Below are 72,089 nucleotides of genomic sequence, written 5' to 3'. Positions count from 1 at the left end.
TGCATTTCAAGTGTTCGTTTCTCCTCTGATGGATCAGATCCATGCACTATGAATCACACTTTACAGAAACATTTGGTTTTTCATCCACACTTCTTTTCCATCCTCTTCTCCTCTGCAGTCCCTCTTTTGCGACCCTTTAACCCTATTTATTAGCTACTGTTCTGGAGGCGTGGCACTGCACACATGCAGACACCAGGGGGCGGCACCATAAAGGAGGACAGAACATGTCTTGCAGCAAACACACGGTTCCTCTGTAGTTTCTTCCCTGTTTGAGACTGTTGCAATGTTTTCAAATGAAATCTGATTGAATAAGAAACAGGTCCCACATCTAAAAAGCTCAGATCCCAATGAGAACAGTATTTTAGACCTGAAATAGCAACAGACTAATTAGTTCATTAGGCCGAACCAGCCCGAGAATCAGAAACACGAGTTGACAGTGCAGTGAAGAGTCTGGAGGCGTCTGGACCATGATGTGCACGTGTCACATATAAAGAGGAGGAGCTAGCGATACACGCCCCTCAAAGAAAAACAACTACAGATTAGATACAATTTTCATAAAATGCAAAGTTTAAGTTTCAGCTGTTTTATGAATGAGATATTTGTTGGTCCTGAACGAGCGACACAATCCTACGGCACAAAAATACACGTGACAAGAAAACAAAAGAAACACGCAGGATAAAAATCAACCAAACCACCAGGTAGATACAGTTCTGGTTCATATGCGACTTGGAGGAGATTCTGTGTGACACCAGTGTTTAACAGGAACAGTTGTGCCGTCGTCAGTTTGGCAAAGTCCTTTTACATGTTCAGGAAGTGATGTCACGACCAATCAGGCTGTCCGTCCGTCCTCTCACTGAGGCTGAATCTCAAAACTCTCATCTCAACTCCTCGTTATCGCTCCGCTCTCTTCGTAGGGAAACAAAATGAGAAGAATTCAGATTCAGCCGACCGGTGAGGGGGGGGTTAATTGCTGCTTTAAGACCGAGGGACCGGCAGAGGTAGAGCGTCTGTTTCCTTTCTCCGACGCCACACGGCTCAGCCCTTGTTGATGGTGTTGTACGAGGGCTGGGACCCCGGCTCCAGGGGTTTACTGGCGGCCTTGTCCATCAGGTAGGGCGGAGCCTCCACGATGGGCTCCCGGTCCTCGTCCTGGTCGTGCTCCTCGCAGCGCGGCAGCTGCAGGAAGGTGGTCAGGCCGTGCAGGTCGGCCATTTTGTGGAAGGTGCGCAGCAGGAGGTACATCATCATCAGACCCACAAACAGGTAGACTGCAGGGGGCAGCAGAGAGACACAGGAGGTTATTTACTCAACAGAATCATTTCCTGTTTGCTAAAAGATGAGTTTACCTGAAGCTGCCTCACTCTGTCTGATACAATGGAAACATCAGAAAGTTTGGATAAGAACTTTAGACTTTAAATAAAGATGGTCGACATGACAGCTTCCAAAAAATGAAGCCAAAGCATCTCGATTGCCCCCTGGTGGCTGACTGCAGTAAATCCCCGTTAATGGGTAAAAACTGTCCCATTTGATACTTTGTAAGAAATGTCTGGAGCTGGTAATATTAAAGAATCATTATAATAAAAGGGTCGCCATTGAGAGTTCTGTGTAGGAATGTGAATAAAAGAACATGTACACTTGACTCCAAGCACCTGTGTTCCCCACACACACCACAACAGTAATACTGGTTGGAGCTTTGCCCCCCCGTTTCTTCTTCTGTAGAAGTGCTTTGTTTTGAATCACAGCAGGCTTGAGGACAGAAATGAGGACAACAGCGCCCTCTAGTTGTAGTAGCAGGAGGGGGAAAACCAACTCTGTTCAACATTTGTTTTTCCTGCTCAGATTCCTGTGTTTGCCTTAAAGCCATGAGGTTCTCTTCTGTCACATGTTTGCACTGAACTGCCCCAAATAACCGCAGGTCCTGGACAATAGTGTCTCACTGCTCAAGTAGGCCAACTGGGGGTGGGGGTGGGTGGGAACCAGGGTCGGATTACAGAGGCCTGGACCCCGAACTGGACCGTTACTGTGGGAAGTTTACAGGAAGAGTGGTGCAGAGGAAATCCTGAGGGACACAGGACAACACGAGAGGCTGTTTTTCTATCTGCAGGTTTCACGAGGACAGATTCAGGCCTTAAAAACTATTCAATGCAACGAACCTGGACTTTGATTAATGAGCAACAGATAAAGAAAGTGAGGAGGAGGTTTATGTTTTCAGCCGGGTGGCAGATCCAGGAGTTCAAACCACTTTCTTTAAAATTATCGAGACTGAGAATGAGCTGTGAGGTTTGATCTCAACTGATATTCTAGATAAATACAGTACTTGAATCAAAGAGGTTTAAATATTATACTGTTTATTAGGGCTGGGCAAGTTAACTCGTTTCAATGGAGTTAACTCGAGTTAACTTAAGTGATGAGTTAACTCGATTAATTATTTTATCTCGCATTCACTCAGGTTTGATTATTTATTGTTTTATTGTGAAAGTCAGGCTTTTATTTTGTGAAAGTCTGTTGCTGACTGCTGCAGAACAGGAAAAAAGAAAATAATTGGCGGATAAACAATCGAGTTAACTCATCACTTGAGTTAACTCGATTAAAACGAGTTAACTTGCCCAGCCCTACTGTTTATATTTCTCCACGTTGTGACCTCTTCATGGTGAAAAACAGCCTGTGATGAGTTCAAGGACTTTGACAGTTCAAACTCCAAACTTCACAAAATATTTGCTATTCAACGAATCCCTAGAAATGGTAAATAAACCTTGAAAAGCAGTTTTGTGAGTCTTGCTCACTTGAACTTTGAGTTGTCAATACTTTACTGAGGGTTTCAACATGTTTGAAGCCTGTATATTTTATAACTTAAGGTTCAGAATATCTATTATATGAAGCCTTCACTTCCTCCTCGTACAAAAGCTCTTGACCTCCTGTAAGCTTCAGTTTGACAACAGAATAAGAAGAGATCAGGAGTACAAGCCCAGCAGCTGCAGATGTGTTGTTATTTACAACGTGATTTCTTCAGCTGGAAAAACAACATCGACTTCACGAGGTATCCCGTCATCAGGCTGCGAGAACAACAGGCCCGGAGCCCTAATCCTCCTCAGAACCTGCAGGGGCAGTTTGGGTTAATCTGACTCGACCTACATCATGATTATGTAACACAGCCGGTGTGACGAGGCAACAACCCGGCTGCTCCGTGTGAACCGCCGGGCCTCCTGCCGACCTGGAGTCAGGGGATTAGACCAGAGAGGACGGAGAGGGAAACCCAGCGACAGTGAAACTGGAAGAACACAAACATCTCAGGATGAAGAGGAGGAGCCATAGACGTCAACTTGGAAAGACGAGGAGATTCCAGAGTGATGAGGGGACGTTGCTGTGGACGAGCTGTAAACAACAACACTGATCTTTCCACAGCAGAATTTATACGTCAGGTTCTGCCTCCTGCTGCTCTACAGGCTCCGCCCCTCGCCTGAATGTTCCCCACATGTTCCTGTTGTCGTGAACGAGTCGGACCCGACAACCTGCTGCTGCTGCTTCATATGGGAAAAGAAATGTCCAGACCCATATCTCCAGACACTTTCAGTCCTGAATACAACAGACCAGCCTCCTCACTATGAGCCTTGTTTGTAGTCTGGAACAAAAACAACCAGCTCGTCTACTTTTAGACAAAAGCATCATCACAGGCCCGATTCCATAAGAGAGAAAACACTCTTACACACAGAGAGGCTGAAAAACAAGAGCAGGAGTATGAAAATAACCTCCATCATGTGAACCCCCCCTCCCCGGGTCCAGAGCAGATATTAATGAAGAACCACATTTGTGTTGAACATCTGATCATAAGGAGGAGAACGGTTTCTACCCAGATAAACAACATGCTCCTGTCCAACGACCCACTGCTGATACTGCAAGGAGGGTTCAGGTCACATGCTCTTCTGAATGGTATCACTGTGTGAATCTGCACTCAGGAGGTTATGTTTTCACCCCCGTGAAGCTGTTTGTTTGTTCGTTTTTCAACTAAGCTGTCTGAACAGTTGCGACATGGACCCAGAAAGATTGGCAGCTTTTTCAAATTCTACTGAATCTCTTTCTGTCTTTGTTTGCGTGTTCTGTGCATTTGAACATGTTACACGTCTCCTGCAGATCAGTGGAACAAAGTGAAACCATCGGCAGAGCTGCTCATCCACGTGTTTGCATGTGTTCTCGTCCATGTGCACAAGGCAAACAGAACGGGAACCTGCTCAAAGTCCTTCTACAGGTCGGAGAGACCCTCGGAGGTCGTCTTTCATCAACATGATGAGGAGGAGACGAGAAAAGACTCAAACTTTAAAGTCTTGAGCTTTTCCCCCCAAATCTGCTGACGCTGCAGGTTACACAACAAACCACAACAGTTGGTTTATGCAGCCGTTTCCTTCAGGAACAAATCTTTTAGTTGAGGCCCGGCAATTGAATATTTCAACACGTCTATGATACATTTTAAGTGAGAGAGAGACACTCGGTCTTCATGATGTTAGTTTTAAAATAGAGTTTTTTAAATGAGGCATTTTAAATACTTAAATGACCTCACGCCCACACAAGCTTCTCAGTAGCTTATTAGTAAAAATCTCTGTCCTTACTAACACATCTGAAAAATGCTCCGTGTTCATTCTTGTAGTTGGTTTAGGTTTTATTTAAGTATATTTATAAGTATGACTGTGTAATCAAGATGTTTTGTTCTTCTGATATGAGCAAAATATATATATATATATATATATATATTGCTTTTGTTTTCTCTTTGTTTTACCTTTTAAGCAATGGACATCTGCAGGCCATGCCATCTCAGAATATTGTCTTGATGTAATGCTATGTCAGATGTACTGTGTTTGTGGACCATGTTAATCAATAACTTAATTCTGATATACCTGGATCATGATGGCTTGGACCCGAGACACTCATGGACAGTTAACCCCATTAACCTAAGACTTGTACCCGAGGCACCTAATTTCATGTTAAAAAAGATGTACTGTATGACTGTATTGGATAAAAGGAAATAAAAAGAAGTTAAAAAAAAAAAAAAAAAAAAGATGTTTTGTTCTTTCACGACTACAAAGAAGCCGGGGACGTTTCAAACTAAAACTGGAACAGCAGCGAATCTAAACTTCTCCGTTTTAGTTGTTTGAAATCTGTGGAGTGAGTCACTCTGTTCTGATCCATCCACATTAACAAACACTGCGGCTGCATTAAAAGCTTATTCGTTGCCTCGGACTCTCAGCTCAGTAAACAGAGACTGATATCAACGTCACTGAGTTCAGCGTCATAATGAGACGACACCTTCTTGTCAAACACACACAGCCAAGGACCAAACATCAGAGACGCTGAGTGAGAGTGGCTGAGAGACAGGAGAGGCACTCTGACCTCAGCAGAGGGAAACAGGACAAGAAGACACGTATTATCTTTAAAAGTGGCTATAAAGACACATGGTCTCATCTCTGTCCTCGTCTCTTCTGTCTGATCTTCAGTCTGATTCTCTCAGACATAATCATCCAATTTGGCTCCTAATCCACGAGGGACATATCCAGGGATGTACTCACCCATGACAGAGACCTGGTACAGCTGCCTGTACTTCTGTCCAGGCTCCGTCCCCGGAACGAAATCCCCGAGTCCGATGGTGCACAGCGAGATGAAGCTGAAGTACACGCCGTCCAAGAAGGACCAGGACACCTCCAGCGTGCTGAACACCGCGGCCGGAGCCAAGAAGAAGCACAGCACCACGAGCACCAGCAGCAACAGGAAGTGGACGGCGGTGGCCGGCCGAGGCTCCATCCCCGAACGCTGCAGGAGGCCGACGGGAGCGAGCACCAGAGGGAACATGAGCCGCTGGACGCAGGCGGTGAGGACCAGCATGGTGAAGGGGACGCCGATCAGGGCGTAGAGGATGGAGAAGGCCTTCCCAGTGTCGGACAGAGGAGTGGTGTGACCATAACCTGGAGGTGGAGAGGGAGAGACAGAGGAGGAGAGAACACTGTGAGACAATGGACAATAGGGGCCTATTATTTAATATATTACAGGATGATATTTAAATATAAATATCATCCTGTACAAGAAAACACTGGGAACCTTAAATGCACTCTAAACATATTTATACAGTTTTCCCACCATTAATAATATTTTTGACACATACAGAAATATACAGACTTAACTTAAGTGACCCTGAATGCAATTACTCTGTGACTTATTCCCAGTGAGTCGATATGTAGAACCTGCAAAATCAATTCTCCTCCAGTATTCTCCATCTTATCCGGTCAAAAGCTGCTTTAGTTTCAATGACCTGAAATCATTCCATTCTGTTCCGTACGAATCTTTAAATCGTTGGAACAAATTCAGGAAAGTCGAGCATGAACAGACTGGAAACCCCCCGGGCGTCACTGCCCAGTGCTGGGATGCTGGTCAGTACATTCCTCACTCGTGTTCTGCTTCATACAGAAATTATTATTTCCTCCGTGCGAGCGACTGGTTGAGAGAAATCGTTCTCAATGGGAAACACCAGGACTTTGATGATCAGCTTCGTCCACGTGCAGCAACACTTACAGCCACGGCTGGTAATCCTGGTAAAGCACTTTGAGAATATGAAATCGATACCCACCACCCCTCCCTCCTCAAACCAAATCTTTTCATTCTGTCTGTAAGAAATGTTTGGTTGTGTGTATTACAGACCAGCGAGGGCCACAGACACCGGCTTTGATCTCAAACAACTTCAGAAGCAACTCAACAACTCTTCCCTTAAATATCTAGGGGACAAGTCATAGATAAATAAATAAATCCTGGACTCAAACGCAAGAAATCTGCTGGTTTTGCTGTGAATCAGAAGCTTAGTTACTTCCCGTCAGGTTTGATTTTCTAGACAAAGCGGAGTTTTGTTGTTGAATAATCTAAAAACTAAATTCACAGCTTTAAAACTCTCGTCTCTTCTATTTCCTGTGCAGATGTTCCAGTTCGTGTTTCCAACGTGCTGCACCTGCACCACTGTGTGTTTTACCTCAACGTCCTGTTTCAGCAGGAAATACAACAAATTAAGGGCGTCGGTTCACTGTGACACAGATATCAAAACTTCAGCTGAACAAACAGAGCAGCCGGGAAACTTTGAAAAGAGAATGTGAATCAGTAGCAAAGTTCCACTAAACTGCTTCTGCAATGGATGTGAATACAGATGTTCAACACCAACATCACCAAATCCTCAGATTCAGCAGAAAACAGTCGAACATCTGCGACGACGTGAATTCCACAAGTAAAACAGCGAAATGTCCCATATGTAAGAATTCAGCAGAAACAGACCAAACAAACTGCACATCTGTTAAAATACATTTAACAAGTCGTCATCTGATCCCTACTTTGTTTCAGCAGGTATCAGAATCAGTGTCTGAATGTGAAGCAGGTTAAAAACAGCAAACACACACTTAAACCAACTTTCTCCGGATGTTACAAAACACAACAAGTTATGTTTAGATTCATGTTTGTATAAATAAAGTTCTATTATTATATACGATTTGTCCTGATGGTAAATCAGCTGTGAACTTCTTTCACAACACAAACAGAAACACACATTTCTTTGTGGAACAAAAGAAAACTCTTCGTCTTATGACCATGTCTCTGACTCTCGGGTCTTTAATCCTGTAGCTGCAGACATAAGGTTTTATTTTCATGATCTAACAGATGAAGGGATTAACACTGAGCTGTGTGTGTGTTTTTGTGTGTGTGTTTTTGTGTGTTTGTGAACCATAACAGGATTTAATTAGTCAAACGTGCAGTCGCTCTGCGCTGCCTCAAGACAGAAATGTGCCGACAGCTCATTCTGAGACCAACACGCCCACGGTGCCCCGATGGGTGCAAGTACATGTTTTCCACTGAAACCATGTGGGTGTCGAAGGGAAAAATACAACTGTGTCGCTCAGAAACCAGCACTGACGTGTCATTTAGTGTCAGGTGTAAAACTAGAGGATCGTCTCTTCCTGTTCAAGCCGTCGAGACACACAGATCAGATCTAATATCAATTCTGTTAAAGTCTGATCTGTGAATAAAAAACTAGAATGACAAGAGTTCACATCTCCGCCGAGGCCCGAACTGTCTCCTTATGAAACTACATTTAAATTCACAAGATCCATTCTTTTATTTGGATCCGCACCAAATTACACACACTCATAAAGATCAGTCCCCTGAATGTGCCTGGTTCTTTTTTTAAATCAAGATCCATGAGTTATTCTTTGAGAAATCAAACGTCCCATCTGTACCATCCAGATACACACACTAACTTTAAAGGATTCTTCACGGACCTACACCACTTCCTTCATGGAGTTTCATGCTGATCCATCAATAGCTTCTGTGTGATTCCAGCAGACAATAAAGGAGGCAATGAAGAGGCTAAATGAGCAATTGAGGATTCATCCAGGAAGACACATGGTTTCCCTGCTCCTGTGACACTTTACAGATTAGTTGAGGTCGAGATATCCTGACTTTACAGGATCCTACATTTCCCATCACACCACTTGACACTCGACTCTACCTTCCTTCTTTCAATCTTCACAGTTTTATGGATTTTATTTCCTCACAATACATTTAAAAACCTCTTTTCCTCTGTGTGACCTGTGGTCGTGTGTTTGCAGATTGTAACAGCTGCTGTTCTCTTCTTCAGTCTTTACTTTCTTCATGATTCCTAGCTGCAGGTGAAATCCTCCTGCAGCCTCGAAACTCTAAAGGTTTGTTTGCAGCTCTCAACTGAAATGTAGTAGTTCGTTTGACCCGAGGTGTTTGTTGGTGAGAGGTTAGTGGTGTTGTGGTTGTGAATATTTAGTACAGTGTTTCCTTCCAGCTAGCTTCCTGTTTGGCCCTACGTCATGCTGAAGAACCACAAGCACCAGAAGCTGATGTGCTAACACTGAAGAACAAACAATATAGAGCATAAACTACATATAATTCGATTTAAACAACAACACTGATGCATTAAGTTAAACACACAACGAGTTCAACCGTGCAACTCACAAGTGTAAACAACGTTCCATCGATGCAGCATTTAACTGCCACTATAATCTTAATAGAAGTGGGAACAAAATACTTTTTTAAACTGTGCATTGTGTTTCCTTCATCAGGAGCCCACAGTGAACATGTGAAGCTCACAAACCAAACGACAAACAAACTTCTCATCCGTTTGTGTTGTGGTTTCAAATTTTGGGTCCAAACTGCTGGAATGTTCACATCTGAGGTGAAAGCTGAATCAGCTGAAGATAGATAATTCTTCTGAGATTTGATTCTTTGCCTCCACTCAACCAGGAAGAGGGTAATAGTGTGTGGATGGGCATGTAGCATCGGTGCAGATCATCTGTGACACATGACGAACTCTGCACTTCCTCTCACACCAGCTCAGGTCTCTTTCTAGCAGAGGAGGTTTCAGACCAAGCTGCATTCATGAGAACTGAATCAGACCCTGAAGTCTTCTGCACACATTCATAAAACCCTCCATGACAACAACTCGGTCTCACAACTCCACAATAAAAAGCCTCTGGCAGCTCGATCTGATGAAGAGAATCACTTTGCACGTTCTGCCTGAACCTCCACATCTGGCTGAGGCCACAGAAAGTTGATGTTACGCACAAATGGATGGAACTACCCCCCCTCTGGCTGTTTGGGTTTGTGGAGCTGCACAGCTGCAACTTGTCAGAAACATCCCTGACACGTGGCAAAGCATCCCCAGAGAACCATGGGACAGGGGTTTGCAGTTTCACATCCAGAGACAGACAGAAAGACAAGTCCAGATATTCACAGGCTGACATTTGAAGTTTGGGTGTTTCTGCGTCGTGCGTAAAAGTCCCTTTGTGTGAAAACAGCCGGAGTGCTTTGGTGTGAACTCACCCACAGTCGTGACCAGGGTGTTGGCGAAGAACATGGAGGAGGCCAGGTCCCAGTTGGAGGTGACGGAGGAGTTCCTGAGCACGGAGACACCGTACTTGTTGGCCGTGAGCACTTTCACCAGGAAGAGTTCCAGCGACGCGGCGTTGACGCAGCTCTGGTTGAGAAAGTCCTGCTTCAGCGCGTCCATGTCCCGGCGCAGCCTGTCCTCCACCGGCCGCTCGATGCTGGAGAACACCAGGGCTCCGAACATCAGGTAGATGATGTAGAAGAGGATGAAGCCTGTCAGCAGCAGCCACGACTTGCCCACAGAATGCATGTCTGCTCTTCACTGCCGGATCCTCATCAGTGGAGCTGCGCACAGAGATTCACTCCCTGAGTCCGAGGCCGCTGCGCCTGCTGCTCCGAGTGAGAGGAACCAGTCTGAGGGGCTGGACCTGAGGGAACTTGAACCCCTCCTTTGTGACATCAACCTCCTCCCACCGAAGAGGAGGAGGAGGAGGAGGAGGAGGAGGAGGAGGAGGAGGAGGAGGAGGAGGAGGAGGAGGAGGAGGAGGAGGAGGAGGAGGAGGAGGAGGAGGAGGAGGAGGAGGGTGTGTTCAGCTCCGGGTCCTGGAACTGCATCCTGGTCACAATCCGGATCCTGGAGAAACCTCAGTGAGTCATGAAGTTAACACTGAGTCACTCGAGGACACGTTTCTTTACTTCAATAAAAAAGTTGGATGATCTTTGACAAAAACTTTTTAAAGAGATTTAAATTCAACAAAAAAAGTCGACATCCCTTTGAAATGAAAACAATCTTCCCTCTGTTCAGTAAAGAAGATTTTAAATAAATATAAGAGGTTTTTGTTTGGTCAGACGAAGCGAGGAGAGACTCGTCTATTTGCTCCTCTCATCACTTAAACTCAGTGGTGGAGGAAGTTTAGTACTTAAGTAAAAGTACAAGTACCCAGGAACATATATACTTAAGTAAAAGTAAAAGAACTACATCAACAATCCTACTTAAATAAAAGTAAAAAGTACTTACTTTTAAATTTACTTTAAGTATTAAAAGTAAAAGTACTCAATGGGTTGTCTCTCAATGTCTAGGCTGTGCCATTTTGATAAAGAATGCAGATATAGCTACTGCTAATACTCATGCCTCTACAGATGTCACTACTAGTAATAATTATAAGCAACAACATTTGTTTATTGGAAAGGTAAGTGTACTTATTGTGCTTACCCTCTGTAATACTGTTCACACTCTATCTTACAATTCTGCGGATGACAAGTTATCTACCAAACTTATCTTTATTATTTTCATTTTATTCTCAATTTATCACGTCACCTCTTCCAAAAGCTTTCACCATGTTTGTTTTGGTTCAATCTGACAGACTTCAACATATTTATTCATTTACATTTGACAAAAGTTCCAAAGTTTTAGAAGTTTTTCCCAGTTTTTGTTGAATCTCAAGGATTTAAACTTCAGTGTCAATGGTGAACAGACTGAGACAAGAAAATAAAAGTTTAAAGTCAACAAAAACATCAAAATCATGTAAACATAAAGCTAAACAAGCCTTTTCCAGGGAGGGAGAGGCTGGTTAACATAAACATTTTCTGCAGCAATAGATATTGTATTGGAATAAACTGTCGCCTCCCCATCAGACTGGTCACAGCTTAATCCTACAAGAAGATCCTGACCTGAACCCATGAGCAGAAGAGAAGCAGACAGAGGTTTCACATGATGAAGGAGCAGAACAGTCTCCGATTTAAACAGAACAGAACAGATCTGTGAGGATTCATCCAGGTCACGGCTTCTTCAGGAGTTAAACGAGTTCACGTCGGTAATGTAAGTGCAACACGTTGAGCTCCTGCAGAGGAACAACGTGTCGTAGAGTGGAGAAAAAGTCACATTGAGCTGCTGAGTGAGCAAAAGAATCAGATTCAACTTGATGATTAGAGCTTTTATTTATCTCTATGCTTGGATCTCTGAGTCACTTCACTGGGACTTTACAACTTATCTGTTGTTGTATTTCTGTTGCTGACACAGTCTTTGGATCTGTGGATAAGAAGGTGACGTGCAGATGTTCATGTGAATGCAGACGTCTGCTGGTTTCCTGTGTTTCAGTGGCTCTCCTGCTCCTGGATGATCTCTGTGGGTCACATGAGGCTCGGAGGTGGCTGCACTCAGGACGAGTGACACGAGGACAAGAAATCCACGTCTGAATACGACAGGAACAGGAAGCCAGTCTGTGAAACCTGCTGATTCACTTCATGTTCTCCTTTCATCATTTGTTTGTGCTACTTTCTGTAAGTGAAATGTTCCGCTGACCTCAGAGAACCCTGGTGTGGGTCAGAGGGAAGGTCACAAGTTCCATGAAGCACTAAATGATTTTCCACCGGCTCTAATGCCACTAACAAGAATGAAATCACACGGCACGAACACAGAGGGGCTGTAGAGAATCGTGGTAAGAAATATTCGTGCAGCGAAACATGTAAATTAAGTAGACACAGCTCGTCAGACCTTCGACTCCATGAAGAAAACTGATTTTCACAAGCTGTTAATATTACACATTATTCTATTGTTTTCCATCTGCATGTGTCTCACGGATGTTTTTGGTCCAATGAAGTGATCACGTCTGTGGTAAAAGTTTGATAATAACCCTGAGAAAGCAGCAGTGTGGAAACCTTTGGGTTCTTCTGTCCCACCTGCTGCAAAACAGTAAGGAGTGGACCAAGCAGTGGGTTTGAAGAATCATTACACTTTCATTCAATCTGTGTAAAAACCAAAAATAACCACAATGCCACCAAAGCTCCAGCTCTTGTTTTCACTCACAGTCTCTCTACTTTTCTCCTGAAAGTCATGACTGTCTACTTTTTTGGCGTTTATGTAAAAGGCCGGCTGACTCATGCGGTGTGGAGGGAGAGGTCAGGGCAGTCTCCTGTTTCCCCCCCGCACTAGAAAGCTGTGTTATCGCAGCTCTGCAGGCAGCTGCTCTGACTCAGCAGAACAAAGACTTTAACTCTTTCTGCTCCACAGACGCCTCATGTTCATCCAGATACAGGATCACACTGAGGATGCTGGAGTGATATCCACATGTAAAGCAGCCGAGTTCTAAACTGTCAAACCTGCAATGGATATTATGGATCTATTTCAATAAACCCTGACCCCGAGCACTGTGATGTGTGAAGATATGTGAAGGTGCAGCAGGGGCTGAATAATGAGAGGGGCCCCTCAATAACCTCTGATTCCATTAGTCCACAGTGACTTAGTGAGCAGCTCCTTGATCAGCCAATCAGCTCCGTGCAGGAGACGGCAACGACAGCGGGTTGGATGAGGTCCTGTGATATTAGCTTACTGCAAACAGATTTGTAACTTTCGAGGTTTGGTTGAAGACTGAACGTCTGAATGTGTGTTTGATGTTCCTGTGACCACGTGGAGGTTTGCACTTTACTGTTGTTTATGTTCATGCAACGTTCACATTTTGTTCGTTATTTTGATATTAAAGGAATAATCTGAAGATCGGAGCGATGTGGTTTGGCATCATGGGTTCATGTCCTTTTGGACTGGGGCCCTTAAAGTCCCTTGTAACACTCCCGGGTGGAAGTAATGAATATCTTCTCTCTCACACACAAACACACATGCAAAAACACACATGCACACACGCACACGCACACACACTGTAACATGTAAACATCTCTGCATGTTATTCAAGAAGTTGCTTTTAGAAACAAGTTGCAGTAAAAGTGCCACAATGAGCTGTTTGCTTTGTGTGTTGATGGTCGGGTGGTGGTGACATGTAGCTGCAGCTCGTTTTTAATATTAATGCATGAGTCCTACATTTGGTTCATTTTATATTATTTACAGACTTATTTCCTTTTCTGAATTGTTTTCTCTTCAATAGCTTTTATCTCTGGTTTTGATTTCTCTTCTTCAAGCATTTTATCATCCCTTCTGCAGAGGACGTGTTTGTGTCTGAGTTTGTTTGTTTGTCGATGCAAAACATTTTTAATCTTGAAAACAGATTCTAACTTAGGGGAACTTCATATATTTACGATTTATCTGGAGTTTAAATGTGGTTTGGTAAAGAGTCTGTTGGGCCTTGGTTGACGTCTGAGCTCTGCTGAGCAACATTCTGGTTTTATCTTTATCTTCGTCCTTCCCTTTTGTATTTTTATAATCAATTCTTTGTTTTCTTGCCTCATTAAAATGTTACACCAGCGTTTCTTCACTTCCTGTTTATATTGCCTGGGTGGATGATTTTATTTCTTTCATTCTGGGAAGCCTTTTATGTGACATGGTTTATATGGAGCATACTTTACACATAAAGTCTGATTGACTGATCACTTTGCAGCGTCAGGTTCCTCCTGCTGCCTGAGAACCTGGAGATGCTTCAGGAGAAGCTTCACATCTGGAACAATCCTGCAACATTTCACGTGGAGCAGGGAGCTCGACAGCAGCGTGATGAATTTCACACTGACCACATGTCGGTGGTCACGAGTCTGATTGTGATGAAACCGAACACAAACCTCACAAACCCTTATTGTTACTGCACTGGATTCAAATATCATCCTAGCATCAACATAACGAGTTTCGATCACTTCCTCTGACTGGGAAGTGAATCCTGCATCAACCAATGACTCAGACCTGCTCGACTTCACAAAGAAACAGGAAACTGATCTTGTGGTTTTATTTCCTCTGATGATGATGATGAAACTGAGGAAGCAGTCGTCACGCAGTATCATTTTTATTACATCAGTTACCAAGGCAACATCACTCTCTTCCTCATGTGAACAGATCAGAAAATATTCATCTTTTTCAGAAATTTCTATTTTCTACAAATGACCGAGACACACACACACACACAACCGTTTTGTTTTCTGAATTTCATCACAAATAAATTGACGAGTGAAATATACAACGAAAGGAGAAATCAACTTTCTGACGTGAGATAATGAATCGATGTGCGAGTCTGAACTGAAACTGGGCAGTGAACCACTGACATGTCCAGATTAGTCTCAAAATATATCACTTTGATTGGCAGCTCGATTCAGGTTTGGCCCGAGGAGAGAACTCGACTGCAGACACAACGATGCATTCAGGTGACAGAACGGCCTGTCGGAGAAAAACCAGACGAGACAACAGAAGGAAACATCACATGCCAGAGTTTCTGTTAGTTTGAGTTTCGCTGCATCTGAACGTGTCGGTGACATTTTTGTGATTCTGTGTAAACATGAACACTTTCTCTGGTTCCTGTCGGCACCAACTGGAAGACAAGCTTGTTGGAACCAAAACTATGTGTAAGGTTCATTCCCATCATTGTTTTTTTTGTTCTCTTTCTGTTACACAATGAAAGCACATGCATCACTCTGCAAACTGTAACATGGAAAAGTCATCACAGCCTGAAACAGGATCTTCATGTCGTCACAGCTGCTTTCAGACGACCATGGAAGTCCTGACCTCGTTCTGACCTCATCCAGAGGCTCGGCTGCTGAGGAGGCAGGTCGCCCAGTGAGCTCGTGTGAGAATACAACAGGAAAACGTCCTGAAAATTCACAGTGAGTGAGTTGTTGACGTTTCTAACACATGACACAAAACTGGTGGAATACAAATATCCATCTATTCATTTTCTAAAAAGGCTTTTCCTTCGAGGAGCTCAGGGGAGCTGGAGCCAATCCGAGCTGTGAGAGAGGTGGGGTCGATTCAGAGTCTCCATCTCACCGAACCCCAGTGTGAGGGTCCGTGTACTGCAGGAGACCACGCAGACAAAAAGAAAACAAGCAAAGTCCACGTAGGAAGACACTGAACAAACTGGGGTTTGAACCAGAAACTCAGGATGATGAAGAGGATCCACAGTCAAAGATATCAACGTAGAAATACGTCATTCTAGAGCTTACAAGGAGAATGTCCTTGCTCCAGACATTTTCTCATTTTTGTGAACGACCCAAACTAATTCCTGCTTCAAACTCCTGACGACAGTTCTATCCGTCATCTGTGGGAAAAATAACTTGACCCTGACACGGTGACGACACATACATTAGTTCTAGTTATTACTAAACAAAGAGATGAAAATGAGCTTTAACATGTGTGAGAATGTGTCACTGAGTCGAGCATGTGAGAGGCGACCGGGGTGGGACTCTGCAGAGAGGGAAACTGAAGAGGACGTTTGACTGAGACACCCAGCAGCTTCACGTCTCTGCCTCTCGTCCTCTGATGAAACCAAACATCAGGTCTGAGAGGTCGACTGCAGCTTCATGTGTTCACATCACATCACCTGTTCTGAATACTACAGATACAAATACCTCCCACACGATGACTACTTCAATACTTTTGTGGTAATTATCCTGTAAACTGTGTCCTCCTCTCTCCGTCTCATTGGTTGATTTAAACAACGGGTTCTTCCTCTTTTGCATAAAGCAGCAGATATGAGAAGTAGAACGTGAGGATCATAACTGACTTTGCAAATTTAAACTGCTCCGAACTGCCTCAATCGACACAGATAAGCTAGTTAGCAGCAAATCAACCGTTCAGAATCCTGAATTCCATGGTCGTGAATCATGCATCAGCTCATTAAGGTTGAATTCAACCATCGAGACTGTTTCTGCCGAACAAGCAGCTCTGTCTCCGAGACACACACGACTCACAGGAGGTTTTAGATCATCTCCATTCTGTCCAATGTCCTTAATTCAACGTCTGTGTGTTTCTGAAGCTGCAGCATCTTCTACGTTGAACTGAATTCAATCTGAATGTTCGACTCATCCTGCAGCCGGACACTCGTTTCTTCCACAATAGAAAGTGAGAAAGGAAAAATTAACACTGGTCGAGTGTATTTTTTCTTTTCAAGGGGCCTTAAATCACTTTAATTTCTCTTCAATCACTGGATGTGTTGCTTAAATTTGAATTAAAAACTGGAGAAATGGGGAGTTCTAACTTTTGAATGAATTACTTTAGACTTAAAAACCTTTTCAGACCATAATCTACCAGGAGGGATAACAGGAGGGACACGGTGGGGGGTGAGGATCTTGGACGCTCGGCTCTCGAACATGATGATAAAAGAAAATCAAACTGGGAGGTTGGTGGTGAACAGGATGGAACATGAGCGATGAAAGATTCCTCCACCAGTTCAACAGGAGACGACGTCGCTCCACCTTCACGTGTTCACTCTCCTCTCAGGCTCGTCACATCCTCAGTTTGAACAGTTCAGTGACAAACCTGTGGTCGATCTGTCCGATGCAGATCGGTTTAAAAGCCGCAGTTCTTCAAGTGTTTCTCAGAGTTACTCCGTGACGTGTCTGTTGTAGTCGTAGGACAGCCGTCGCTTGGCGGCAGCGTTGTGGGCGTGCTGATTGGCCGAGGGCAGGCCGGGGGAGAGACGCCGGTTGGTTGGCCGGGGAGCAGGTCGGCGTTCCTGCAACACAATCCAATGGGAGTGAGAAAAGTAGAAACAGGAACACAACCCACTGATTAACAACACACAGGATGAATGATTAGACAGAAAATACATCTTCAATTTGACTGAAGTTTTATCTGATATTATTTATGAGGCAAAAATTTGGACTAATGGTCAAAAAATAGACTTTTGACATTTTATTGAATAAATATTGTAAATGATTAACTGATCAAAATAATTGTAGGTTGATTGAAAATAAACATTAGTTAAACTCTTATCCTCCACTAATGTAATCTATGACTTTACAACTATAATACAATATATAACTAAAGTAAACTTGCAGTATTTAGTTTCTCTCTTTGTAAGTATTATAGCAAATTTAATGGGAATTGTATTTAACAGCAGTCATCTATAATTATTTATTCATAACGGAACATAATAAAAATATTAATATATCTCAATATTTATATAAATACATGTATATGGACTTTACATAGGTTAAAAGAAAGCTAATAATAGCAAATAACTAGAAAACATTAAATTTGTCATTTAAAATTGTCATTTAAAACCTGGAAGAAATTTAAAACCTTGACGAAAAGACCTGTGCCTTTTACTGTGGTACTCATTTGTGTAATGGTCTGTGACATATTAGATGGAATCATATGCAAATGAGAAACAAATTCATGAGCAGCTAACAGGTGTTTTGTCTGTAACTCAGAGAGGAACTTGAGAAACTACAACTTCCACCAATGAAATACTAAAACGTTTCACCCAGTTTCAAGGGGAAAGTTCTGCAGGTTCTCTCTGTTTGATGTGTTCAGTGCGTTCCTCAGACGTGTGAGATGTGTTTCTGCACCTGCAGCGCTCACATGATTTGCATGGAGCTGCAGATCTCAACCAGCATCACTTTACATAGAAGCCCTGAAGCCTGGCCCAGGGAACACTGACGCTCTGTTCCTGCTCTCACATGAAACCAGGAGATACGCAGGGAAATCGTGTGTGTCTGAGAATCCGCTGTGAAATCGGATTCTTCTCTGACCGAACGCCGGAACATGTCAGCGTGACGCGGGTCAAGTGACACTTGTTGTGTGTCTGTGTTGTGCAGCCGTTCCCATGTTTGCTCATGGAGCCGAGGCGTTACTCACGGTGGGAGGCGGCTCCAGGCGGAGGGTCGTCATCAGCAGGTCACGAGACACGCCATTGGCTCTCTTGTATCTCTGACCAATCATTTTGTTCAAGTCGTGGAAACCGTCCAACAGCCTGCGACACGAGTGACACACGTTAAATTACAGATTATAATAAAATACCGATTTGCACTTTGTGGCAATAAAACAAAATCTGTCATTATTGTAATATTGTTTACTAATAGCAATATAAAAAAGGTCCAGTATATATGGATATTTATTTAAGTACAGTGAGGAGGTATAACACATTATTGATTGACCTCAGATATGTAAAATGTTGTTGTTTATCAAATCAATCTTTAAACTTAAAAGAAATAAGGACATTTATAGAAATAATTATAGATTTATATATAATTTTGATCATATCGTCCAGCACTGATCATATTTACAGTTTATCTTTATTCAACCTAAACCAGCTACACACTCGCATGACGTGTGTGTAAAAAGGTCACAGACAGACTGACTTTGTCCTCTATAGACAAAAGTTCTAAATATGGATATGAATTATTCAAACCTTTAATTTGAGATCACTATATTTTATAAATGAATGTTAAAACGGACGTCTCCACTTCACAAACTTCAGTATTTCAGGAAATGCTACTGGTCAAACTGTGACAGGCATCAAACACTCACCATCACCCACTGGTTTTACTATCACTCATTCATGTCCTGCCTGCAGTTCACCACATTAACCACTTGGTGGCTACATTTTAATATACTTCTATGGATGTATCCGAGCTGCACATGTGACCAGTTCAAATGAGGCCTTTGTTTGGAAACCTCCCCCCGTGACCCGTGACTGAGTTCATCAGAAACTAACTGAGCTGATGCTCATGTAGAAATGTTTAAAACGTTGAGTTACGTTGTTACCTTGGTTCTCTGAGTGAAGAGACCATCTACGTGTGTTCAACACTCAGTGAAGAAAGAAAAATGATTCCTCTCACTATAATTAAGTTTATACAACTATTATCCATCAACTTCTTGTATGAATGAAGTTCAATTTTAACAGAGTGTTTCGTCAAATTGTTGTTTTTTAAATGAAAGGCTTTGAAATTCAGAATCCTTCTTTCTCTTTCAAGCTAATTATAAAGCAGATCATGCAGATTTTCCAGCGGCTTCAGATATCTCATCATCTAAAAACTTCAGAAATAAGTTCAAACATTCACTAAGCACAGCAGCAAATCTAAATTATGTGGTTATGTAGACACACACATGATGTGAACCCCGTGGAGAAGAAGGACGTCTACGTACCCCTGGTCGTGGCTGGCTCCGCCCCTGAGGAGCTGCGTCAGGGTGGGAACAGGGTCGGGGTCGTCGGGGGGGGAGCCAGGCGGCGAGGGGAAGGCCTCGGAGAAGACAGACGACTGGAGAGGAGACAGAGGGACAGAGAGAGAAGCATCAGAGAGACAGTCCAGTACTACACTGGTGTTTTCATCCAAAAACACGACAGACCACAGACATAAAGACAGATGTCAGTGATTCTTAACTCTGGTTGTGGGTTTCATCCAGTAAATTTCAAACATGTTTGATTTTTATGATTGGAAATTGCAGAGTTTCCAGTTCAGTTGGTGACATTAGAATTATGTCTGTGAAAAGATTAGATGGCAACCACCACCCCCCTCCCCTCCCCTCTCCCTCCTTTATTTTTATTTCTTTTAAATTTTATTTACCTATTTAATGATTTATTTTATTTATTTATTTATTTATTTATTTATTTATTTATTTATTTATTTATTTATTTATTTATTTATTTATTTATTTATTTATTTAATTTTTTTAATTTTTATTTTCCTCTTTCTTTTCTCTGCTTTGTCTTGCAGCAGTGTTGTATGATATTGTATTGTAACAATCTAATATTCCTATATATATATATATATTCTAAAGTGTCTCTATTGTATGTTCTTCTGCTGCATGGGGTAGGCTGGCTGGGGCTGGGTGGGTCTTATTGTGGGTAGGGGTATATCCATCAGATTTGTGATGTTTAATTGTATAATTGTATTGATTACCTAAAGAAAACCAATAAAAAAGTGTTAAACAGAGAATTATGTCTGTGAGAAAATGATCATTTGACCACATAATGCGTTCTGATCAGCTGATCCTGAATCAGCCTGATTGTCCTCCAGTGTGATGCAGACATTTAATAAAAGATTCCGGGGAAATAAGAACAAGTTAAAACACTAAATCTGCCTCTACTGACTGTGTTTAATGTTAATGTCCAGTGTGGAGAAACAACCCTGACAGCTCAGAGCGGGATCATGTGAATAAATCATCAGACACGTAGACTAAATACTGACTCATCATAAAAACTTCGTCTCCTAATCCCCGAGGCTGTGTCGGGTCGAGCTGTGTTTCCATGGTAACGGCGCAGTGGTGGATATTGGTTTAATTGGAGACATGACACATTTTCAGTTTTTTATGTTTACTAAAAGTCTGTGAGCGATCTGCCTGCGTGCAAACAGGCTCTTATTGGTTCTCACTGAAGACGTATGAACACAGATACAGCCGTACCGGGTTCTGATTGGCCGACAGCCTGTCTCTCCTGGCGTCCACAGCGGTGGTCGGCCACCACTGTCCCGCGACCTCTCGACCTTCATCTGACGAGGGAAAGGCCGTCCAGGCGTCGTCTGATTGGTGGAAGGAGCTGTCCGTCCAGCCCTGCGTCCACTGGGTCGACTCCCCGGCTGCTTCCAATCACACACACACACACACACACACACACACACACACACACACACACACACAAACACACACACAGTTATAAGCAAGGATATCTTACACAGCATCTATTTATTGTGTCGTGGGGAAGATCTCCAATCCTGAGCGAATCAAACCAGAACTATCTGAAAGTGCAGAGGTTTAGATTCTTGTACTTTGCTGTGAAGTGAAGTTACAACTTGGCAAACTTCTGACAGCACTTCTGCCAATAAACCCTCCTCTGATAAGCCTTCAGCAATACGTTATATAAAGCACAGACAATCTAAATAATGAGCAAACGGCAGCTTAGCCTCGTTTAGCTCTGCAGAGGAAACTGGGCTTGGAGGTGATTATCTGAAAGCAGCATAATGAAGGAACATAAGGAGTCGTTAACACTGAGGGAGAAACAAAAAGGCACAAACACACACAGGCTCAGAGATGCCAAACGGCCACATACATGTGTCACAGTGACGGAACAAGAGCCAGTTCATGACTCAGTGAACTGGGAATGAGTCTGATGTCGTTATTCATCAGCTTGTTTTCTTTCTTTCACAAAGCAAATCTTCTCGATCAGCTTCGTACAAGGAGCAACGAGATCCAAAGTTTAAAAAAAGACAAATTTTTCACTCTAAATTATGCTTTTGTTCTAGATTTTTGTTTCTAGTTTGAAGTGGACATTGTTCAGCTGGTAAAAGTGATACAACAAACCATAATTTAATCAAATCAAACCAAAATCAGTTTCTGGCTCTTAAACTTTGAACTTTTAATAATAAAAATACAATGGAAACTAACTTGTCCAAACTTTGAACACTTTCCAACTCCATTTCTGAAATCAACTTATCTCGAGAACCGTTCATCTTATCAACTTCACACTAAACTCTGTATCCAATTCTCTGGATTTTACCCGGAGGTCATGTCTGAAAACGACTTATGAAGAAGGTGCAGTTTCCTATTTGGTGCAATGTGGACACGTTCAATACTAGAAACTCTGAATTGCTGCTGCGACTCGACAGCAACAACGACGACTGAATCCTCAGTTCAGGTTCTGATCGAGCTTCACTTGAATAAACAGGTGAACAGCTCTTTGTGCAGCAGCAGCTCTTTAGTTGCTCGATCACTGCAGGTCACTTTCACGGATTCAGACAGAAAACTGTAGCCAGCATCACCACAGGTCAAAGAAACAGCCCACTCCAAACAGGCAGGTTCAGAACGGCCACTTCACTGGTTGTAGTAAAAAGTCTGAAACTTACAAACTCACTGTGGCCCTTTAAACCTGAGCTGTGCACACACACATTCCTGAAACTGTACAAAAGGTTAACCTGGCACTAAACCTCTGAGTGTGTGGTGACTCCGGCGCAGCCACACACAAGCTGCTGATGTTTTCATGTCTCTAAATCTGCTTTCCTGACACATTTAAAAGTCTGTGCTCAGCTTCTGACTCGGTGTCCGACCGTCAACTTCGACCGAATCTCCTCTGTCACATGTGGACTCACTGAACTACAGAGGCGAGAGAAAGGCTGAGGGAGGGAGAGAAAGAGGGAGAGATAGAGAGAGGGGGGGGAGAACGACAATCAGGAGACTCACCGACACTTGCTCGGCTCCCACAAGGCACTGAGGCAGACATGGTGACCCCCCCGCCGCAGGCCGGCTCTCCGTCCGCCTGCATGAACCCTCCAAACTCATCTTCCTCCTCCTCCTTCCTCCTGTCTGCAGCGGCCACGGTGGAACCCCTCTCCTCCTCCTGCTCTCTCTCTTCCTGACCTCCGTCTCCGGCCGGCGCTCTGAGCACCTCCTCCTCCTCCTCCTCCTGACAGGGCAGGCTGGTTGCCATGGTTCCCAGGGGGGGCAGAGAGGGGTCAGGATTAGCCGGGGTGGGTGCAGGAGAGGTGGAGGGATCAGAGCAGGCGACATGAGGGAGGTCGGTGCTGCTCCCTCGGTTCTCCCCAGGACGGATGACGCTGCAGGTGTCTCCATCACTTTTCCTCCGTCCCCTGGATCCGTCCTGTCGCCTCCGCTCATCTTCTGCTTCACACTTCTTCTCCACGTCTGTAGAACTGTCCTTCAGAGCAACACTAATGTTTGTCTCCTCCCTTGTGTGTCTGTCATCACCTTCACTGCTGACCAGCTCCCTCTCCCTGACCTCCTCTCTTTTCTCCTCTGACTCCAGCTCATCTCTCTGCTCAGACTCTCTTCTCCTGCTGTTGCATCTGTTTTCTGATTCTCTCTCGAGGATGGAAGGATCTTTGAGACGGAGAAGTGAGGATGAAGCTTCTCTCTCCTCCCCCTGGCTGCGGTTGTCCTCATGTTTGCAGAAGAGCTGAGGTTTCATGGTTTTCTCCCCAGGCTCAACATCCAGCTCTTCTTTACCCACAATGCCTGAGTCCCCTTCATGATGCCTCTCTGGGAGCTCCGCTGGACTCTTCTCTTGTTCTCTCTCAACCCAACACGCCTGGTGGTCAGCAGAGCAGACGCTGCCCTCTGCAGGCGTAGAGGACTCAGGGGACACTGCGGCGCTGATGGAGACAGGACGGGTGGAGACAGAGACGTCCTCGTAGCAGTCGGAGACAACAGAGGATTCAGCAGGAGTCAGACAGACGCTCCTTTGCTCCTCTTCACTTCCAGCTCTCTCCCTCTCTGCTTCTGCACAATCAGGAAATCGATTTACATCAGCCACTTTGTCTGCACATGGATTTTCAGTTGCTTCTCTTTCGTTAGAACCTCCGCTGTGTCTCGATTCAAAGCCGTCGGTCAAGTGTCCAGACTGGATGTGGAGGATGTAATTGTTTCCGTTACGTGTTTCCAGAATCTCACAGTTTGGATCCTGCTCCTCCTCTGAACAGTCGTGACTCCTCGGAGCGGTTTGCGTCTCCGGCTCCTCGCTAAGGTCGGCCTCTCTCGTCTCTCCACCATCACAGCCACTGAGGGTCTGTGGCTGGAGGCCGCTGGATTCTAGGTCAGGGTTTGCAGAAGCCGAAACGGAATGAGAGGAGTGTAACTCACAGGGGCCTCCTTCCTCCTCTTGCTTCTCCTTCCTCATTCCTCCCTCGCCTTCACCCTGGCTCTCCCTTCTCTGCTCTCTCCTTCCACACTGAGAACAACTTTTAGCAGAAACATTGTGGCAGCATCGAGGACTTCTGCAAACTCCCTCTTTCTCTTTCTCCTGCCTGGCTCTCTGGCCATCCTGCTGCATGCTGGGAGATTGTTCACTGTGCAGGCCTCCTTTGTCTGGCTCTTCCTGTCTTTCTCCTGCAGCTCCCTCCCTGCTCCTCTGCCGCCTCTCTTTGCTCACGCCTGTTTTCTCACGTCCGGCTGCGTTACCGGACTTCCTCCATCTCCGGCCGGAACGCACTCGAACCCGGTTTGCTCCGGCCTGTGTCGGCACATTTGACCCGTTGTCCCTCCTCCCGGCTGGAGCGTCTCTGCCTCCGACTCCTGTCTTCCCTCTCAGCCATCCTCCCACCCCGCTGGAGGCTGAGACGCTTGTCCTCCCAGGACCGGGTTTAGCGGTGGAGTACAAACAGCTCCCTTTCTCCGTCCGCAGGAAGAGGCACTGAGTCTGTGTCTTCCCGCTGCCCTCCGAGGTCTTCAGAGTGGCGACCGTCACCAAAGCTCCGATCCCGGCCTGCCTGGCGTCCACCCCCAAGGGAAGCCCGTAGCCCATCCCACCCCACTCGCCACTCAGGTGCACATCCGCAGGCCGGGGGCCGGCAGTTGAGCCCTTGTGGCCTGCGGGCGGAGCTACGGGGGCCTGACCTCCTCCCAGAAGACCCCCAGCCTTGCAGCGGTTCTTGGAGCACAGGGCCCAGGCCCGGAGGCCCCGGATCAGCGGCAGGTCTCCCAGGCCGAGCTCCAGGCGGCTGGGGAAGGGCAGCGAGGCTCGGGAGCACTTCTGGAGCATCTCCCGGGTGGAGCCCGACACATTCAGACAGGGGTAGTTGTTGTTGTTATTCTGCTGGAGCATGGTGCTCGATGTTGGCCTCATCTATGTTTTATCAGTTTGTCCTTACTTATCCTTTATTAAAACGCAGCCTGTCAGGTCGAGCTGAACTCTCATCGGTGAGAGGAAACGCTGCAGCTATCAGGAATCTATTCTTGATTCAGAGCGTGACCACGCAGCGGTAAAAAGATTTAGAAAGAACACAGAGGGCTTCATGAAACAGCTGGAATCCTCTCAAGAGACAATTTTTAGTTGCATGAGATTGTATCTTAACAGTCAATCCTCAACGGAGCTTTTGGACAAGAAACAAGAGAAGTCAATCTGAGTCAGTTGTTTTGAGGAAAGGAGCTGGAGCTGCTCCTGGTCCTCTGGTGAAGAGACGCTCAGGTCAGACGTGGAGCTGTCAGCGCCGATGATGGAGAGAATAAGGAGAAGTTCTCCCTCAGTCTGATGCTTCGTGACGGCGTCTTCGGACTCTCGCTGCCGTCCCCGTCCGCTGGCCTCTCGTCACTGTGGACTGACTCAGCTGTCACTCAACAACCTGCAGGGGACAAGACAAGGAGATCAGGAGTCTGAGGGAAGGAAGTGACCTGTTATCACAATGGATCAGCAGCAGAGTGATGTCGTGAGGACGGCACCAGGACGAGAACCAGACACGTCAGAGAGACTCTACATCACTGACTCTGCTCTGGCTCGGTGGATTTCAGCTGTGTGTGGAGGAGGGAGTTGGTCAGAGGTCAAACATTCGAGTCCAAGCGGCTCCTACACAAACAGGCCTCCGTTTGATGTCTAAATAAATGCATCCGGTTCAATTATCTGTTGCATCAGCCACAGCATCATGTCAGGGAGTGAAGAGGAGAACGCCGGTGACTGTAATCCTCTGAACACCCACTGCTCGTGCCCACACAGCTGAGAGGATCTGCTCAAAGTGACTGAGTAAAGCAGGGTGAGCCTCCTGTGATGAAGAGGAGTCAAACCACAGGGAAGCAGCACCAGCTGAGAGGAAGAAGCCTTTTCTCACCTCAGTGTGTGGATGTGGATGAAGGGTCCTCCTCTCTGCCTCCTCATTGTTTACAGGAGCCTGCTCAGCCCTCCCTGGAGATGGAGCATCCTTCTCTGGGCTCAGCATCCTCCGTCCACTCGGCCTGCACCATCACCTCCTCCTCCAACACCTCCTCCTCCTTCTCCTCCTCCTCCTTCTACACCTCTGCTGCTGCTGCACAACCACCCGTCCGACCCGGTTCGGCTCGGTCCCTGGCCCGGATGCAGAGGCCCAGCTCAGCCTGGATGATCCGTGTCTCGGTCACTGCGCATCAGCTCCTCCGCCGCTGAGGCTGCACCGCGCGCCGCCGCATCCTCCGCAGCGCGCACGATGACGAGCTGCTTCCTCCCGCAGCCCACGCACATGTAGGGAGGGCGATTCGTGCCACGCAGCGGCAGGGAGAGGAGATGAGGGTGTAAGTATGAGGGGCTGTTGGTGCCACACACAACCCTCTTTGCCACTGGTCCAAACAAAAAACAACCATCAGACATGACCTGCGGGTAAAACCTGGATGATTGGCTACGACTTTATCTGACGTAAAAACCCGCTGCTGCACAAAGAACGTGCACCAAATTCGACAATGCACTTTCTTGGGTCCTCAACAATTAAGTGTGAAGCTGATAAGATTAAGATACGATTAAGATACAGATTAAGATTAAGATACATTTATTTGTCCCAAACACATGCACAGACATGCACAAGCACACTCATGCAAGGAGGGAAATGTAACCTCTGCTTTTAACCCATCTGGTGCAGGAGACACAGAGCAGTGGGAAGCCATGTACGGCGCCCGGGAAGCAGATGTTGGGGGAGTAAGGTGCCTTGCTCATGGGCACTAGACAGGGTAGGGAGAATCCTCTTGGATTTTTGGACGTATCAATCCAGGTTCGTCTTTTTGTTGTTTCTCCGTGGAGTCGAGCCAGAGACGAACCAGAGACCTTTTCTGCCCATAGTCCAAGATGAACGGTTCTCGAGATAAGTCGTTTTCAGACACGACCTCCGGGTTTAAAGTTTCCGAGAATTGGCGGCGGAGTTTACCCAGATTTTGAATGTCACACGTGCACAACATAGCAGGAGGTTTCCTGAACAGGAAGTGACGTGTTATCTCCGCTGCAGAGATCACGTGATCACATTGACAGTGTCATCGTCGGCTCTTATCAACACAAACTCTCTGGACATCGTCGTCGGTGTCTTCCACGTGTGTGTCAACATGAGAAGTGTCATTGACCCTCCCACTTGCTCGCTGTGAATCCAGCGGAGGATCGACCCCCTGCTGGATTCACACATGTACTGTCTTGATGATGCCAATATTATTGACCATTGTCAACGCACAAATTGCCCAATTAATCAAAATAAAAAATGGACAGGTAACTATTTGTAACATGTACTTTGGGATTGGTTGCTCCGTACATTGCTATTTTTTTGAATTGTTACGTGGCCATTCACTTTTGTTTTTATTCACGTCACAACACTGAAGTCCAGACGTTCGGCTTCTTCCCTTTGGCAACATCCAGGGTGCCTGCACAAAATGATCAGAGAGTCTGCGGAGTGTTCACTGCCCTTGAGTAGGGGGGGGGGGCACTTATATAAAACCCCTGCATGTCAACTCCATTCTAGGTTATGAGATACTAAAATATTTAATGTTTTATTTACGTACAAGCTTCTACGTCAACATCGAGAAACAAACAGGAGAGGCAAAGCTTCAGTCCCTCCCTCCTCTGTTCAGTGGCACTGTTTGCTCCTCATACAGCATCAATCTCCACACACAGCCACACAAAGACGCACACACACAGACACACACCCTTGAAGCCTACGTCGCACAGCATCATCACAGCAGCAGATGAGTAGATTGGAACACACACACACACACAAACACACACACACACACACACACACACACACACACACACACACACACACACACACACACACACACACACACAATAGGAAGACGTCATGCACCCTGTGAATAGTTTATCACTCTCTCCTCCTCTTCAGGCAGTTTTCAGTTCACCTGTTTCTCTCTGTGTCTCTGATCTGCAGCAGTTTTATCTCTCTTCTTTTTCTCTGTGACTGATTCAAGTTGAATTTAAAAAGGGAGAATAAGGATCATTTTGCTGTGTTGACGCCAGGTTCTATATTTAATGTACAGTTCACTAAAAACAGCTCAGATCTATAGAGTCATGGTGTTGGTGCCAAATTCTGAGCCCTGCACTTTCTGCAGCCTCAGCAGAAATCCAGATTTGTCGAACCTGGCTTCGTCTCTTCGGTCCTCGAGTGTCTCTCGTTGTTTAATCGTGTCCACTGCATCGTCACATTTATCATAGTAACTGTTCTTGGAGTGGAAAACTATTCAATTAGCGTGGATTCAGAAAGATCAAGGACAGATCAAGGGAATCGTTTATTGACTTCTTAAAAATTGCAAAGTAGGACGCGACTTTTGAGATATAGATTATAATAATAACAGTAAATGTTGAGGAATAAGTATCTGATTTATTGTTGTTATTATCATGTGTGTGGGTTTGAGTCCTTTAAGTCTAACCTGGTTAAAAGATAACTAGGTTATTCAAAACAGGTCAATCTGAGGAGGGCTGCTTTAGACAGGGTAAAAAGGGTGCTGTTTTAAATGATCCTTGTGGTATTTTGACCAAAATTTGTTTCAGACATTTACTTAAGACCCCAATGAACCATATCAACTGCGGTAAAATGGGCATAATATGTCTCCTTTAAGATCTTTCTTGTTTGACAGATGGACGCTGTTCATGATGGGACTTGTCCTTCATGTGTATGTATATGTTTTTGTCTGGTTACCATTACTAAAAGTTCCAAGTGGAATTATGTATTGCCAATAGCATTGTATGTTGACCTGTTTATATGAGTCTGTCTCTTTATTTTTGCTTAATAATGACTTTAACAACCATTTTATTTATTTTATTTCTGTGCATGTGTTCATTCTTTCTTTACTTTGACAGCACAACAGCACACAGTCATTAAGCTGCTTTTAACCTTGATATTATTCTTTTGTTGCTATTCTTGTGTTACATGTGTTGAGGTGTTTGTGTCCCTCTGGTTTTAAAACGTATTCTTTCTTTGATTCTTTTTGATGACAATGAAAACCTGAGGAAACGACAACGAGCTGAAAGCTGCTTTCAGTCGCTGTGAAGGTCGAGACACGAGTGAACAATCATTTGAACCATTTTTCGAGTGAATATTATTTTATTGATGAAACATCTTAACCAACATTCTTTCCAATGCAGCTTTGACAAAAACACTTGGCACTGAAACCCTTATAATCTAGAAAGAAATGTGAAGAATTGATTAAACCAGAAAATGTAAAATCTTCATAGACACAGAAGCTACTCGGTGTGCGTCACCTTCACGTGTCACTAAACTCTGCAAAACAGGGACAGAGTTAAATGTTAATGTGAAAAATGTGGGAGTGGATTCGTCGTGACTTCTTTTATCACACGATTTCATTCCTTCTACCAACCGAGTAAATAAACCAAGTGATAAAGTCGTCTTTCTCAAATGCTTCACATCCTCTTGAATAGTAGTTTTTATTCAGCAGATTTATGCCACATTTGCAAGTAAATGTCTAAATAAGTAATGTGTAAAATGTTTACTTTCCAAAGGCAAGTTGTACTGCATTTGCGAGTGAAACTTAAAATATGTAATAAATATTCAAAAGACATTTTCTCCCTCAAAGCAACTTTTCTTTTAAATGGGGGATACACCTGAAAAATAAGGGGTAAAGGAACTTAATAAAATGATTATTAATCTGTAATTTGAACTGCAAGTTAACCTCTATTGACATTCTTAGAAATATTCATACAAGAAACAAGAATTATTAAGAATATTTTAATATTTCTTATTTTTGATCCTCTCTCTTCAGTGTATAGATTTACTTCGAAGGTGATGGCCTATGTAAAAAGTGGAAGGCTGGCCACTCCTTAGCCTGTGTGTCATTGTAGCAGCCTTAGTAATTTTTAGAGGCTTATTTTATATATATTTTTACCTTTACAATAGCATTTACCCATAGAACCCAAAATAGCTCCCAGTCTGCTATCATCAAAACATCAACATCCCTCAGGAGGTGTATCTTTAATATACAGTGGTGTCTTTATCTGGCAGTTTACAGTAAAATACATATAATAGATTAGCAGCAGGTTGGCTTAAATGTCAGAGAGCAACCTTCAACCAGGCGGTCACAGGTTTGATCCCCACAGCAGATAGAGTGCAGAGTGTCCTGCCCACTCACTGTGACTATCTCTGGGTAACAGCACCAGCTAAATGAGTCCAATATAAAAACTAAGGCAGAAAATGAGAACAAGCCATGATCCATAAAAAGCTCACACTTTTCCTTCTAGACAAACAAAATATGTTATCAGGTCAAAAAATAATATATAACTTCCACTCCTGACTCTGGTGAATATGAAAATAATTACATTTCAGATTGAAGGGCTACTGCTTCAAAAAAGCAATTTAAATAAAGTCATATTTACATAAATATTACTCTGGCCTGTGCTGTCGTGGTTCAAAATGAATTACTTTGAACTAATCATAAAATCACGGTCAAATCCATGAAGCTGATGTAAGACAATGACTCATTCCAGCGTTTTGTGAACAAAACAAACAACAATAAATAAAGAAGCAATCTGACGTGTTTACATTCAGAGTGAAACCTTTTAAAACCAAACGAAATCCAATAATAATCAGGACTAAACTAACAGAACAAAACAAAATAACAGCCACATTTAAAATGAAAAAAAAGGAAGTATATATGATATAATAGTAACAATATTGCTGGTTGATGAAATGTCATTGCTTTTCACCATATTCATACTTAACCTATTAAAATATATTGTAAAAACTTTTCTTTAAGAGAGGTTTGCCACGTTGCAGGCGAGAACGAGAACACTGCAACCTCACCAAAGAAAAACAAAACAATTGAAAAGACGTCGAAGAAATCATTACAGCGTCCTCAGTGTTTAAAGTCTAACTCCTGCTCGGTTGTCGTCACGGTTGTCGAGGATTCACCTGTTCGTGTTTCCGTGGAAACCAAACACTGGGTGACTCGGGTGGTCTTGGTCACCGTGGTGAGAGTTTCCGACTCGGTGGAGGACACCTGGTGCTCTTCTGAGCTTTCCAGGGTGGTGATGTCCATCCCCGAGGTGTGGAGGCAGAAGGATCCCAGGACGTCGGCCTCACCTCCCACCTCCCCCTTCCTCATGGCCTGAGGAGAACCCTCGGGGGTTATCCGGAGGAAGCCTGGGGCAGAAGGAGAGGAAACGAGGACAGGAAGAGGAGGATAGGTCGAGAAATCAAGAGGGAAGAGTGGAAAGGAAACTTAGTCTTGGGTAGCAGAGATAAAATGGGAGATTATATATTAATAATTCATGGAATAAAAACAGGAAAACATCAAAGGTTAAAGGATAAATTATATATAATGTCAAGTATTTTGCAACTGAACATATGTTAATGTGGAGATTAAAGAATATCCGTATTACACATTTTGAACATAAGTTAGTCAGAGTTCTTGTACTCGGAGAACCCAATGGTTTATTCTTCCAGTGCTTGACTTGGATACTACGCGTGCACCAGATCAACCAGTCGGCCATCTTTTACTCGTTAAGTCATTTATGGTGTAGCTCAGAAATACTTAATTTCCTAATTTTCTCGTTAGGGCTCCAAGACTGAAATATGTGAGACCAGCACCTTCTGAAGCCACTCAGTTCAATCAGCATCCATTGCACAAATATCCTGTTGTCTGAGATAAAAGTATCATGTCCTTACCTTTGGAGTGCGGCTTCAGGTTGAACTTTGGGACCTTGAACCAGGAGGAAGACTCTCTTTCTTCAGACTCTTTGCTGTCCACCTCACTCCAAACACGGACCTTGGTCGAGCTGAACCCCGCGGCGGAGCCACCAGGAGACTCCGAGCTGTCCCTGTCCAGCATTTCTGTTCTGGCATGAGATGTCACCACTTCCTTTGAAAACACACTGGTTTCAGTGTCTCCCTCCCCAGCAACCATCTTGCCATATGGACTGGTGAACTCCACTTTTGGGAGTTTGATTTTACCAGTGATTTTCCCTTTGTCGTCCTTGTGAGGACTTGCAGCGTCTTCACCATTGAGACTTGAACTTGAACCGTCTCCCTTGAGATTGACATCAAGTGACCCAGATTTTCCAGGAGAAAATGACACTTTGGACATTTTTACCTTCCCTCCCTTTGACTTCTCCTCTCCCCCCCCCTCTCTCTCTGTGCTCGCAGTGGCTGATTTATCTTTTGTCTTCCCAAAGGTTGGCTTCATTTTGATTTTGGGTAACTTCACTTTGACGTCCTCTGTGTCGATCTCAGCTGTTGTCGCCCCCTGCAGGAGCCCTGTGCAAGTAGCAGGTTCATCTGCTTGGGAAGGATTTACCAAGACAAAAACAGCTTTCTTTACTTTGGGCATTTTAGGGCCCTCATACTGAATTTCTGGCCCGTAGATTCTTCTCTCAGTAGAGGAAATAGAGGGTAATGCGACACCAAACTTTGGGATTTTGATTTTCTTTCCTATATCTGTTTTATCAACATCTTCATCTTGTGATGTACCAATATCAAAATCTATGTCTTGAATCCTGGGGACTTTGATTTCTGCACTCGGTGATGACAGTTCAGATGCTCCCCCTGTTTCTAGGTTGGCTGAACCTTGTGTGGTTTTCATACTAACACCTGGGACTGTAACCTCTGGCACGGAGATGTTCATACGATCTTTGCCCTCTTTATGTCCATTGTGAGTTTCAGCTTCAACTTCACACTCAAGTCCTTCTTTGACCTTACGTCCGTGCTCCTTTTCTGTCAGATTTTTGCCAGTTTTCTTTTTTGCCATTCCAATCTTGAATTTTGTTCCTTTTACTTTAGGCCCTTTAACCTTGCTGCTGGTTCCTGCTGTGTTGAGGTCCAAGTCAGGTAGTTCAACTTTTTTCCTGTCCGTTTTATCCCCTCCTCTATGGAGTCCTATATCAAGCTCTAAGTCTCCTTTTGGAATTTTGATATCTATTGTTGGCATTTTGAGTTTCAGACCTTTGTGTTCTCCTTCAACATGCAAATCAACTTCGCCCAAGTGTTTTTTAATTTTACTCGAGTTTGCACCAGTTTCTACATCTATCGACGAGACTGGTGGTAATAGAATTTTCGCCCCTGCCTCAACAGTTGGCATTGACACTTTGTCTCCATCTGTCCCTATGTTCACCTCTACCCCTTCAATTTTGCCAATTTTTCCTCTGGGCAGTGAAATATCAACTGTGGGCATTTTCAAATGTGGCATTTTGAATTTTCCTCCTCCAGTACCTCCCTCAAACTCAACTTCTGGACCCTCAATCTTTCCTTTGGGAAGTGACATATCAGCAGAGGGCATGTTGAATTTTCCACCCTCTCCTTTGAGCTCCACCTCTGCAACTTCAATCTTTCCTTTAGGCAGAGAGAGGTCAACATTTGGCATTTTTATATGAGGCATTTTGAATTTTCCTCCGGAACCTCCCTCCAGTTCAACTTCTGGACCTTCAATCTTTCCTTTGGGGATTGAAATATCAACAGAGGGCATGCTGAGATGGGGCATCTTGAATTTTCCTCCAGTACCTCCCTCCATTTCAATTTCTGGACCTTCAATCTTTCCTTTGGGCAGGGAGAGGTCAATATTTGGCATTTTCATATGAGGCATTTTGAACTTTCCTCCGGTACTTCCCTCCATTTCAACTTCTGGACCTTCAATCTTTCCTTTGGGAAGAGAGAGGTCAACATTTGGCATTTTCATATGAGGCATTTTGAATTTTCCTCCAGTACCTCCCTCTATTTCAACTTCAGGACCTTCAATCTTTCCTTTGGGCAGAGAGAGGTCAACATTTGGCATTTTCATATGAGGCATTTTGAATTTTCCTCCAGTACCTCCCTCTTTTTCAACTTTAGGACCTTCAATCTTTCCTTTGGGCAGAGAGAGGTCAACATTTGGCATTTTCATATGAGGCATTTTGAATTTTCCTCCAGTACCTCCCTCCAGCTCAACTTCTGGACCTTCAATCTTTCCTTTGGGCAGGGAGAGGTCAATATTTGGCTTTTTAATATGAGGCATTTTGAATCTTCCTCCAGAACCTCCCTCCAGTTCAACTTCTGGTCCTTCAATCTTTCCTTTTGGAAGTGAAATATCAACAGAGGGCATGCTGAAATGGGGCATCTTGAATTTTCCTCCGGAACCTCCCTCCATTTCAACTTCTGGACCTTCAATCTTTCCTTTAGGCAGGGAGAGGTCAATATTTGGCATTTTCATATGAGGCATTTTGAATTTTCCTCCAGTACCTCCCTCCAGCTCAACTTCTGGACCTTCAATCTTTCCTTTGGGCAGGGAGAGGTCAATATTTGGCATTTTCAGATTAGGCATTTTGAACTTTCCTCCAGTACCTCCCTCCAATTCAACTTCAGGACCTTCAATCTTTCCTTTGGGAAGTGAAATATCAACAGATGGCATACTGAAATGGGGCATTTTGAATTTTCCTCCGGAACCTCCCTCCATTTCAACTTCTGGACCTTCAATCTTTCCTTTGGGCAGGGAGAGGTCAATATTTGGCATTTTCATATGAGGCATTTTGAATTTTCCTCCAGTACCTCCCTCCAGCTCAACTTCTGGACCTTCAATCTTTGCTTTGGGCAGGGAGAGGTCAATATTTGGCATTTTCATATGAGGCATTTTGAATTTTCCTCCGGTACCTCCCTCCAGTTCAACTTCTTGACCTTCAATCTTTCCTTTTGGAAGTGAAATATCAACAGAGGGCATGCTGAAATGGGGCGTCTTGAATTTTCCTCCAGTACCTCCCTCCATTTCAACTTCTGGACCTTCAATCTTTCCTTTGGGCAGGGAGAGGTCAATATTTGGCATTTTCATATGAGGCATCTTGAATTTTCCTCCGGTACCTCCCTCCATCTCCACTTCTGGACCTTCAATCTTTCCTTTGGGCAGGGAGAGGTCAATATTTGGCATTTTCATATGAGGCATTTTGAACTTTCCTCCAGTACCTCCCTCCAGTTCAACTTCAGGACCTTCAATCCTCCCTTTTGGAAGTGAAATATCAACAGAGGGCATGCTGAAATGGGGCATTTTGAATTTTCCTCCGGAACCTCCCTCCATTTCAACTTCTGGACCTTCAATCTTTCCTTTAGGCAGAGAGAGGTCAATATTTGGCATTTTCATATGAGGCATTTTGAATTTTCCTCCAGTACCTCCCTCCAGCTCAACTTCTGGACCTTCAATCTTTCCTCTTGGCAAAGAGAGGTCAATATTTGGCATTTTCATATGAGGCATTTTGAACTTTCCTCCGGTACTTCCCTCCAGTTCAACTTCAGGACCTTCAATCTTTCCTTTTGGAAGTGAAATATCAACAGAGGGCATGCTGAAATGGGGCATCTTGTATTTTCCTCCGGAACCTCCCTCCATTTCAACTTCTGGACCTTCAATCTTTCCTTTGGGCAGAGAGAGGTCAATATTTGGCATTTTCATATGAGGCATTTTGAATTTTCCTCCAGTACCTCCCTCCAGCTCAACTTCTGGACCTTCAATCTTTCCTTTGGGCAGGGAGAGGTCAATATTTGGCATTTTCATATGAGGCATTTTGAACTTTCCTCCAGTACCTCCCTCCAGTTCAACTTCAGGACCTTCAATCTTCCCTTTTGGAAGTGAAATATCAACAGAGGGCATGCTGAAATGGGGCATTTTGAATTTTCCTCCGGAACCTCCCTCCATTTCAACTTCTGGACCTTCAATCTTTCCTTTAGGCAGAGAGAGGTCAATATTTGGCATTTTCATATGAGGCATTTTGAATTTTCCTCCAGTACCTCCCTCCAGCTCAACTTCTGGACCTTCAATCTTTCCTCTTGGCAAAGAGAGGTCAATATTTGGCATTTTCATATGAGGCATTTTGAACTTTCCTCCGGTACTTCCCTCCAGTTCAACTTCAGGACCTTCAATCTTTCCTTTTGGAAGAGAAATATCAACAGAGGGCATGCTGAAATGGGGAATCTTGTATTTTCCTCCGGAACCTCCCTCCATTTCAACTTCTGGACCTTCAATCTTTCCTTTGGGCAGAGAGAGGTCAATATTTGGCATTTTCATATGAGGCATTTTGAATTTTCCTCCAGTACATCCCTCCAGCTCAACTTCTGGACCTTCAATCTTTCCTTTGGGCAGGGAGAGGTCAATATTTGGCATTTTCATATGAGGCATTTTGAACTTTCCTCTAGTACCTCCCTCCAGTTCAACTTCTGGACCTTCAATCTTTCCTTTTGGAAGTGAAATATCAACAGAGGGCATGCTGAAATGGGGCATCTTGAATTTTCCTCCAGAACCTCCCTCCATTTCAACTTCTGGACCTTCAATCTTTCCTTTGGGCAGGGAGAGGTCAATATTTGGCATTTTCAAATGAGGCATTTTGAATTTTCCTCCGGTACCTCCCTCCAGTTCAACTTCTGGACCTTCAATCTTTCCTTTTGGAAGTGAAATATCAACAGAGGGCATGCTGAAATGGGGCATCTTGAATTTTCCTCCGGAACCTCCCTCCATTTCAACATCTGGACCTTCAATCTTTCCTTTGGGCAGAGAGAGGTCAATATTTGGCATTTTCATATGAGGCATCTTGAATTTTCCTCCAGTACCTCCCTCCAGCTCAACTTCTGGACCTTCAATCTTTCCTTTGGGCAGGGAGAGGTCAATATTTGGCATTTTCATATGAGGCATTTTGAACTTTCCTCCGGTACCTCCCTCTAGTTCAACTTCTGGACCTTCAATCTTTCCTTTGGGCAGGGAGAGGTCAATATTTGGCATTTTCATATGAGGCATTTTGAATTTTCCTCCAGTACCTCCCTCCAGTTCAACTTCTGGACCTTCAATCTTTCCTTTTGGAAGTGAAATATCAACAGAGGGCATGCTGAAATGGGGCATCTTGAATTTTCCTCCAGTACCTCCCTCCATTTCAACTTCTGGACCTTCAATCTTTCCTTTGGGAAGGGAGAGGTCAATATTTGGCATTTTCATATGTGGCATCTTGAATTTTCCTCCAGAACCTCCCTCCATTTCAACTTCCGGACCTTCAATCTTTCCTTTGGGCAGGGAGAGGTCAATATTCGGCATTTTCAAATGAGGCATTTTGAATTTTCCTCCGGTACCTCCCTCCAGTTCAACTTCTGGACCTTCAATCTTTCCTTTTGGAAGTGAAATATCAACAGAGGGCATGCTGAAATGGGGCATCTTGAATTTTCCTCCGGAACCTCCCTCCATTTCAACTTCTGGACCTTCAATCTTTCCTTTGGGCAGAGAGAGGTCAATATTTGGCATTTTCATATGAGGCATTTTGAATTTTCCTCCAGTACCTCCCTCCAGCTCAACTTCTGGACCTTCAATCTTTCCTTTGGGCAGGGAGAGGTCAATATTTGGCATTTTCATATGAGGCATTTTGAACTTTCCTCTAGTACCTCCCTCCAGTTCAACTTCTGGACCTTCAATCTTTCCTTTTGGAAGTGAAATATCAACAGAGGGCATGCTGAAATGGGGCATCTTGAATTTTCCTCCAGAACCTCCCTCCATTTCAACTTCTGGACCTTCAATCTTTCCTTTGGGCAGGGAGAGGTCAATATTTGGCATTTTCAAATGAGGCATTTTGAATTTTCCTCCGGTACCTCCCTCCAGTTCAACTTCTGGACCTTCAATCTTTCCTTTTGGAAGTGAAATATCAACAGAGGGCATGCTGAAATGGGGCATCTTGAATTTTCCTCCGGAACCTCCCTCCATTTCAACATCTGGACCTTCAATCTTTCCTTTGGGCAGAGAGAGGTCAATATTTGGCATTTTCATATGAGGCATCTTGAATTTTCCTCCAGTACCTCCCTCCAGCTCAACTTCTGGACCTTCAATCTTTCCTTTGGGCAGGGAGAGGTCAATATTTGGCATTTTCATATGAGGCATTTTGAACTTTCCTCCGGTACCTCCCTCTAGTTCAACTTCTGGACCTTCAATCTTTCCTTTGGGCAGGGAGAGGTCAATATTTGGCATTTTCATATGAGGCATTTTGAATTTTCCTCCAGTACCTCCCTCCAGTTCAACTTCTGGACCTTCAATCTTTCCTTTTGGAAGTGAAATATCAACAGAGGGCATGCTGAAATGGGGCATCTTGAATTTTCCTCCAGTACCTCCCTCCATTTCAACTTCTGGACCTTCAATCTTTCCTTTGGGAAGGGAGAGGTCAATATTTGGCATTTTCATATGTGGCATCTTGAATTTTCCTCCAGAACCTCCCTCCATTTCAACTTCCGGACCTTCAATCTTTCCTTTGGGCAGGGAGAGGTCAATATTCGGCATTTTCAAATGAGGCATTTTGAATTTTCCTCCGGTACCTCCCTCCAGTTCAACTTCTGGACCTTCAATCTTTCCTTTTGGAAGTGAAATATCAACAGAGGGCATGCTGAAATGGGGCATCTTGAATTTTCCTCCGGAACCTCCCTCCATTTCAACTTCTGGACCTTCAATCTTTCCTTTGGGCAGAGAGAGGTCAATATTTGGCATTTTCATATGAGGCATTTTGAATTTTCCTCCAGTACCTCCCTCCAGCTCAACTTCTGGACCTTCAATCTTTCCTTTGGGCAGGGAGAGGTCAATATTTGGCATTTTCATATGAGGCATTTTGAACTTTCCTCTAGTACCTCCCTCCAGTTCAACTTCTGGACCTTCAATCTTTCCTTTTGGAAGTGAAATATCAACAGAGGGCATGCTGAAATGGGGCATCTTGAATTTTCCTCCAGAACCTCCCTCCATTTCAACTTCTGGACCTTCAATCTTTCCTTTGGGCAGGGAGAGGTCAATATTTGGCATTTTCAAATGAGGCATTTTGAATTTTCCTCCGGTACCTCCCTCCAGTTCAACTTCTGGACCTTCAATCTTTCCTTTTGGAAGTGAAATATCAACAGAGGGCATGCTGAAATGGGGCATCTTGAATTTTCCTCCGGAACCTCCCTCCATTTCAACATCTGGACCTTCAATCTTTCCTTTGGGCAGAGAGAGGTCAATATTTGGCATTTTCATATGAGGCATCTTGAATTTTCCTCCAGTACCTCCCTCCAGCTCAACTTCTGGACCTTCAATCTTTCCTTTGGGCAGGGAGAGGTCAATATTTGGCATTTTCATATGAGGCATTTTGAACTTTCCTCCGGTACCTCCCTCTAGTTCAACTTCTGGACCTTCAATCTTTCCTTTGGGCAGGGAGAGGTCAATATTTGGCATTTTCATATGAGGCATTTTGAATTTTCCTCCAGTACCTCCCTCCAGTTCAACTTCTGGACCTTCAATCTTTCCTTTTGGAAGTGAAATATCAACAGAGGGCATGCTGAAATGGGGCATCTTGAATTTTCCTCCAGTACCTCCCTCCATTTCAACTTCTGGACCTTCAATCTTTCCTTTGGGAAGGGAGAGGTCAATATTTGGCATTTTCATATGTGGCATCTTGAATTTTCCTCCAGAACCTCCCTCCATTTCAACTTCCGGACCTTCAATCTTTCCTTTGGGCAGGGAGAGGTCAATATTCGGCATTTTCAAATGAGGCATTTTGAATTTTCCTCCGGTACCTCCCTCCAGTTCAACTTCTGGACCTTCAATCTTTCCTTTTGGAAGTGAAATATCAACAGAGGGCATGCTGAAATGGGGCATCTTGAATTTTCCTCCGGAACCTCCCTCCATTTCAACTTCTGGACCTTCAATCTTTCCTTTGGGCAGAGAGAGGTCAATATTTGGCATTTTCATATGAGGCATTTTGAATTTTCCTCCAGTACCTCCCTCCAGCTCAACTTCTGGACCTTCAATCTTTCCTTTGGGCAGGGAGAGGTCAATATTTGGCATTTTCATATGAGGCATTTTGAACTTTCCTCCGGTACCTCCCTCTAGTTCAACTTCTGGACCTTCAATCTTTCCTTTGGGCAGGGAGAGGTCAATATTTGGCATTTTCATATGAGGCATTTTGAATTTTCCTCCAGTACCTCCCTCCAGTTCAACTTCTGGACCTTCAATCTTTCCTTTTGGAAGTGAAATATCAACAGAGGGCATGCTGAAATGGGGCATCTTGAATTTTCCTCCGGAACCTCCCTCCATTTCAACTTCTGGACCTTCAATCTTTCCTTTGGGCAGGGAGAGGTCAATATTTGGCATTTTCATATGAGGCATTTTGAATTTTCCTCCAGTACCTCCCTCCAGTTCAACTTCTGGACCTTCAATCTTTCCTTTTGGAAGTGAAATATCAACAGAGGGCATGCTGAAATGCGGCATCTTGAATTTTCCTCCGGAACCTCCCTCCATTTCAACTTCTGGACCTTCAATCTTTCCTTTGGGCAGGGAGAGGTCAATATTTGGCATTTTCAGATTAGGCTTTTTGAATTTTCCTCCAGTACCTCCCTCCAGTTCAACTTCTGGACCTTCAATCTTTCCTTTTGGAAGTGAAATATCAACAGAGGGCATGCTGAAATGGGGCATCTTGAATTTTCCTCCGGAACCTCCCTCCATTTCAACTTCTGGACCTTCAATCTTTCCTTTGGGCAGGGAGAGGTCAATATTTGGCATTTTCATATGAGGCATTTTGAATTTTCCTCCAGTACCTCCCTCCAGTTCAACTTCTGGACCTTCAATCTTTCCTTTTGGAAGTGAAATATCAACAGAGGGCATGCTGAAATGCGGCATCTTGAACTTTCCTCCGGAACCTCCCTCCATTTCAACTTCTGGACCTTCAATCTTTCCTTTGGGCAGGGAGAGGTCAATATTTGGCATTTTCATATGAGGCATTTTGAATTTTCCTCCAGTACCTCCCTCCAGTTCAACTTCAGGACCTTCAATCTTCCCTTTTGGAAGTGAAATATCAACAGAGGGCATGCTGAAATGGGGCATCTTGAATTTTCCTCCAGTACCTCCCTCCATTTCAACTTCTGGACCTTCAATCTTTCCTTTGGGAAGGGAGAGGTCAATATTTGGCATTTTCATATGTGGCATCTTGAATTTTCCTCCAGAACCTCCCTCCATTTCAACTTCTGGACCTTCGATCTTTCCTTTGGGCAGGGAGAGGTCAATATTCGGCATTTTCAAATGAGGCATTTTGAATTTTCCTCCGGTACCTCCCTCCAGTTCAACTTCTGGACATTCAATCTTTCCTTTTGGAAGTGAAATATCAACAGAGGGCATGCTGAAATGGGGCATCTTGAATTTTCCTCCGGAACCTCCCTCCATTTCAACTTCTGGACCTTCAATCTTTCCTTTGGGCAGAGAGAGGTCAATATTTGGCATTTTCATATGAGGCATTTTGAATTTTCCTCCAGTACCTCCCTCCAGCTCAACTTCTGGACCTTCAATCTTTCCTTTGGGCAGGGAGAGGTCAATATTTGGCATTTTCATATGAGGCATTTTGAACTTTCCTCCGGTACCTCCCTCTAGTTCAACTTCTGGACCTTCAATCTTTCCTTTGGGCAGGGAGAGGTCAATATTTGGCATTTTCATATGAGGCATTTTGAATTTTCCTCCAGTACCTCCCTCCAGTTCAACTTCTGGACCTTCAATCTTTCCTTTTGGAAGTGAAATATCAACAGAGGGCATGCTGAAATGGGGCATCTTGAATTTTCCTCCGGAACCTCCCTCCATTTCAACTTCTGGACCTTCAATCTTTCCTTTGGGCAGAGAGAGGTCAATATTTGGCATTTCCAAATGAGGCATCTTGAATTTTCCTCCCGAACCTCCCTCTATTTCAACTTCTGGACCTTCAATCTTTCCTTTAGGCAGAGAGAGGTCAATATTTGGCATTTTCATATGAGGCATTTTGAACTTTCCTCCGGTACGTCCCTCCATTTCAACTTCTGGACCTTCAATCTTTCCTTTTGGAAGTGAAATATCAACAGAGGGCACGCTGAAATGGGGCATCTTGAATTTTCCTCCAGTACCTCCCTCCATTTCAACTTCTGGACCTTCAATCTTTCCTTTAGGCATAGAGAGGTCAATATTTGGCATTTTCATATGAGGCATTTTGAATTTTCCTCCAGTACCTCCCTCCAGTTCAATTTCTGGACCTTCAATCTTTCCTTTGGGAAGTGAAATATCAACAGAGGGCATGCTGAAATGGGGCATTTTGAATTTTCCTCCAGAACCTCCCTCTAGTTCAACTTCTGGACCTTCAATCTTTCCTTTGGGCAGGGAGAGGTCAATATTTGGCAATTTCATATGAGGCATTTTAAACTTTCCTCCGGTACCTCCCTCCATTTCAACTTCTGGACCTTCAATCTTTCCTTTTGGAAGTGAAATATCAACAGAGGGCATGCTGAAATGGGGCATCTTGAATTTTCCTCCAGTACCTCCCTCCATTTCAACTTCTGGACCTTCAATCTTTCCTTTGGGCAGGGAGAGGTCAATATTTGGCATTTTCATATGAGGCATCTTGAATTTTCCTCCCGAACCTCCCTCTATTTCAACTTCTGGACCTTCAATCTTTCCTTTAGGCAGAGAGAGATCAATATTTGGCATTTTCATATGAGGCATTTTGAACTTTCCTCCAGTACCTCCCTCCATTTCAACTTCTGGACCTTCAATCTTTCCTTTTGGGAGTGAAATATCAACAGAGGGCATGCTGAAATGGGGCATCTTGAATTTTCCTCCAGTACCTCCCTCCATTTCAACTTCTGGACCTTCAATCTTTCCTTTAGGCAGAGAGAGGTCAATATTTGGCATTTTCATATAAGGCATTTGGAACTTTCCTCCAGTACCTCCCTCCAGTTCAACTTCAGGACCTTCAATCTTTCCTTTTGGAAGTGAAATATCTACAGAGGGCATGCTGAAATGGGGCATCTTGAATTTTCCGCCAGTACCTCCCTCCATTTCAACTTCTGGACCTTCAATCTTTCCTTTAGGCAGGGAGAGGTCAACATTTGGCATTTTCATATGAGGCATTTTGAATTTTCCTCCAGTACCTCCCTCCAGTTCAACATCTGGACCTTCAATCTTTCCTTTGGGCAGGGAGAGGTCAATATTTGGCATTTTCATTTGAGGCATTTTGAACTTTCCTCCGGTACCTCCCTCTAGTTCAACTTCAGGACCTTCAATCTTTCCTTTTGGAAGGGAAATATCAACAGAGGGCATGCTGAAATGGGGCATCTTGAATTTTCCTCCGGAACCTCCCTCCATTTCAACTTCTGGACCTTCAATCTTTCCTTTGGGCAGAGAGAGGTCAACATCTGCCATTGTTATGTGAGGCATTTTGAACTTTCCTTCACCTGCTTTTAATTCCACATCTGGTATTTCGATCTTTTGGGACTTTCCTTTTGGCAGGGATAGATCCAGGTCTATTTTTGGAATAGAAACGTTAACAATCGGCATTTTGGGAATTTTAAGGTTCCCCTCATAACCTTTGATATCAGCCTCTGTAACATCAACTTCTGCTTTGGGGAGAAGAACCTCAGTCTCTGGAGTTTTACCTGCTGGTAGCGACAGCTCAATGGAGGGCATCTTGACCTTGGCCTTAGCTCCAAGGTCACCTCTTGGCTTCCCCAAATCTTTTTCTCTGGAGCCAAATCCTGGCATGGAGAATTTGGGTAATTTGATTTTAGGTTTTTTCACCTTGACCTTTCCATCCCCATCACAGTCTAGTGATGGTGCTCTTATCTCTCCTTCCACATGTGGTGGTACGAGGGAAACATCTGCCTTAGGGCCTTTCCCTGATATTTCTAATTCACCACTCTTGGACTTTGCACCAAACTTTGGAAAAGAAAAACTGGGCATTTTGAGGGAGACATCCGGTAAATCAAAGCTGATCCCTGATGAAGGCCGTCCTCCCTCTGCTTTCAGGAGCTCCACTTCCACATCGTCCCCTTTAGCTTTTTTAATACCAAAGTCTAAATCCACCTTTGGAGCTTTTACGTCAACTGTTGGTAATTTGACTGAGGGAAGTTTAACTGCTGCACCTTGACCTTCAACACCACCTGTCTCAATATCTGCACCCTTAACCTTCAACTTGGCTGGTTTTATGACCATATCTCCTGATGCATTAGCACCACTGGTGTCCATTTTGAGGCTAATGTCTTTCGTACCAGAAGGGAGGCTGAGGTCAAAATCAAACTTTTGGAGATTTATTTTTGGCCCTTCAATCTTTCCCTTTCCAGATGGTCCTTGAAGGTTGAAATCTCTTTCCACGTTTCCCACTGGAACAGATATATCAACAGCTGGTATTGCTGGCATCTTTCCTCCTTTTACCTCAGGTGCTTCCAGTTTGACACTTCCTTCTGGCAGTGAAATGTCTGCTTTTCCTTGAGGAAGTGTAAGGTCGATGTCTGGCATGTGGATTTTTCCCCCTTTAAATTCAGGACCTTCTATGCTGACCTCTGGTCCCTTAGCTTTCATTCTAGGGATAGAGATATCAATAGAGGGCATATGGAATTTGCCTCCTTTACCAGCATGTCCTCCAATATCAATTTCTCCTCCTGCTTTTCCTTTGGGGAGTGAAATATCAATGTCTGGCATCTCAATCTTCCCTCCCTTCATGTCTGGGCCTTTTATTTTGACATCTCCTTCTGGGAGACTAACTTTTGGTAGAGACACATCGAATTTTGGCATTTTAAACTTGCCACCCTTCACCTCAGGGCCCTCAACACCAAAGTCACTCTCGACTTTTCCTTTAGGGAGTGTGATGTCAACAGTTGGCAAGTTAAACTTCCCTCCTTTAACATCGGGACCCTCAAGACTGATATCAACCTCTGGAAATTTAATTTGAGGGAGTGAAATGTCCCCTTTGACTTCAGGTCCTTGAATATCGACTCCCTTTGCTTTGATTTTAGGAAGAGAGATATCAACTGAGGGCATGTGAAACTTGCCTCCTTTGCCACTGTGCCCATCACTGTCAATATCCACATCCAACTTTCCCTTTGGAAGTGAGATATCAATGTCTGGCATCTTAATCTTCCCCCCCTTGATGTCTGGGCCTTTTACTTTGACATCACCTTCTGGGAGACTCACTTTTGGTAAAGACACATCAAATCTTGGTAATTTAAACTTGCCACCCATCACTTCAGGGCTTTCCACATTGATTTCTCCCCCTTTTATTTTAGGGCCTTCAACGTTTAAGTCACCCTCAAGTTTTCCTTCTGGAAATGAAATGTCACCTTTAAGTTCAGGTCCCTCAATATCAACACCAGCTCCCTTTGATTTGATTTTAGGAAGAGAGATATTAATTGAGGGCATGTGAAACTTGCCCCCTTTGTCACCATCTCCCTCGATGTCAACCTCTCCCTTTACTTTTCCTTTAGGAAGTGAAACGTCAATGTTTGGCATTTCAAACTTCCCTTTAACATTAGGTCCTTCCAGTTTGGCACTTCCCTCTGGCAGGGTCATCTTTGGAAGTGAGACATTAAATTTGGGCATTATCAATTTGCCTCCTTTTACCTCAGGGCCCTCAATGCTGAGGTCAGCATCAACCTTTCCTTTAGAAAGTGAAAGGTCGATGTCTGGCATGTGGATTTCCCCCCCTTTAAGTTCAGGACCTTCTATGTTGACCTCTGGTCCCTTAGCTTTCATTCTAGGGAGAGAGATATCAATAGAGGGCATATGGAATTTGCCTCCTTTACCAGCATGTCCTCCAATATCAATTTCTCCTTCTGCTTTTCCTTTGGGGAGTGAAATATCAATGTCTGGCATCTCAATCTCCCCCCCCTTCATGTCTGGGCCTTTGATTTTGACATCTCCTTCTGGGAGACTAACTTTTGGTAGAGACGCATCAATTTTTGGCATTTTTAACTTGCCACCCTTCACCTCAGGGACCTCGACACCAAATTCACCCTCGACTTTTCCTTTAGGGAGTTTGATGTCAACAGTTGGCAAGTTAAACTTCCCTCCTTTAACATCAGGACCCTCAAGACTGATATCTACCTCCGGAGACTTAATTTGAGGGAGTGAAATGTCCCCTTTGACTTCAGGTCCTTGAATATCGACTCCTTCTGCTTTGATTTTAGGAAGAGAGATACCAAATGAGGGCATGTGAAACTTGCCTCCTTTGCCACTGTGCCCCTCACTGTCAATATCCACATCCAGCTTTCCCTTTGGAAGTGAGATATCAACTGTTGGCATTTCAATTTTTCCTTTCATGTCTGGTCCATCCACATTGGCATCGACCTTTGGAAGACTCACTTTTGGCAAAGAAACATCAAATTTTGGCATTTTGAATTTTCCCCCTTTCATTTCAGGGCCTTTAAGCTTTATGTCACCTTCAGCTTTCCCTTTTGGAAGAGTAATATCAATGTCTGGCATCTCAATCCTTCTGCCCTTGGTGTCCGGCCCTTTGAATTTTACATCACCCTCAGGAAAATTTACTTTTGGTAATGAAATATCAAATTTTGGCATCTTCATCTTCCCCCCTTTACCTCCAGGACCTTCAAAATGTACGTCACCTGTGACATTTCCTTTAGGAAATCCAATATCACAGGATGGTATTTCAATATTTCCATCTTTTCCAGAGTGAATGTCAATATCAATATCTCCCTGTGCTTTACCTTTGGGAAGGTCTATGTTGATTTTTGGCATTTCAAATTTCCCACCTTTTACTTTTGGACCTTGAAAGTTCACATCACCCTCAGGGAATTTTACTGCAGGTAGGGCGACATCTACAGACGGCAGGTTGAACTTGCCACCTTTTCCTTCACCTTTGACATTGATGTCACCTTCAAATGTTCCTTGAGGGGGTGAAATGTCAATAGTTGGCATTTTAATTTCCCCACGTTTGAGTTCTGGACCCTCAATGTTGATGTCTCCTCGCTTTGATTTCATTTTAGGAAGAGAAACATCAATTGAGGGCATTTGAAAATGTCCTGCTTTACCTTTAGTTTTAATGTCACCCGCTACTTTTCCTTTTGGGATAGAGATATCAACTGAGGGTCCCTCAAGGCCAATATCTCCCTTAGCCAACTTCCCCTTTGGTAGAGATACATCAAATGAAGGCATCTTAAATTTGCCTCCCTTTCCCGAAGGTATTTCCATATCTATCTTCCCTTTAATCTCAGTCCCCTTAAGGTCTAAATCTGCCTCTGGGGACTTCACCTTAAACTGTGGACCTTCGATGTCGATGTCACCTCCCTGGGACTTGATCTTGGGTAGTGACACATCAAGAGAAGGCATCTGGATATTTCCTCCTTTAAATTCAGGACCTTGGACTTTCACCTCCCCCTGTGGGGACTTCATGGCAGGAAGAGTGATGTCCAGTGATGGCATGTTGACCTTTGCTCCCCCTTTGACTTCACACCCATCAATGTCAACCTCTCCTTTTGTTTTTGTCTTTGGGAGTGAGATGTCAAAAGTCGGCATCTTAAACTTGGCTCCGCCCCCACCGCTGCCCTCGAGCTCCATGTTGCCCTCTACGTTTGCCTTGGGAAGTGACAAGTCAACATTTGGAAGTTCGGGGCCTTCTAGCTTTACTGCTCCTTCGGAAAGTTTCATTTTTGGGAGAGAAATGTCCACAGAGGGCATGCTGAGTTTGCCTCCTTTTAATTCACCTCCATCAATGTTCCCACCTCCCTCTAGCTTTCCTTGGGGGACTGAGATATCAACCGTGGGCATGTTGATCTTTCCCCCTTTAACTTTAGGTCCCTGCAGAACAACCTCGCCCTCAGGGAATTTCATCTTTGGAAGATCTACATTAAACGAAGGCATTTTAAACTTGCCTCCCTTTCCGTCTAGGTCAACCTCAGCCTTGGATTTACCTTTCGGTAAAGAAATGTCCACTGATGGTGCCTCGATTCCCCCCCCTTTAATCTTAGGTCCTTGCAAGTCAACCTCGGCTCCAGATGTCCCCATCCTAGGGAGTCTGACATCAAGTGAGGGCATTTTGAATTTCCCTCCTCTGGTAGATGGACCCTCTATTTCAATGTCACCCCCCATCTCTCCTTTCGGCAGAGATATATCAACAGAGGGCATCTGGATCTTATCTCCACCTTCGTATCCGGGCCCCTCGATGTTCACGTCTGGTTGTTTCAGTTTGGGCCCAGAAACATCGAAAGAGGGCATTTTGAATTTTCCTCCTTTCTCAACATGTCCTTCGACTTTTACGTCTCCAGAAATGTTGCCTTTAGGCAGAGACACATCCACATCAGGTGTGACCAATCCAAATTTATGTCCTTTCACTTCAGGGCCAACAATGTTGACGTCCAACTCCCCTGTCTTCACTTTAGGGAGAGATATGTCTAATGATGGAATATTACATTTTCCTTCTCCTTCAATATTAGTTGTTCCGACTTTGCCTTTGGGAAGGGTCAAGTCTACTTTGGGCAACTTGTAGCCTCCTTCCACCTTCTGTCCTTTTATAGTTACATCTCCTTCTGGTGGCTTAATATTTGGGAGAGATAAGTCAAAACTAGGCATTTTGAACTTCCCATCACCACCAACAAAATAGTCCATATCCACATCTTCACCCTCCGCTTTCACCTTTGGTGGAGAGATGTCAACAGAAGGTAGATTGAATTTCCCTCCACCCCCTGGACATTCCATATCCGCATCAGGTGATCCCATCTTGGGTAATGAGATATCAACCTGTGGCATGGAGATTTTGGGCCCTTTGAAAGTGCCCTCCACCTCATCGGGTATTCTCCGTCCGGTGTCCAATTCCAACTCAGCATCAGGCATTGAGATGTCAACTGTTGGCATTTTGATTGTGGTCTTCCCGGCTCCTTTATACTCTGGGAGTGAGACGTCAATGTCGGACTTTCCCTTCACTTTCGGTAAAGAAATATCAGCAGAAGGAATTTGAATCGATGCAGCTTTTCCTGAGAGGTTACCCTCCAGCTTAGCTTCAGGGAGACCAATCCCCCCCGCTCCTCTGATTCCTACTTTTGGAGGTGTTACGTCAACACTGGGCATTTTCACCCATCTTTTTATCTTCATGTCACCATCTATTTCATCTGAATGACGTGAGAGTCTAACTTTGGGTAATTTCAACTTTGGCAGTCTGAGCTTTGCATCTCCTTTTCCTTCAGCTGCATCACTTCCTCCCTTGATTTTGATTTTTGGAGCTTTGATATTTGCCTTTCCCTTCACAGTGGGCAAAGATGCCTCAGCCGAAGAGGGAGCAAACTCCACGTCCGGCACATTAAACTTCAGCGCTCCCCTGTCCCCGTCCATGTCTCTATTACCAGACAAGCTGAAGTCCACTGCTGGTGGCTGGATGTTCACACCCGGCGGCTTCACCTCCACAGATCCAGAATCCAAAGCTGAGCCGGACGTTGTGTGTTTGCTCTTTGGAAAGGTGATTCCAAATTTGTATCCCTTTTCTTTGGTTTTCACTTTGGCTCCAGGAATCTCAGATGGAGAAATACTTGCATGTCCCTCAATCTGTCCTGTTTCCACTTTTCCTCCCTTTGATTTCATACGAGGAAACCTGGGAGAAGGGTGTAAAGAAAGGAAAGAAAGAGAATTGCATTGAAATCATACTAACCAGGTAATCATCTGATGTCTTTGAAATGCAGCTCTTCAGATTACATTGGCTGTAACTGCGACCGTTTGACACGGAAAACAAACACAATCAAGTCCAACCTGATCCTCCTCTTTGCCTTGGCTGCTGTTCCTTCTGCCTCCGCCTTCACACTCCTCCTCTGTTTGAATTTGGGGAGAGAGAACTCCACGTCCACATCACTCATCTCCAGCTGGGGGGGCGTTCCCTCTATCACCAGCTCCTCCCTGCGCTTCTCTTTTAGCCTCTTCAGACCAAAGCGACCTCCTCTTTTCTTCTTGGCCTTGAACGCCTTGGTGCCCTTTACACTCTGAAATACACAAAGAGTGTGTTAAACCTTTGTGTTGTATACCTTAAGTTGCGACTAAAATCTAAAGTTATATCAATGTACCTTGTTTCAAATCCCACTTTTTAGTTGGAATGTATATCACATGTAAATACAGTTTATATTTGATTACCATTTTGGCCATCTTGGCTTTGGGACCTTTGACCTCCACGCTGGGAGCTCGAGGCTGCACGCTGACCTCGGCCCCGGGGATGGTCCTCTGCAGTTGGAAGCTGACCTTGTACGGCTCCGCACACTGAAGGATCTTCAGCGCATCTTCGTACTTGACGTTGTCGAAGTAGACCTTGGCGCTCAGCAGCTGGTCCCCTTCACACGGAGCACATCAAGAGTTAATGACTCCAGGCTGTCAAAGTGATTTATGAAACTTCTAAAAATGCAAAATCAATCTGATATGTATTTTATCTCCTCTACATCTCAAGGGCAGTTGAAATCCATGGAACGACAACTGGAACCCAACCAAACTTAGAGCCCAGAAGACGAAAGCTGAACATTCATTCCCCTGGTGGTCACAGTGCAGAACTGCAGCAGTAGTACTAATACAACCAATCAATACAAGACGACTGTGGGATGATTGTAAATATCGTCATCACCCGAATCGTTAAAATCAAACTATTTCTTGTGCTTTTAGTGTCAAGTTTCATCTGTGGATGTTAGTTTTTACTGCCCTCCTGTGGCCATTGCATGGAACTGCAAGTTGACTCATAAGAATCGTATATTTACAAATCCCCACTCTCACTCTTTTGTCATTTTACTATAAGTCAATTCATGTTTATACTTCTTCCAAATCCTAATTTCATTAATATTACAATATTTCCCAATTAAAGGAATTTCCAACCTTCATAAATATAATATCGTTTTTTCCGTTGGGATAAAAATATCAAAAATATATTTGTTGTATATTTAAATAAAATATATTTAAATGCAAAGCATAATTTGCCGGTTCACATCAGTTTTGGATAGTGTTCATGTTAAATCTCTTTGTGAGGAGCATAGTGAGATGACTCTGAGGTCCTTGCAGGCACCTTGTTGCAGACTGAGATGTTTGGCAGCTGGAGAGTCTTTGAGGACGTCTTTGACAAAGATCCCTCGCTCGCCGCCTCCGGTCACGCTGTAGCCGCTGGCGCCGGCCTCCGCCTCTGTCTCCACCACGATGAGCATGGAGCTGGAGGCCTCATCCACGCTCTGAAACACACACAGACAACTCATCACCATAATCAAGACTTTGTGCAAGATTGAGATCTTTATCTGTGATTTGTTTCGTCCTCATTATTAATGGTGGTTAGTTTGGGCTCAGGCTGAATTACAGTAAAACAGTTGTAGCAGTAAAAAGTTGGTTGAAACCCTCAGTTTTCCACATATTGAAGCGGAATAACAAATCATTGACTGACGGTATAATATTCAACTCACGCTGCAATTTACCCCAGCAGAATAATTACTGCATTGTTTTAAATTTAAGCTTTTAAGGACATTTTCTAATGTTTAAAGTCACTGGTCTTAATCTAGATTCCAATAGGAAGCAGATTGGAGATTGAAGCCTGTTTGTCTGAATAATAAGTAAAACAACACTAAGAACAGTGTTATTTTTCTTTCTTGTATTTATTTTTATCAGTTGAATATATTAAAACTATTGTAAATCATGTAACTGTTTACTTCCCTTCTGAATCCATTTATCCATTAAAGTGTCACGGAGGCAAGTCACTCTATTGTTGGTCTACATCCACTTTTCAAAGCACTAAGGAAATCAAATTAATCATGATCTCCAGTAGTTTACGATAACCTGCGACAATAGTGACTAATTCACCACTAATATCAATAAACGTACCAAAGACCTTAGTCTGAAAAGTGTCATTAACAGAGTTGAGGAGGTTCCAGCTTACTGTCTGTTCCTCTGTGGGATCCGGGTCCATCTCTGGTTGGGCCAGCTGGCAGGTGGACTCTCTCAGGTGACTTCTCTTCTGACTCAGCACCTGTTTCAGTTCTGCATGAAGCTTCTCCTTCTGCACCTGAGGACACGGAGAACAGGCGTCACATGGTCTGCAGGGGGGGGGGGGGGACGTCCTGACGAGAATAACCAGGTTATTACTGGTAATGAAACTGGGGTTATTAATTAAAACTATAATCTGTGGGGCTGTGGTTTCTTCATCTTCCACTGGGAACACTCGGGCCAAATGTTCCCATTATCTGATCATTTCTTTCTCCTTTTATCACTCTACTCTAAATCTTTTTAGTTTCTCACTCTTTCACACATGCTCTCGCTGTAAATGCAGTTTTTTGTGTTTCATATAGTTGTTTGAATTAGTGCAAATAAATGTTTGGGTTTTGGTTCTGATTCTTTGTGTCACATTGTCATTAGAACTCCTGTTTCTATTTTACTTTTATGTTTTTATATATTGTTTTTAAATGGAATAACTTTATTATTTCTGAGAGAAGTTTACAGATAAATAAAGTTTATCATTATATTACCAGTATATTCATTAGTGTGCAACAGCTGATAAATTAAAGGTGACTTCCCATTGATACACACATTAATGTAATTGGAAGTGTGCATTTCCACTTCTTAAGTTATAACAATTGATGTGATAACATAAGATAGATAAGTAAATATAGAGAACATGATCCTCGGTGCTTATACAAATATATGTATTTAGAAATGTGTAGTATCAGTTTTTTACAAACAAATTTTACATAACTGTGAATCATTTTCTTTAGCATGAAAACCAGGAAACCGCGAAACTCCTCTTAGCTGCTGTTCCTGTCAGAAACCAGTAGGTGTCGCTGTCTCTGGACCAGCAGCAGCACGCTAACGCTCTTAAAGTTGCTAACTTGCGACTTTCTACTCGGTGAATGTGGGTCAAAGTGTTTACAGGCTCCCTCACACCTGCAGCCGCTTTTAGCTCCGCCACATTCTGATGGTTTTTTGTTGTCGCCTTTGCGTCCAGCACCTGCTGCTGAGGCATGAAAAGGCCGCGACTGGCATCTGTGCTGAGCTGTGAGAAATGAAAGGTTGTTTATGTTGCGGACAATGACCTCAGCAGACCAGGCCTGGCCCATTGTGATCCAGTCTGCACCGGCCTGGTGGCCGCGGGGGTCGGGAGGTCAATCACAATGTTGTGTCGCCATCTCGGAATTAATCTGAGCAACACCGCAGATCATCAAAATGTTAACGTGAGGATTTTTCTCTTCATGCGACTGCAGAGTTTATGGTTCAAAGCCAAACAGACTCTCATTTTAAATAAAGTAAATCACAAAGATTTAACTCCAAATATTTTTTATTGTTAGTGTTTAACACTTTATGGGATATAGTCGTATTCACCATCATGTACTTTTTAAAAGAGAAATTCAAACCACAGTGCTTTGCTTTTGGTGTCTGACAAAAGTTTAAACTCATAAAACTGCTCTTCCTGATTGTATTTCATATTTTACTTTATATTTTCATTTAATTTCACTAAGTGTCACTATGAGCATGCTAACATGCCCACAGGGTCAAGCTAACATACTGATGCTAAGTAGAAGATCAGAATCAGCTCAGTACGTGTTCACACACTCAGTGGACACACAAAGTGGACACACAGGTAATTAGCTCCACACACAGTCTAATGCTGAGGTTGTCTTGTTTTTACACAGATGAAGTGACTTTGACAAATTTAAATTTAGAATTAAAAATTTAAATCAAATCAGTTGTTTCATTTCATGTGAATCCATCTGATACCTCAGTTTTCAATCCAGACTTCCCAGGTTAGTGTGTGGATTTCAGTGTGTGTGTGTGTGTGTGTCTGTGTGTGTCTGTGTGTGTGTGTGTGTCTCACCACTCTCTCGGGGCTCTCCTGCTCGTCTGTGGAGCCGCTGTGGTGAGGGTTGCCTTGAGGGCCGGTGGTGGATCTGCTGGGGGGGGGCGACCGCCTCTTGTCTTTTACCTGCGCACAGAGAGGACCACGCTGTGAACTCACAATCAGACACTTCCTGCTCTCGTGCCTCCGGAGCAGCTCTGCTCTGCCGCCTGAGGGAACCTCCTCCGGGACGAAGGAAGAAGCAGGAGGTTCAATGTGAACGTTCTCATTTTAATTTAATAACCGCTGACATTCTCGGGCCTCCGCTGCTCCAGTGGAGCTGCTCAGCAGGAGGGAACTGGTTGAACTGGGAGGCTCCTGGTGTTTCATGCAGTGTGTGTGAGGCCCTCTCAATTTTCTCTGCAGTGATAATAAAAAAAGGAAACACGAGCTGTGGGGTGTTTTTACTCTGAGCTGCTGATCTCGTGTTGCTGCTGCGATTAACTTGAGGATTCATGACAAATCAAAGGAAAACTCAACGATGAGTGAACTTCAGTCAGAACACAGAGGAAGATGAACTCATCATCGTCTGCACACAGTTCCTTTAGACACATAAATTAAGTGTTTGTTCTCCTGCGTATATCTATTGTTTGGTTTTGTGTTTTCTTCCTTTTCTCCACTGGAACGATTTCACTGGTTGTTTTACCTTGTACCTTCTTTCTCGAGGAAACATGTCACGTCCCAGTTTCCCATATCTCCTTCCTCTACTCGCTCCATAAACTCTCACATGGTTAATCTCGTATAAACATCCTGTTCCGACGCTTCACCTTTTGTCAGGCTGCTGTGACCTCACACACTTGTCACGACTATAAATGTCCCAGTGTGGACGCTGAGCTAAATTCCTAAAGAACAATGGTGCTGTAAGCGCAGGAGGAGGGAATTTCTTATTTCTTATTCTTTAATCATCCTTTTATTGAAGAATTATTCACATATTTGCCTTTTTGTCAGTTTTAACAGAATCATAAAGCCACTGTCACAGAGTCTCGACGTCACTTCCTCCTCACATCACCTACCAGCTATACTTATTCTATTTAGAAATAAAGAGTTACCCATTAGGATTGGATTCAATTCCACACACACATGTAGAAGACACAGAAGATGTCCAGAGAGCTTTTGTTGATAAGGGCAACCGAACACATTAAACAACGATATGGAGCTGTAAAGATTGAGGTCCTTTCATCCTTCTCACATTCTCAGATCATGAGGACGAGTGTTCACTTACGGCTGAATCTCTGGTCCGACTGAAACCATGGCTGTCCTCTTCTCTGTCAGAGTCTGAAACAGAAAAACACAAAACAACACAGGTCATTATGTGAGGATCTATGGAAAAGGGATTTTTTGAACTGTTTTTTCTTTGAGATAAAAGCACGTAATCATGGTGACACCTGAACAATGACATAAATCAACATGAATCAAGGTCAGAAACAGAAATAAGACTAAACGTCCTGCATGAGAAAGGAACAATCTCTTATGCGATATTGAATTTATGTCCTTTCCACTGCAGACTCTGTCCCGTGTCTCCCTGTGTTTCCTATAAGACTTATTTCTAAAACTTAAGAAGACTTAAAAAGTGAACTTTAACTTAAACTTTGCTTGTTCCATATCCACAGGATTCAAACACCATGAGAACAGGCCTGTATCATATAACAGTAAATTAGTAGTGTTCCTTATTGAGTGTTGCATCAGGTGCACGTCAGGCGTGTGCATGTGGAGTTTAAGCATCTGATAGAGTGACATGAGCGCCGGTCTGAGGCTTCTGGGACGGCGAGCTTCAGATTCTTTCCGTGGTCTGGGTCACGCCGCCGCCCCGGCCACCCGAGCCCAAACCATCTGCAGGAAATCCACACATACTATCGTGGTGCAAGGTGAACAGGTCCCAGAAACTAGTCCCTCCTCGGCTGAGCTTAATCCAAGTCATGGCGTGAAAACCTTCCGCAGAAATCCTCCACAGCACCGAGTTGTTTGTGTTATATTGAAAGAATTGAACCAGACAGCAGAGGTGTTTGTTTGGCTCCTTTGGAAACACACAGATTGAATCGGTGGTTCGATTCCAGACCGGCCGGTCAAAGAAACTGACCCTGAGGACCGTGTGTGTACGTGAGAGAAGAGACTACGTGAAGGAACAAGCACTGAATGATTGTGTGTGATTGAAGACATTCGAGTCGTTAAGACCAGAAAAGGTCTTTACTGACGTCGTCCACATTTAACATTGAACAGCAGCCATTGATTTAAATAAAGAGTTTGTCAGTTTACTGTCCGTCCATCAGCAGCTGGACTTGTTTGTGAATCACTTTCTGTCTCCGAGGGACCTGTGATCTCATTCCTCACAGTCCCACCTTCATGTGATGACTGTTTATAAACTGCATAGCTGTTTGTGTGTGTTTATTTTTGTGTATGCAAAGAGGAAAGCCCATCTGTGTGTGTGTGTGTGTTTGGGGAAGGCGTGTAGAGTGTCATTGGGATGCCGGGCCTGTTTGGGTGGGTTGCAGGTATCTGGTGTCCAGCAGGTCACAGGGAACACATAACACACATTCACTGAATCAGTCCCAGAGCAGCAGACGCAGGAGGGAACAGAACCAGGTTCAGTGAGAAGAGACGTCTGGTACACGAAGGGAAAGGTGATGAAAACACTGAATCACTGAGTCTCTTCTTCATCTGCTGCAGCGAGGACAACATGATGATCGATTGTCAAGACTCGAGCCGCTCAGACAGTTGTTGGTTTGTATGTTTGTAAGCAACTAAACACACAAACACAAAAACAGATGAAATTCAATGAAAGGATGTGGTTTGGCTCTGAGAGGAACAATCTATTAGATTTTGGGAGGCTTTTACTTTCTTTAACATCATGAGAAAGATGTAAAAAGCACATTTGAGGGACAGATATTTATGAGTCTGTGTAATTTGGTTCATCTTGATGGAATTTTACAATAATTTGCTTTTAGACGTAAAATCCACAATTGACAATCTTTTTATTTAATCACGATGAAATGAACTTGGTCGCGTTTGATCCTTAATATTCATGTTTTGTGCATTCAAACAAAAATGCAAACAGAGACGTTCATCATGCTGTGTTGAGATTCAGGTTCTTTGTGACATTTCATCAAGTGCAGCAGCAACAACAGGTGCGACCACGACGCTGCTGCACCGACGGCCTTTAACCACCGTGGAACTAACCTCTGGACGGGTTAGGGTTAAATGAATCAATGCAGCAGTTTCCAGTTGAAAACCTTTTACAATCAAAATAAAGTTTTCTGTGTAACTTTATAAACTGCTTCCAAAATATTTCAGCGTAAGTACAAATAGGATTGTTATCAACATTTGAAGTTGTGTAGCTTTGCACTTGACAGCATCTTTAAAGTGCAGCGCTGTGTGACAGACAGACGGCAGCAGGTGGAGGAGGAGGCACTCCCTGGACACAGTGGAGGAATGGAGGCGTGGCAGAGGAGGAGGAGGTGAAGATTTAAAATGCCAAACAGTCTTATTATAGATCAGAGTCACGTCTGCAGGCCCACACATGCCTGCCCCCCCAATCAACATGGACGCTCAACCTTCTGCAGACGTAGGTGAAAGGTAGTGAAGTATTTTGAAAACAAAATTAAGTTCCCATGACCTGTTCCCATCATCTTAATAAGACATTTAACCCAGAAAGCTTCTACCAGGGTCCAACAACCAGAGGCTGCTTTTATTAATGTATCACAGAGTGCTGCACAGAGATGCACTGTATGAATCAAGACTAGAGATAGATAAAGATTATATAGTGATGTATAAATACAGAGCATTTCCCACTCAGGGTGCACATGAGTGTGTGTCTGTCACTGGTTCATCCCAACAAGGCCCCATTGACCCTCACAGAGACCAGTTCCTCTGTGAACTCTCATCCTGGAAGAGACCACTTCCATCCCCTGTTTCACTGTGGGATCAACTCACCACACCTTGAGATTGATTTGCTGTCACTCCTGTCAGTAACCCCCCCCCCCTGTCCCCTCACATCACAACAGAGCCAGCAGACAGGCCTTTGCTTTGAGCACCCCCGACCCTTGTGAAGTTCCAATGTCATCTCTGTCAGTTGATCAGACTTAGATCAAATCCACAGTGTTCAGTGGATTTACGTCTAAAAGCAAATTATTGTAAAATACCATCAAGATGCATCAAAGTACACAAACTCATAAATATCTGTCTCTCACATGTTCACCACCATATAAATAAATCAAATGTCACATCAGAAATAAACTCTTTGCATAAAATGTAGATAATAATAGTTTAAATAAAGGTTTAAATCATTATAATTTAGTGGGTGAAAGACCCGGCGTCCTGCTAAAATCATCCCAACCAAATAATGTGCAGCTGACGAGTCTCAGTTCCTGCTTCACACTGAGATCTGAATCTAAAGATGAAGAGCTTGTTGGAGCCGTCAGCCTCTCTGCACTCGGTCCGACAGCAGCTGGATTCACTTGTCTCCAGGATAGATCTCATAACGCCGGCGGGTTCCTGAGGTCACGGAGCAGAAAAGGAAGCTCAAACCTCATCTGGTAGCACCTTCTCATCTTTGTGCAAAATACTTCTTTGCCAGTTTTACTTGCAAAGTGTGAAATGTGCTGGAATTGAGTAAATTCCTCTGATTGAACAAGAATCTACGTCTTGTTTCTCTTGGTGCAGGTGATTCAAAAGAAGCCTGGATACAGAGTAAACTGATGGATGATAGACAGATAGATGTATGGATAGATGGATGGATTTTTGGGGCAGAAGATGATACTAATATTAGAGTAGTACAAATTCCCTTTACCAATGTATCCTAACCATCGTCTCTTTTAGTGTACCAGTGTGTTAGGAGCAGGACTGTGGTCCCACTGGTCCAGCAGCAGTCTGAACACTTTCTCTTGTTCTTGCAGCCGACCTGTGAAAAGGACCCGGCCGCTCTCATCCTGTCCAGAAGCAACTCGCAGCCAATCAGCGACGGACGACTTAACGCTGCTCCAGTTGGCTCGGTCGTGGAAGGACTCGAACGACTCAAAGGACTCGAGTGTCCTCTGCAAGGAAAACAACCAGAGATCTGTCCTTACCAAAAGCTAATTACATTTCTTTGACACGAAGCTGCAGCGGTGATGCAGCTTCGTGAGCGACAGCTGAGGATGTGAGGTCAGGATTTAGTCGTGGACGGAGGTATTATCAGCAGAGGCCAGATATCGACAAAAATAGGTTTTCTCCTCACACACAGTTGCATAAGAGTACACACACACACACACACACACACACACACACACACACACACACGGAGGAAATACCGATACGATTTAACATTCAGTGGCAGCCCGAGCACACAGTAACACAAAGTAACACACAGTAACCCAAATCTTATTGGGTCAACTTTTAGGACAATCACAAAACCTGAGGAGCGAAAATGTTTCTAGACCAGATACTAAACCAACTTCAGTTACTACGAATCTGAGTTTATAGAAAAACACAGTGAAGCGGTGATTGGTCAGTTTGGGCTTTGTTGCTTCCTCTCTTTCAGAAAAAACGAAAAGATAATGTCCCAAATAGTTCACCTTACACTTTCAGTCAGTGTTTATTTTAATTCACTTGGTTTATCCGTGTAAATGTTTCTCAAAGTCATAACAGCTCTTGTAGAAGCTTTAAGCCATCCCTTCATATATCTCTCCTGAACAAATATGTGATTTTCCTTTTTGGGGCGTGAAAGTGAAAATTATGAAATTCCTCCTTCTTGCCGTGAGGCGAGCAAAACCACGGTTGTGTTACTGATGCTACGACTTCCACTGAAGCCCAGCAGGGTCCGAGTCCGAGCTGCTGCTGCTGGGAGCTTCAGGTCTGAACCCTCTGAGATCAGAGGGACAGATCCCAGCGTGGCTCCCCCCCGGCCTCTGATGGACAAAACAAGACACACCCGCAGACGTGAGCCCTCGGACAGGAAATGCCTCCATGTAAACAGGAAGTAGAGATGTTTTGGGGAGATATACTCAGTACATGGTGAGAAACACAAAAACAGCAGGAGGGATTTCAGGTTATTCACCGGCCGCACTCAGCTAAACCTAATATTTTACAGAACAAATAGATATAAATGACATTTGTTCACATGAGTCTTCCTTCCTGTAAAATCTCTGCCCCCCCACCCAGACCCAAACCGCCTAATCCACTCTTGACCCTGCTTCCTGGTCTAAAATTAACCACACCCACAACTGCAAAACACCCCCACCCAAAAGTCTGTCGCCAGGAAACTGCTCTCATCATCCATCATTTGGTTTCTGACGTCATTTAGTCTCAGCGCATCCACACACACACACACACACACACACACACACACACACACACACACACACACACACACATTTTTACTTACTACACATCTTCCAGAGCAACATGTTACCTCAAAATAACTCATAATAAGAATATGATTTCTCAGAGTGACCATAATAACAAAGTGCCACAAGAGTTTGACACCCAGGACTCGATTTGTAACTTCGGCCTGTGATCCCAGTGACAGTTTGTACCAGACAGAATTAAAGGAGGGTCCAGTTACTGAGCTCAAGTCCCACCTGATAAACAAAGTTAAACATGCTCTAACGTAAACATGCTCATAAACAATAAAGCAGATGCTTCCAAAGAGGAAAACACTGCAGTCAAGCCTCTGTATGAAGTCACATAAAATGCAGACTGTGGTGTGAATCTCAAAGCTTGACCTTCGACCCCAGGGTCTTCATCTGAGATAAGTAGCTGTATAGTTCACAGAGTTGAAGACTAAATTAATCCCCTGTTGTGAGGCTCTGATGGTTTGTGACCATGCAGCTCACTGTTGCTACGGCCGAGATGTTTTAATACAACTTCACTGACTCTGTATAACATTCAGGTCACCATTGAATTTAAGCTCGGAGCTTCCACACATGTATAAACAGTGAAGAACGAGTTGAGTGATGACTCAGACTGTTTAGTTCCACTCGCTGAACTGAAACACAACTGAACGCTGGAGATTACCCATGATCCTCTGCTTCCTGAACCAGAAGAGCTGCTGCTGCAACAAATCCACCAAACTCTGGTCAGAATTCTTCACATTTTCAAAGTTTCCTGCTGAATATTGGAGACAAACTCTGGTTTTTAATAACTTCTGAGTCTTTTTAACTGATCTGCAGTTCAGCTTCACTCTTCAACTGGAGCTGATTGAGACAGTTTGTGACTCTCAGTCAGTTCTTCTTACAGGAGATGGTACACACTCTCCAGAGTTACAGAGAACAGACGCTCAGGGAGTGAAGGAGGAAACTTTCTCCTTGTTCAGACTCATTTTTATCAAGCTGCTCTTGTAGTTGCACAGTCTTTCATTTACGTATTATTCAAAGTCTGATATTCAGCATCAACACCACTACCCCCAACAGTGCGTACATAATGTAACCCAGTGTCACACATGTGTTGATGATCCTCTGTCAGGGTCCGGTCTGTGTTTTGGCGCCCGCGGCCTCTGAACTCTCTTTGGGCCAAAACACATACCACCAGGCTGCTGGGCAGGTCTGAGCCGGAGCTGGAGGGCAAACAGATCCTGTGACCGTCCCAGTGCAGCTGTCACCGGTGGAACGCTGAGGCCGAGGCTATTTGAAATGGTTGCGTTCGACCACGGCCTCAAGACGTATCATTACAACCACACCTGGGCCAGGATCGACAAAAATGTAGATTGGACCATATATATATATAAGGAAATGTATTATGTGTAGGTATTTTTTAATTAGAGTTTGCTGATTAGTTTGGATGCTTCTTCTATCCGACTGTATCCTGCTTCGTCTGCATGTCTCAGATTGATCTGTTATTAACTTCCAGTGACTTAATAAGCAACAGCGTCAATGTTATGGGTAGAATTTAAGAATTAATTAAAAAATTATCTTCCACATTTGATTATTTTGGATAAATTAGAGTTGAGGTGCTTCTCTCTGCTGCCGTGCTGCAGGCTCCACCCGCCTGGCACACGTCAAGGTTTAAATAAATGTTATGAATAATGCTCAAATGTTATTTGAGCCAGGTCTCATTACCAAACACTGTTATAAACTTGGAGTCATAGTGAGATGCCACACTGCAAATAGTCCCCGCAAAGCCCTGAATGCCGGAGTGTTTGTAACCAGCTACTGGCATGTTGGAATAAACACAAGCAGCAGCTGTCCTACTGAAAGTGTCTTTGCATTTACACAGCGTGCTATTGTTATTCTCTCCAAACATCAGCAATGTGGAGACACACACACAGACACACACACACCCACAAAACACACACACTTCTGTGCAGCTCTCAGCAGCTCCTGAGCGGTTATAGTGATATCTCACCAATAAAATCCAGTTTCTATCAGGCTGATTGAAAGCAACAAAGCACATCTGCCGCTGTTTCTCCAGAAAGTGAGATGTCTACCACCTGCTTCTCCCTCTGGAACCACCACCAGACCCAAACCAGTAACCTCCTGAAGCTGGTTCTCCAGGAACCAGAGCAGAAAACCCTCAGGTATCAGCAGACTGCAGAGAACCAACAGCTCAGAGACTTATTGAACCACATCCATCCTTCCTACCTCGACGCTCGGGGGTGTCTCCTCCACAGGTTCAGAGGTGACAGGTCTCCACCTGCAGCAGCTGCACAGTCTCAGTCTCAGCCTTCCTCTGACGTCCACTTCCTCTCTCTCCTCAGCTGCTTGTTGATTTGTTGTTGGTATTTTTAATCTCTCCCCCCCTCTGTCTGTGTGCAGCCCTTGCCCCCTTGCCACCAGCCAGCCTGTTGCTCCCCTCACTGAAACCTCAGGCCTGGCCCGGGCCCATGGCATCTCTGGAAGGGGGACGCGCCCGGCTGCCTGATTGGCCGCAGGGCAAGAGGGAATGCCCCATATTAGGGCAGCAAGGGGGCGGGGCAGCAGGACCATGATAACGGAGGGAGGAGAAGAAGATAACATAGTTTGTGACATAGTGGCCGGTCTGTGAGAGCTGTGAAGCTCCTGAATGACTTCCTCTCAGATTCCTGCACCGTTCCTCCAACGTGTCAGACTTTTATTATGAAATCCAGCATCATCAGGACGTTTGAATTGTAAGTTGAGATGCTACCGAGCTGCTGCTATCAGGGGAAATGTGAAATTCTGGAAATTGAGAACTTCCTGAAGCCTTTAAACTAAACGTTCCATCGATGATAATCTGAGGCTGAGGTTTTCCCTTCGGCACAAGAGATAAGAGCACCTCCCCCCCGTTTCCTGCAGGGTTATTAAGTGATGTAGCAATAAAACCTGGCTGCTACATTAGCAATATTGACTTAGTGATTTATCGTCCCCGTCAAATAAAAGCAGATAATGTTCCTCCTCATCTACGATCCCACTGCAAACTGCTGCGTCTGCATCTGCTGGGGACTTCATATTAAAAATGGGACAGATTCCAAAAAAATGTATTGTGCATTCGGCTCATGGTGATTAAAATGAGTTGGCACTGGTCTGACTTCAGTTACAAGAGTTTTCACTCTCCAGTAAATCATCGGCCATTTTATTCCTCTATGTCCCGACTGAGCGAGCAAACTCAGAAACCTCAGGAATAAAGCAGAAAACAGGTAAAACAAAAAAAAGACAGATTGTCTCTAAATACCTGGATGGACTTTACGGCAAGTTATTTTTACCGCAAACGTCTGAAAATAGAAACAGCCGGCGTTGGATCTCTATTTAGAAAAAGTATGACTCTTCCTTTTAGGCGAGCAGCTGCTGTTGTGTGGTGTGTGTGTGTGTGTGTGTGTGTGTGTGTGTGGGAGGGGTGTTATCTGCTTAGTGTTTTCCTGCTGTTTGCATTTCTGTGCATGTGGATGTTTGTTTTATTAATTATATTAATTTGTTGATCCCAGAGGTCAGAGGTCACCCAACACAACATGTAGATCATCAGGCAGTAGTGGGATGTGACTACGTGCATTTATCTGTACTTAAGTAGAATTATTTTCAGGTAAAGCTACACTTTACATGCTAACACTTAATAGCAGATACTTATTTACTTTAAATTAGTTTGTTTCTATGTATTTCTCTGTATTTGTACTTGTCCTCCACCTCTGTCCCCAGGTGTTAAACTCATACTCATATTCAGAACCTGCCACCGTGAGAAATCACTCAAGGTGTCGCTGATGTGAGCAAATCAAGTCCGACACGACTTCCTGTTCCCTGAGGTGAAATGAGCTGGAGATGCATCCGCTCCACTGGAAGTAATTCAGCTGGATGAAATGAGTTTATCTGACAGAACGTATCAAACATGGCTGCTTGCAGGTTTCTGAGGAGCTGTTAGGAGCAACAGTGAACTTTACTAACTCCGGTTAAACTCTCCAGATATTTGTCGCTGCTCAGGCCGCAGCAGCCACTGGGCTTCTCTCTGCATTCAGCCCATGATGATGGATTCCAGTGAAGTAGGCAGAAGTGTGAGGGAGAGATGCTGTCAGCGCAGATCAGGCAGCCAGCACTGTGTCAGCTAACATGCTCATTGTTGCTTTCCAGCTCGCGCACAAAGCCCGGATTTAGATATGGGGGAGGACTGGACGCCTGGAGCCGGGGCTGGGTCGGATAGGGGAGGGATGGAGGGTGAGGGAGGGATGGAGGGTGAGAGAGGGGAGGGGAGGTTATCTGTGGCCACATCGCTGGGGATTTAAATGATTTATCCCTCATCGTGATCAATAAGCTACAAGTGAGGCCTCGTCTCGGAGACACGTCCTGGACAGACTATGCACGATCCTTGTAAATGATGTTTCTGGGAGGGAGGGACGTCAGGATAGAAAGAAGGGCAGATTAAAGAGAGTGGGGAGGAGGGAGGGTGTGTTTCAGAAGGATGAGCAGCTTGGTTCAAGTCGGGAACAAGTTGCCACCAGACCTCAGCCATCAGAGTTTAACTGGGCCAGGAAACTGGAGCAGGCTGTGTATGTGTGTGTGTGTGTGTGTGTGTGTGTGTGTGTGTGTGTGTGTGTGTGTGTGTGTGTGTGTGTGTGTGTGTGTGTGTGTGTGTGTGACAGCCTGCAAAGGGGAGAATAGCTTCTGGGCTTATTAACAAGGATTTCTGCTCCATCTGATCAACATGCAGTTAAATAACCACTGTTAACAAAATACGATGCTTTGAAGAAATACGTGGTAGTTTTTATAAAAATCAAAAAGTCATAGAGGAAATTGTTGGAGAAAACAAACAAGAGGAAAAGAGAAAGTGACCTATTAAGAAACCAAGCAAGTGAATATTGGAATATGTTTCACCCGTTGGTGAGAGAAAGATCCCAGAGGATACAGGACAGAAGCTGGACAGATGCTGGACAGATGCTCGTTTGACGTTGGGTGTTAAGTTGTCGACTCAAGAGTTCATCATCAGAAGCCAAGTGAACCCACATGGATCCAAGTTTAATCCAAACAATTCAATGTTTCCTTCATGCACATTATCCTCGGAGGTCGATAACTGGATCAGCTCCTCGCCTGCTGTGTTTCAGATAAAACTCTTCATTATGTTCCCGTCATATTTATGTAAAATGTGTATCAGCCAACACGTTTCTTTGGCTTCTGAGGCTGCAGGTTTCTTCTCTGTCAGCTTGTCATCAGATGCACATGTGTACAGCGGAGTGCAACTTGTATTTACATCAGTAAATCACGTATCCTGACTGCAGCCGAGAGTGAATCTGACATTGTTTTTCTTTAAACCAGTTTCCGAGGTTACTTCTTCAATGCTAATTCAGTCAGGATGAGAATTTGATTCTAGTTTCCAGTGGCTCTCAATGTGTTCACACACAGAACCAGGAGCAATTCCTAGGGAATTTCAAATTTCCATTTTCAAAGTCATGAGTTTTCCCTCCGGTGGTAAACAACAGAGTCGTCACACTGAAGGTTCTGCTTCTGGAGACATGAAATCTTTCAGGCTCCGGACCGACAGACACAGACAAGAATTATGTTGTTGTACAAGTTATTTGTGTGCGTTTGTATCCACACACCGAGCAGCGCACACATTCTTCTGATGTAAACTTAACACAAACTCAAAACCCCTCTCGGTGACACAATGCTCACTTCCTGTCTCTGCCTCGACCTGCAGCTGAGCCACCTGACCTCTGGGTAATAATAGAGATGAATGTCAGGAGTTCAGTTCTCTGAATGTTGGTCATTTTGGAACAACCGAGGTTTACTAAACAAAATAAACTCTGACAAACTCCGTCTTGGTTGTTGAATTCGTGTCAAGTATCAATCATGGTGTCCAGAATAAAATCTTTCAGCTGAGAGGATGTGGTTTAAAGTTATGATTGGCATTTAAAACCAAATGTCATAAACTACTGAATGGATGCTCTGCTGGTCTGTACTTGCCTGCAGCTGAAATTTAAATATAAAGTCTTTTAAGGCTACAAGATTATCTGACTATAAGTTGATTAGAAAGTTTTCTGGGTTTATAAATCTTGGACTTTTAGTCGCTTATATGCAACTGATCAAACTCTGCAGCTTTTGGTCTCTTTTTTTAACAACCTGTCAAAGAAAATCCAACAACACCAGATGTTTTACTTTGTGAGAAACTGAAACAATGAATATCTGACTCTTATTCATCAGATGGACACGAACAGGTGATGCTCACGTAGCTGTGGACAAACGTGTATCTGGTCTTTCTGTTTTCTGATGTCACTTGTGCTCAACTCACACTATTTGTACTATTTCTAATGGAAAAAGCTTGTCCTGATATTTATGTAAAAAACTTGCATTCATATTTTATTTTATTTCAATATATATATATATATAATCTATTGCCTTTTATAAATATGTTTTATTCTCCTTTACCTCATTCTGACCTGCTGCTGTAACAACTGAACCCCCCCTGTGTGTGTGGATCAGTTACATGTTATCTTCTCTTAAATCGGTTCACATGTGTTTAAATTTGTTTAATACTTTAAATATTTTGGTAATTCAGTAAAACTTATACGACTCTTGCTGTAATTTATTATCCTAATGGATCTCACTTGTTCACATTAGAAGCGGAAACGCTGCCGATTCACTTTGAATTGATGACGTTGTGCGTTGCCGAACTGCATCGTGGTTCAGTTGTGTTGTTTGTGCTGCGTTGTGTTGTTTGTGCTTCGTGTGGCAGAAGCCAATCATCGAGTAATACTCATATGTCAGAATGAGGCTGGAGACAAGAACCCTAACCCAGCTGGTTGCAGAGTTTATCAGGGTTTGATGGACAGCTAGCATATCGAGAGGGTCGGGTTGTGCGACTGGTTGTTGTCGTTGTGACAATCACGTTGTCACCAAGCGACAAGAAGAACTAAGTGGATCTGGATCAACAACTTGAGTTCATATTCAGTACATCTCAAACCACGAGTTGAACTAAGCCTCCTCCTGTCACTGCAGGTGGAAGTGCTGCTCTACATCCAAACAGATGAGATCCAGTAAAAGTTACACATATTCCAATCTAAGTAAAAACACAACTCCCTCCCTCACCACCACCACCACCACCACCACCAATGTACAACATGAAGCGAAAGGAGAAAACGCTTAAGGCTGAAACAGTCAAAGGAAAAGCAGCCAGGATCAAAGTGGATGAGATCATCAACTGAAAGATTCATTTCGTTTGATTCTGACATGAATCATAAATCATCTCCCGAACCTCAAACAAGGATTTACTCAAATCTAATGCTGATAGCGCTCAGATTTACAAATAGAAGAATAAAGGGAATGTTTAATCATAAATATCATTTTAAGAATAATCCTGTCTTCATACAAAAACTGCTGCTTTAATGGAGGCTGAGCGGCTCCACACATAGAGAGAGACAAGTTGTTCATCCTGACCTGCATTGGAGGAAGGTGTCCAGGTAACTCTGAATATTCCACGCAGACACTCACACATGGTCAGCAGGAGGAGGCCGACGGAGGAGACACACTGGTGCAGGAGGCCACACACGGGCCGCGGAACTGGGAGAGCTGGGCTGCAGAGCTGGGGGGGGAGGCAGGTGGTCGTCGTGGCGATCCGGGGGCTCGGTTTGACCGTTTGGGCCCAAAGGGAGAACGAGCTGCACTGCTGCTGTGATCACACATAGAAAGAGAGCAGGAGAGAGGGAGGGCGGAGGGGTCCCAGGGCAGAGGGAGAGGGGGACGGACGGACGGACGGACGGATGGATGGACGGATGGATGGATGGATGGATGGATGGATGGATGGATGGATGGATGGATGGATGGATGGATTGACAGAAAAACAGAAGAAGAGAGGGACTATCTCATCAGTGTGTGTACATATCAACATATGGACGAGTGAACTTTCTCTTTCTTCCACAAACCAGCCCAGTGTGTGTGTGTGTGTGTGTGAGGCGGCCGCAGCGAGACAGGACAGAATGGGGGGGCATTAGCACTAGTGGACAGTCAGCAGTTTGCAGCGACCCTCTGTAAAGCCCTGCTCCTTTGTTTGTGCTGCTGGAGGCTTTAGCTGGGACCCAGCAGGGCCTTGTTACTGGGCTTAGAGGGGCTGGACACTGGATCCCAGTCAGACACCACCACACCTCACATAGGCCAACATATCCTCTGCCTGTGGAACTTCATCACCCAATGACCCAACTTTCATTTATTCATTTAGTCTTTTGGCAAATGAAAAAGACTAAACAAAGAATTCGTCCCAGCTTCTGCATCATGTCTGTGACTCCAAGAGTTCCCTTTAGACATGGCCCTTCACAACTAAATTACAAATATTAATTTTTTTAAAGTCCTGTAGTCTTTAGTTAATATAACTCAAACAGGAGAAAATACTTGCAGAAATTTGGGACTATTTTTGTGCACAAGTAAATAAACCGAAGCACCCTGCTGGGTAAAAGTTAAACAGCCTTCTTCAGTTTGGCTGATGCATGGTAAAGATAAATAAAAGATGTCGCTGTTCACTGATCTTCATCTCGAACCTGAAGTGAAGAACGAACAGGACATTCAAAGGTTTGGTACAGATCAGGAAGTGACATCACAGCTCATTATCATAAGAGACAGATGACTCAAATTAGAGGAGAGTAACCTCACACTGCAGAAAATCACAGATCCAGCACAAATATGTACAGATATATACATTTACATTTTAAATACGCACACCCACACACCACTGTAGAGACAATAACACATCAGTTCTTTATTAGGACCAGGACCTGTCATCAAGTGATTGATATCAACTTCCTCCTCAGCAGCCATCAGCAAACTGCACTGTGTGTTTTCATTCTGAAGGATCATGTGACGCAGAACAAGTGACTCACTCATGTGTGTTTGTATCGGTTCTATGACACAAGGAAGATAAATCCTACCAGCAACACACACTTTGGTCCATGTGCTGCTGCTGCTGGTGAATGAGTCACATCCTGCAATCAGTGTGTTTCCATGACAACTTACACAAGCTGTTTATTCAAATTGTTTACATTGTTCTTATTGTTTTTTTTAAATATTTTTTGATATTCAAATGTAGAAAACTGTATTAACTCTATTAATCCGGCTGGATTCTGTTTTTTGTACATAAAGTGTGAATGTATTAAGAAGATTAGATTTTGGAATTATTGTGTAAATTACCTTGTTTATCTCTTCTCTTTATCGCTTTGTTGTTTTATCCTTGAGAATAAATCTAATTAATGGTGATAATATACGTTGAACATATTGAATTCTGCTCCTTAATTTAGAGCTGGAACTATGAGACACACCCTCCCTGTACCGGAGTGTTTAACATTGGTGGAGTGATATCCTGAAAGACGTGATGTGTCCCGTGATGCTCTGAACTTCAGCCTCAGCCACAAACTAAGTTACAGGAGGTGTTTCTCCTGGTCCACACGTTGTGCCTGTTCTCTGTGGTGCTTCACAAAACTCCCTCATACCACTTAAAGACTTTAACCTGCTGGAACTTTCACATCCATTACTGGCAAATCACATTTAATCTAATCACAGGGGAGAGAATTGAGAAACGATCCTAATTGGTTGATCACATTCAGGAGCCTGAGTGGACGAGAGGAGGAACTGAGACAGAAGAGAAGCTTTATTTCCTTCGTCACAGACGTGAAACTTTACCACTTCATGGAAAAACCAAACACACCAAGACCCAGGTTGTATGAAAGTAAAAAATGTGCTTTAATGTTTGACATACATGTCTTTGAAACACAGCTCAAGTATCATCACATTTAGGATAAAGAAAACAAGATAAAAGTAAACATGATGACATCAGTTTGAACTATTTCTCCATCAAACATCGTGAAGCGGTGAATCCACGGTGAGCAGCTGTGATGACACGTCTCCTCCTCCAGGCTGCTGAGGCGTTTGATCAACTTCGACCATCCCTGAGAGAGAGAGAGAGAGAGGGGGGGGGGGGAGACCTCCAGTTATATACAGTATATATAGATATATAGATATATAGAAAGATATCAACGCTGTAACAAACAGACATGGTTCTGTACCTGAGTCATAATTTACTGTTATAAACCTTTTTAAAGACATTTCTGACTGATGGTAATTTGATTTGCAGTTTGTTGTGTTTTCATATATGATTGAATTAAATATTAATTATATATTAAATAAACACTATAAAATACACACTCTATACACATGTGTGTGTCTTGTCCCTGAGCTCCTCACGCTCCTGTTCCAGTGTTTAACCAGTGTTTCAGTTTGAGTTTGAACTTGAGTTTGGACTTTTTAGTTTGTTTCCTGCAGAATGAGACACAAACAGTCTGAAAGTTGTTTTGTGTTAAATTCCACACATGTTAGCATTGTAAAGCTTGATTCCTGCTTCCTGTGTGGAACCTTCTCACCTGTTCACACACAACACGTATTTTAACTCGTAGCCTCTGACCACATACTCACTTTCTAATAAGCCACTTGTGCTAATAAGCTGTTAATGTCACGGATTCATCATTTTATAATGAGTCATTAATTAAACACCTCGGCTTCAGGGGCTTGTATCACAACCTGCTCTTCTGAATTTAATCAACAAGAATCACACTCAGTGGAGCACAAGGCCCGACAGTTCCCCTAAACCCAAATCAAATCCAAAACCTAATAAGTAAGTCACATGTCGTCCAATCAGCTCTGACTGTGTAGTGGAACCCCCCCCACAAACCAGGCAGGTACGATGAGAACCGGCCGAGTCGGGGGTCGAGTCTCCACCAGTTACTGTTTGCACCCTCGTCAGCACTCGAGTCCACGGACAGGACACGGTGTTAATTAAAGTGCAGTTAGCTGAGGGACATGGTGACGATTTATTTAGATTTCACTTTCCATTATGGATCATATTTTCCTTGTAGCCACATTTTAACTCATATTTATCTTATCAGTTGGCTGGAAACAGAAATAACCTCTTGACTCGGGCTGTGCTGCGTTCAATGACCCCACTGAAGACACTGAAGAGTTTAGATACTTGGGAGTGCAGGAGATACCCCAGTGTGTGTGTGTGTGTGTGTGTCATGGTATAGCCCATGCATATGTATAACATATATCTATAAGGATAGCACTTAAAAGCCTAATATTGTTGATGGTTTTGTTGGAATTTTCATGCAGGAGAAGTAGCTGAGTGAGATGAGAGCAGAATCTGTTCAACCTGCTCCAGTGCTGCACACAAGTGTTAGAAGTCTGTTACTGCAACTCAACACGGGCCAAGTAACAAGACGACGTTATTAAAAGCATGTCATAACGTGGTCAGACATAAAAACTATAGTTACTTTATTGTAAAAGTAGCAGTGATTGACTGATTACTTAATTTGTGTCTTGATTGATTAATTGACTGAATAAAACAAAAGTGCAGATGCAGAAAAGCAATTTAGAAAGAGAGAAAAAAACCTAAGAGGTCAAACCACAAGGATTCTACTGGAGGTGAAAAGGTTCGAATGGCAAAGGAAGACAGATTTTCTCAGATTTTCTCCGGAAACAGTTCTCATGTGTTCTGAGTGAACACTTGTTTGTACCTGGAGCTCGGAGGCTGGTGAGAGACCCGAGCAGCCGAACACTGAGCAGCTGCTGCCGGGTTTAATCCGAGCTGAGCCGCTGGAAGTGCAGAGGCAGCATGAGAGAGAGGATCACTGCAACACAGAGGAAACACATTAATATAACAAAACACATTTATTATAACAGAACACGTTATTACACCAGAGAGAGCAAACATTATTATGGCAGAACACATAATAATAGTCTTTTCTCCTCATTATAAAACCGCAGGGTGCAGGACCACATGTAGGTTGATACTAACAAATAAATAAACTTTAAAACATTGATTATCACTTTATATTTGAGCTCTCCTGATATAACATGTGTCTGTTCTGTCCCTGAACTTCAGGTCTAATAATAGATGAAGGTCAGTGTTGAGTTACAGCCTTATAAGGAAAAG

At 43.8% G+C, this 72,089-nt stretch overlaps 2 protein-coding genes across 2 annotated transcripts in view; both read right to left on the bottom strand.

Annotated features, from left to right (window-relative positions):
- Positions 1-10,269, bottom strand: part of kcnk6 (potassium channel, subfamily K, member 6) — a 10,408-nt gene extending 139 nt beyond the window's left edge. Inside the window, exons 1-3 of the mRNA XM_061073038.1 lie at positions 9,865-10,269; positions 5,556-5,948; positions 1-1,268 (exon numbers count right to left, since the gene is read on the bottom strand). The exon at positions 1-1,268 is cut by the window's left edge and continues 139 nt beyond it. Coding sequence (XP_060929021.1) covers positions 1,036-1,268; positions 5,556-5,948; positions 9,865-10,180 — 942 coding nt within the window. The 5' untranslated portion in view covers positions 10,181-10,269 and the 3' untranslated portion in view covers positions 1-1,035. The remainder of the gene's footprint in view (positions 1,269-5,555; positions 5,949-9,864) is intronic.
- A 19,015-nt stretch (positions 10,270-29,284) lies between these two features.
- Positions 29,285-67,613, bottom strand: prx (periaxin). Its single transcript, XM_061073643.1, has 23 exons — positions 67,556-67,613; positions 55,000-55,052; positions 53,757-53,864; positions 51,828-51,953; positions 50,973-51,132; positions 50,063-50,256; positions 49,688-49,914; positions 47,522-49,532; positions 47,318-47,467; positions 46,375-47,122; positions 46,236-46,248; positions 46,103-46,181; positions 43,297-46,039; positions 42,583-43,194; positions 42,277-42,282; positions 40,849-41,757; positions 39,241-40,746; positions 37,891-38,730; positions 34,933-37,482; positions 34,039-34,830; positions 33,421-33,744; positions 31,882-33,183; positions 29,285-31,356 (listed from the first exon to the last, which is right to left on the bottom strand). The coding sequence occupies exons 1-23, from the start codon at positions 67,611-67,613 to the stop codon at positions 31,070-31,072; spliced, it is 15,798 nt and encodes a 5,265-aa protein (XP_060929626.1). The 3' UTR covers positions 29,285-31,069.
- Between the last annotated feature and the right edge of the window lie 4,476 nt (positions 67,614-72,089).

The sequence above is a fragment of the Limanda limanda genome, chromosome 6 (genome assembly GCF_963576545.1).
Source record: "Limanda limanda chromosome 6, fLimLim1.1, whole genome shotgun sequence".
NCBI lineage: Eukaryota > Metazoa > Chordata > Actinopteri > Pleuronectiformes > Pleuronectidae > Limanda > Limanda limanda.
This window is presented reverse-complemented; position numbering and strand designations above follow the sequence as displayed.

What these genes read in the sequence shown, in the direction of transcription:
- prx (XM_061073643.1), bottom strand. Translation starts at nt 67,613, where the DNA reads ATGTGTGAGTGTCTGCGTGGAATATTCAGAGTTACCTGGACACCTTCC. An exon ending in GTCGGACCAGAGATTCAGCC is followed by an intron (nt 53,865 to 54,999) that starts GTAAGTGAACAC and finishes CTCTGTGCGCAG; the next exon opens with GTAAAAGACAAGAGGCGGTC. An exon ending in AGAAGTTGAAATGGAGGGAG is followed by an intron (nt 43,195 to 43,296) that starts GTTCCGGAGGAA and finishes AACTAGAGGGAG; the next exon opens with GTACCGGAGGAAAGTTCAAA.